At 43.2% G+C, this 72,089-nt stretch overlaps 1 protein-coding gene and 2 pseudogenes across 1 annotated transcript; all 3 read left to right on the forward strand.

Moving 5' to 3' along the window:
• Positions 1-17,536: 17,536 nt before the first annotated feature.
• Positions 17,537-51,334, forward strand: LOC142933410 (cationic amino acid transporter 2-like; annotated as a pseudogene).
• A 2,045-nt stretch (positions 51,335-53,379) lies between these two features.
• LOC142933411 (stonustoxin subunit alpha-like) lies at positions 53,380-54,126 on the forward strand. Its single transcript, XM_076077522.1, has 2 exons — positions 53,380-53,467; positions 53,564-54,126. Exons 1-2 carry the CDS (start codon positions 53,380-53,382, stop codon positions 54,124-54,126), a joined length of 651 nt encoding a protein of 216 aa, XP_075933637.1.
• A 9,373-nt stretch (positions 54,127-63,499) lies between these two features.
• LOC142933412 (uncharacterized) lies at positions 63,500-67,207 on the forward strand (annotated as a pseudogene).
• Positions 67,208-72,089: the final 4,882 nt, after the last annotated feature.

Raw genomic sequence — 72,089 nt, forward strand, 5'->3', positions numbered from 1 at the left:
TTTCCTGATTCTGGAGGTGAACAAGTCCAGGATGGAGGGCAGGCTGGAACCAATGATCCTCTCTGCAGACCTGACAATCCGTTGCAGTCTGTTTCTGTCCTGTTTGGTGGCCGATCCAAATCACACAGTGATGGAGGAACAGAGAACAGACTGGATGATGGTGGAGTAGAACAGGATCAGCAGCTCCTGTGACAAGTTGAACTTCCTGAGCTGGAGCAGGAAGTACAACCTCTGCTGGGCCTTTTTCCTGATGGTGTCGATGTTGGGGTCCCACTTCAGGTCCTGGGAGATTGTGGATCCCAGAAACCTGAAGGTCTCCACAGCGGACACAGTGCTGTTGAGTATGATGAGGGGGGGCAGTGTTGGGGGGCTCCTCCTGAAGTCCACTGTCATCTCCACAGTTTAGCTCCAGGTTGTTCTGACCACACCAGAGGACCAGCTGTTCAACCTCCCGTCTGTACGCAGACTCATCACCGTCCCCGATGAGGCCCATGACCATTGTGTCGTCTGCGAACTTCAGGAGTTTAACTGTTGGGTCCTCTGAGCAGTCGTTGGTATAGAGGGAGAAGAGCAGTGGGGAGAGCACACATCCCTGGGGGGTCCAGTGCTGATAGTCTGGGTGCTGGATGTGATTTTTCCCAGCCTCACCTGCTGCGTCCCCTGTCAATCAGGAAGTTTGTGGTCCACTGACAGTTTAGGTTGAAGTACTTCCGGGTTGATGGTGTTGAACGCTGAGCTGAAGTCCACAATGTCCTTGCATATGTCCCTGGGGAGTCGAGGTGTTGCAGCATGTAGTGCAGTCCCATGCTGACTGCATCATCCACCGACCTGTTTGCACGGTAGGCAAACTGCAGGGGGTCCAGCAGGGACAATGTGATGTTCTTAAGATGGGTCAACACCAGTCTCTCAAAGGATTTCATGACCACAGATGTCAGGGCGACGGGCCTGTAGTCATTTAATCCTGTGATGGAGGATTTCTTGGGGACCGGGATGATCGTGGAGCATTTGAAGCAGGAGGGGACTTCACACAGCTCCAGTGATCTGCTGAAGATCTCCGTGAAGATGGGGGCCAGCTGGTCAGCACAGACTTTCAGGCAGGAGGGGGACACACCGTCTGGGCCCAGTGCCTTCCTGATCTTCTGTCTGTGGAAGAGCCGACTCGCATCCTCTTCGCAGATCCTCAGTGCCGGTGGGGGGTCGTTTGGGAGAGGTGAGAAGGAGGCAGGGGGAGTAGATGGTTGTTTGTGGGGGGGGTGAGAGTAGGCTTATCAAACCTGCACAGCTTTTCAGTGTAGCTTCTCTTTGCTACCTTGATCTCCCTCGTCAGTGTGTTCCTGGCCTGGTTGTACAGGATCCTGTCCCCACTTCTCTAGGCCTCCTCCTTAGCACAACGAAGCTGCCTGAGGTTTATTGTTGTTGTATGTGCAGAAGGTTTTAGTCGGCACACACATGTTCTCACAAAAACTGATGTATGATGTCACAGTGTCAGTGAGCCCATCCAGGTCTGTAGCAGCAGCCTCGAAAACACTCCAATCACCAAGTTGGTTATCTGCTCAGTCAGGTGTTGGAGCGCCTCACTCACACTGGCCTGTGGTGGGATGTAAACACCATCCAGAATAAATTAGGAAAACCCGCGGTGAATAAAATGGTTTGCAGTCTATGAAAAGTGTTGCTAAGTGAGGGCTGCATGATTCCTTTAACACTGTACGCCAACACTGTGAAGTCCCCTCCTGCTTCAAATGCTCCACGATCAACATCAGTACGCCAACCTTCGTTAAGATAAAAGCAGATTCCGCCTCCCCTTGTTTTCCCGGACAGAGCCGCTACGCGGTCCGCTCGGAGGAGTTGGAAGCCTGGCAGCTGTAGTGCGCTGTCTGGGATGTGCGCACCAAGCCAGGTTTCAGTGAAGCACAGGGGGGTGGATCTGCTAAAGTCCGTGTTTGCTTTTTTGAGGAGCAGCAGCTCATCCATCTTGTTGGACAGAGAGCAGACGTTCGCCAGATGGATTGACGGGAGCGCAGTTCGGAATCCCCGCTGATGCAGTTTAATGAGCGCTCCTGCTCGCTTTCCCTGTCGTCTCTGGTAATTTCCGAGAACAGCCGCTGCTCCTCCAACTAAAAGCTCTGTAAAGCTTTCCGTTTCGATGAAAAACTGTTGGGCAAACTGTTCAAAAAGTTGTAATGCTCAAACTTTCAGTCCTGGTGGGCAACACCAGAGGTGACTGGTGGTAACGGCAAGTCAGTCCCAGAGTTCAGTTACGAAATGTGAGGAAATATTATTTTGGGATCAGTGGCCGTCAACTCTAACCTATGTCGTAACACATTTCTGTGTCTGTTTCATAATAAAAGCCACCCAAAGGTTCGTCAGTTGAATGCTCTAAATGTGAAGCAGCTGTAGAGAATGACCATTGCACTCTTAGAGGCCAATTCAAAAAAGGATTGGGCATCTTTTGTCAAAAAATATATAAAAATCCAAATGAAACTAATTCTCAAAGCACCTGCAAAGGGCGAAATGCACTGCAACTGCGCTGCCAAGCAAATAGCGTCTTGTTTCTCCAGGGCTATTTGCTCATATTTAAACGAGGTAATATGCAGACATTTGGCGCAAAATTGGCCCCTTTCTAGGCAAATGACCACAAACCATACACTACAAAAACAGTCTAATTTACAAAGTCAGTGCTAGTAGTCACAAACAGATACAGTGAAATTGTAGCATCTTTAAAGCGTTGGTGGTATATACTGTATATTGACAGATATTAAATCCCAAATACCTCTGCACCTTGTTGGTCAGGACTGTATTATTTGGCCTACTGTGTTTATGGCACAAAGGCAACATTTATACTTTGCCACATGGAAAATTGTGATCAGACGTGAAAAAAGGGTAAATTGCTATGAGCAGCAAAACTTTGTGGATGTTGTCCTGCGTTTTGCCATAAAAAGTGTCAAAAATGGGTATGAAATGATGCACATATTATGTGGAATATACATGGAAGAAGTATCGAGTATGCATCAAGCAAATTACAAAGTGTGCAGATCTGAAAACAAGGACATGTCTTGCTTAAGTCCAACTAAATATACTAATAAATCAGGGGAAATTAGTAACAAATGCCTGGATCTGCCGAGAATGTGGACACAGCTCCTACTGCAGTCGTACAGACACCGGATCACCCGTTGTAATGGGTCCGGCACCCCATACTCCCGCAGCACCCCCCACAAGAACCCACAGGGACCCGGTCGAAAGCCTTCTCCAAGTCCACAAAGCACATGTAGACTGGTTGGGCAAACTCCCAGAACCCCTCCAGTAGTCTTGCGAGGGTAAAGAGCTGGTCCACTGTTCCACGGCCGGGACGGAATCCGCATTGCTCCTCTTGAATCTGAGGTTCGACAAACGGTCGGAGCCTCCTTTCCAGCACCCTGGCATAAGCCTCCCCCGGGAGGCTGAGTAGTGTCATGATCAGGCTTTGCCCTGTGTGTTCTGTGTCTTTGTGTGTTTCTCTCTGTAGCTCCTCACTCACCTAATCAGTTAATTCAGTGTACCTGCCAGTCACACTCACCTCATCAGTTCATTACGCTCACCTGCTCACTCTGCCTCCTTCACTATTTAAACCCCTGCCTCACACACACACACACTGCCAGATCATTGTGTTTGTTTCCTACCTACCTGCCTGTTTTGCTCGTCCTGTTCCCAGTCTGCCTGTTCTGCCTTGTCCTGCCGGATTTCCCCCCTCGTCTCTTGTCTTGTCCTTGGATTCCCTGTTTTGTTTTTTGTTTTTCATTAAACCCTTTTTTCACTTCACCTGACTGTCTGCACTTGAGTCCTCATTATGTCCCGTGACAAGTAGTGTGATACCCCGGTAATTCGAGCACACTCTCCGGCCCCCCTTTTTGAAGATGGGAACCACCACCCCGGTCTGCCAGTCCATGGGCACTGATCCCGACCCCCATGCGACAATGAAGAGGCGTGTCAGCCAGGACAGCCCAACCATGCCCAGCGCTTTCAGCATCTCAGGGCGGATCTCATCCACCCCCGGCGCCTTGCCACCAAGGAGCTTTTTAACTACCTCAGCGGCCTCTGCCAGGGATATGGGTGAGCCTCCCCCTAGATCTTCAGGCGCTGCCTCCTCTACAGAGGACATGTTGGTCAGGTTTAGGAGTTCCTCAAAGTGCTCTTTCCACATGCCCATTACAATGGGCGATCCGGTCTCTGTACGACTGCAGTAGGAGCTGTGTCCGCATTCTCGGCAATAAGTCAGACATGTTCCCGGTGGGTGTTGGCCTCCGCCAGGGCTGCCCTTTGTCACCGGTCCTGTTCGTGACTTTCATGGACAGGATGTCTAGGCGCAGCCTGGGGGTGGAGAACGTCAGGTTCGGGGGTCTCGGGATCGCCTCTCTGCTGTTTGCAGATGATGTGGTCCTGTTAGCCTCCTCGGATCGTGACCTCCAGCATTCACTGGGGCGGTTTGCAGCCGAGTGTGAAGCGGCGGGGATGAGAGTTAGCACCTCCAAATCTGAGGCCATGGTTAGGGTTGCCTAACTCAAGCGAAGGAGTGCCTACCTCAAGCGAAGGAGTTCAAGTATCTCGGGGTCTTGTTCACGAGTGAGGGTAAGATGGAGCGGGAGAGCGACACGCGGATCGGTGCGGCTGCAGCAGTAAAGCAGGCGCTGCACCGGACCGTCTTGGTGAAGAGGGAGCTGAGCCGGAAGGCAAAGCTCTCAATTTACCAGTCGGTCTACGTTCCTACGCTCACCTATGGTCACGAACTCTGGGTTGTGACCGAAAGGACAAGGTCGCTGCTACAAGCGGCCGAAATGAGCTTCCTCCGTAGGGTGGCCGTGCTCGGCCTTAGAGATAGGGTAAGGAGCTCGGTCATCAGGAGGGAGCTTGGAGTCGAGCCGCTACTCCTTCGCGTCGAAAGCAGTCAGCTGAGGTGGTTCGGGCATCTAATTAAGATGCCTCCTGGACGCCTCCCACTGGAGGTTTCCAAGGCACGTACAACTGGGAAGACCCAGAACACCTCGGGATCCCCCAGAATGAGCTGGAACATGTTGCCGGTGAGAGGGAAGTATGGGTAAGCGGAGGAAAATGGATGGATGGCCTGGATCTTTCAACTAAAATGTATCAAAACCAGACGTCTTGCCCGCAGACAGATATGATGAATCCATAGTCTCTTTTGCACTTACTACTTACCTGGTTTTCTTCTGTGTCCACGAAGACTTCGAGTTAATGCATTGCTGTTAAAAGACACACATAGAAGGCTTTCTGTCTCCACTTTTCTTTGTGAGACTTTTATGACACGAAAGCAGTCAGTGGCCAGTTGGCTCGTGGGACATCGCAGTCAATAAATTTGTCTTTTACTTTGGACAATGGTTGTAGTCTGTCGGGTGAGCAGCGTCTCATGTGAAGGAGTGATAAAAAACAAGATTGAGACAGAGACAGAGAATGAGGCAGAGAGAAAGAGGGGGAAAAAGACAGAGACAAAGAGTCGCTTTTGGCAGGCGGAGGACAAGAATGCCATTAGTCAGACATCCTGAGTCACATATTTTAGTTTGATCACATCTTCCTTTGGTTTTTAAGAGCCTGTAAGTTTAATGGACCCATATACAATTCTCTATTCTTCTCCATGTGTCAGTTTTATAGATTGGACGTTTCACCAGTGACTCTACACATTCATTCAGTACTGTGCAAATACTAATGACTGAACAGTGCGTGCGTGCCTCTCAATAGTACGTTTGTTCTGTCAAAACTATTTATTTTTCAATTTTTTATCTCCACTTTTGATTAGTACCATTTTGCCGCCCTCTTACATTTATCTTTTGTTGTCATTTTTGCTGCATGCATCCACGGAAACAGGGTTGTCTATTTTTGGTCTTTTCCTCATAGTATAGAGCAGGGGTGCCCACACTTTTTCGGCTTGCGAGCTACTTTTAAAATGACCAAGTCAAAATGATCTACCTACATTAAAAATGCTGAATATCTATTTATTTATATATATATATATATATATACTGAGTATACTTTATATTAGAATATATGTTGGCGTACCTTGCATAACTGCATGAACCCTTATGGCACAATACAATTCTGTACATTTTTGGTCATTACCTTACTCTGATGACTTGCACTGAATGGGATTGGCCAGAGTTGCATAATCCGGACAGTAGCTGCTGGTAGCCCGCCTCAAGCAGACTTCAAATGATCATCAGTCATGGTGGAACGGTGTTTGGACTTAATGTTCTTCATGTGGGAAAAGGCTGACTCACATAAATGAGTAGAGCCGAATAATGCAGTCAAAAAGGTATCACATTTCCTCATGTTTGGGTACTTTTCCTCTGTGAGAAAACTGTCCATGAGCCCTGGACTTCAGCTGAATGTCAGCTTGCAGTGTCAAAATCTCATCCTCCACTCCAGACGAGTTCAGGTGAAACAGCGTTGCAATTGTTGATGCGAGTAAATCAACCTCAATATCTTCCCGAAATGTGCAGCACATAAGTGTAGCAACTGGCTCGAGTAAAGCAAAGTCTCGAAAGCGTTTGTCAAACTCTGACAGACACTTGTCAATCTGCTCTGTGTAGCGCGCACTGTCAAGTTACGCACACGCCTTCTGTTGAGTCTCCAGTTCTGAAGCGAGGTTTTGGAAGTTTCCCAAATCATGGCGCTACAGCTTTAGCTTCTTTAGTAGAAATATTGGAAGGCTAACTAATTAGCTTGCCGGAGTTTTGCAGTAGCTCGCGCGGTTGACCGCGCATACCTGATGACCCGTGTGTTAGAAAATCAAGTGTCAAATGCCATGAGGAAATCAAATTTCTTTTGAATGGCATGCGATCTACCCGCACTACCTCCGCGATCGACTGGTCGATTGCGATTGACGTATTAGGCACCCCTGGTATAGAGCAACTTTGAGGGATAGTTAATTAATCTCTTTGTATCATTTAAAACAGGCATTAGTTAAATATTAAACGGGTAGGGATACATGGACTCAAACTATATTTATTTTAACAATGTACCAAATGACAAGGTTGACTGAAAGGTGTTACTTGTAGGGACAAACCCAGAGAGAGTTATCACCCAGCACTATAGTTCCCCTCAGCTTTACAGAGGGTTAGCTTCTTTCAGTTACTTGTATTGGTGACTAATTGCTTACTGTATGCCTGCTGGATGTGTAAATAGAGAGGTGTGACACAAGCATTCTCTAGCATTGTTTACTGGAGATAGAATAGAATAGAAATATACTTTATTCATCCCCAAGGGGAAATTTGTCTGTGGCAGCAGCAAACAAGGTTACACAATAAAATAAAAAATATTAAGTATGGAAAATGCACAATATATACAATATAATAGAATAACAGAGCAGGACCTATTAAATTAAGAAAATAAAGTAAATAAAAATGCACAGTATATACACTAAATAGAATCGTATTAAATTAACTAAGTAGGAAAAAATAAACAAAACAGTAGTGCACAAGATCGCCAACCGCAGCAACAACAGTGTAGCCGTGTAGCTGCCCTTTGCACCCGACCCCGATGCTTGTCCCTGCGGGTGGTGGGTCCACAGGGTGGCTGCTCCATGTTGTTTCTTCGGGCTGAGCCCCATGGGCGACGGCCCGGCCACCAGACGCTCACCGATGAGCTCCCCTCCTGGGTCTGGCTCTGGGAGGGTGCCCTGGTTTCCCTGGTCCGGGCGAGGTGGCTGAAGACCGTGGGCTGCTATTCATCAGGGTAATTTTGAACCGCTCTTAGTCTGGGCTCTCCACCTGTTTACCTTGGGAGGCCCTACCAGGGGCTAATTCCCCAGACAACATAGCTCCCAGGATCACTGAGCCACTCAAACTCCTCCACCACGTTAAGGTGGCGACTCACACTGTTTACATATTATAGTTCTCACCTCCCCTCCCCAGAATTTTCTGCAGCCTGAGACTAATTAGGCTTGATTGATATGGCTGAGATTACAATCGTAACTGTCGAGATGGGGTTAATGAGAGGTAGGAGCCCACCCTCCCAAACACAACGCGGTCTGTGGAACCTCAGGCTAAATACCAGCATTATACCTGGGCCTGCACTCGTAATAATTAAGCTCAACACCTACAAACACACTATGAGTGCAGATACATGAATACCCGCATGACGGGATGCGGCCGCATTAATGAACAATGAATCAAAATCAATTCAGCTAAAACACGCATTCCACCACACACACAAGAGCACGGGCCATTCAAATATTATTCATATCAGAGGGAACAATATTACCCATATCATGAAAACGACACCATAGACAAATTAACAGAGTGGTAACTCTCCTATCACTCCCTCCAGGAAATACACGACTCCATAGTTCTTGTTACAGACGGATTTATTTGTCTGTCAACACCGAGAGGAATGTGAGTCCACTTGAAAACACATGAATCTTCAAAGATGATCACTTAAACACTTAAACTTAACTTTAACACTTTGCGGGGAGTATATAGACCGCTGCCGCTTCGCGCATCCTCTTGTTGCTGTGCACCGGCTAAATATGTACCCAGCACAACATAGGATGTAACAATAGTTCCTATCACATATAAAACCAAACGAAAATCCATATTCATAAAAACAAGTTGCACAAATAATAATATAAATAAGCATATTAAATGACATAAATAATATTTATGGCAGTTAAAGCTACTGCAGTTCACTTACCAGAGCTGCTGTTCACTATTTAAAGACAAAGTCCATCCTCCTTTCTTTGTTAACAAAGAGTTTAATCTCACGGTTGTTCAGTACATCTGTGCGTTTTAGTTCCAGTAAGAAGTCCTTCTGGATTCATGGACGCCAGTGAACACAGTGGAGCCTCCCCAGTTGTATTTCTTGAATACGTTTTAATGCGTTTGAGGCTGAAAATGTCCGCTCGACAGAGGCAGCAGATATTGGGATTGTCACCGCCCAACATGTCAGGCTAGCCCACTGACCAATCACGTACTTGTAGGCCAGCTAGCAGGCTCTGACACGTCAAAGAATACGCCCAACATGTCAAACTAAAGATCTGATTGGTTGAAGACTATGACAATCAACAATATCGTCCCCATTCACTTAAACTGCAAAGGGATTCACTTGTGAGTCTGCAGGCCTCTGCCTCTCTTCTGACCTAGAGACATAGAGGTGAAATCTGATTGGATAAAAGCTCTACTTAAAACAAGCTGCACTGGAAGCAGAGCAACTGAGGAAGACAGTAGCTGTGCAATGAGAAAGTAAGATAATGGGAAAAATATTTTTATAAATTACAATACATGTAGTGTATTTAAGAAAAAATTTTAAATTATAAAATAGCTATAACTTTGTGATTCTGTTTAGACCAGCAGAGATGGCTTTGCAGGCCCTGACGGCCCACCACTGATGTAATGGATGATGGCATCAATGACAACTGTGTCTGTGTGTGCGAGGGAGAGGAAAAGCAAGCCAGAAATTGCACGCCATCATCTGAAGGTTCTTTCTGAAGTCTCAGTAGCACTAAGTGACACAGTGATAATGACACGCCATTGCTTATTTGGTGGCACGTTTAAAAATAGAAACCAGGCCTGGGATTTACCAGGAATCCCACAGCTTGTCTAATCAAATGTCTTGTTAACAAAAAGGAGCAGCTCCATTAAAGGTGTGTAGCACTGCAGCTATTTTTATCAACCACCCTGGTGTGTGTACACATGTTTCTAGCATCTCAAACCTGCTGATTACAAACTCGGTAAGCATGCCATCTCCTAGAAAATAAAGATTAGTTTGGTTTTCAGGTGGTTACATCAGCATTAGCTACCATTAGCTTTAGCATTAGCTTTTGAAAAGGGGATATTTCAAAACAACTTGTGAGCATTGTTAGCTTTGCTTATTAAAACTATTATGGCACTGTAATGCTTTTGCGAATGCCTGCAAATGACCATCACCTATATTTAATTTTAATAAATTTTATATATCTTATACATATATATTTTTTTATCCTCGCTTTGCCAACGAATATAAAGGTTTCTCCGCTTCTTCGTCCTTCCTTCTCCCGTCGTCACTGATATTGTTAATAAGAAATGTAGTACCTCGTATTTACTCTACATGTACAAATGTATTTGTAAAAATCAAGCCTGTCTACAATATGAGCATAGCTTAGCAATGATTGATCCAAACTCCATTTAAAAAAACAATCATTTGAAAAGTCATTCTCTGACCTGACAAAGCATGAATTCTGACTTTAAAAAAAATTGTCATGATGTAGTTATTTCGGAATTCTTTTGATTCGTTTATTGCAATAAAATCCCAGCGAAGTTTATTTTTGATTGATACCGTAGAACTAAAACCAGAGTTAGTCAGCTGACATGTTACTAGCAACATACAGTGAATATGAGCTATGTGCGTCTCTGGATAATGTTATGAACCCAGACAGGTTCTCCGCCACAGTCGTGGTCATTTAAGTCATGGTTGATGAAACATTTTGGTATTCGTGGAAGGTAGCCCCTCTTCCATTCTGGTGCGTCTAGCATAAGATATCACAAGCTATGTGTTAAGAGGGAGAAATGTGAAAGTCCGACCTTGCTATTAGTACATACTCAGGCTGTTCAACCTCAAAAAAAGATATCCCGAAATACTTCGTTACTGTACTTAAGTCGTTTTTTTGGATATCTGTACTTTACTTTACTATTTATATTTCTGTTAACTTTTACTTCACTACATTTTGCAAAGAAAACTGATTTCCCCTGAAACCTTCGTTACTCGCTACAAAATCAAATCTATCTTTAGAAAAAAAATGAATCATGAGACCAACGTCGGGGACTGTGGTGGAACACAGACTGCAAGCAAGCAGGTTTGGCGAATCAGTGGTCCTAGCTTGCAAGTTAAATCATTGGTTAATCACGTCAATGCGCAATTGCAAACAAGTGCTCTCAAAGCTGCGGTGTTTTGATTCCCAGTGATGCCCAGCATGCTAGCTAGCGAGCCACTACATTAGTATAATTCCACTCTACGATGACTGATTTCATGACGGAAGCAGAAATGGAAGCACCTGCTACTCCCGAAACAAACGACGGTGGTGACGAAGACCAACACCCGTGGATCGCTAGCGAGTTAGTGAGCTGAGGAAGTGTTTGACAGTTGTGAGATTTTGTTGATTTGAGACATCTTAGCTATAATCATTGCAGCACTAGTTGGCTAATGTTAGCAAGTACTTTTTTTCCAAAGTATTTTTTTCCAAAGTATTTATTTTTAGTAGTATTTATTTTTCGAAGTACTTTTTTTTCAATACCTTTCTTTCTTTTGCCTTACTTTATCTTTCAGATGACTAGACCAAAATTCGTGAACGTGTGCCCACTGTGCACTAAAGTGTATGCAGCCATGCCCCACCACCTCAAAAGGGGGCACTTTATCTTGAACATTGAGGAGCACAAGATACTTCTGGGGCTCTCGACGGGAAGAGTCAACATACGTCATGGAAAGTGTCCAGTCTTGGGCTGTCGCTACGACAGCTCAAGACTGGATAAACACCTGATCCAGGGCCACCCGGAGCTGGACAACGATGAACTGGAGGCAAAGCAGACTACAGCACGGTACCAGGCAACCGTAAGGCTGCTGGGAAAGCTTAGAGAATCAAACCCGGCAATTGCCATGGTAACAATGCTGGACCTGGAGCCTGAGGATGGGGATGAACACCTGCTCAGGGAGGAGGAGGTGGAGGAAGAGGAGGAGGAGGCTTGTGGCAGCCAGAAATGCATTAAATTATGCGACGACAACCGGCACCTGAAGCTGAGGCTGGGGAAAGTAGAGCTTGAGCTGACCAAAGCCCTGAAGCTCAACCAGAGGTTAATCAAGAAATCACGGCGGGTACCCTCAAAAACAACAGTGAGTGCGTGTAAACATGCCCGAGTGGCCATGGGGGCAAATGAAGAGTTCAGGAGTCCAGAGTAGTTTCAGAAGATGCTTATTTTTATTTTTAAAAGGTCGACCATCGCACCAACGTTGACACCAGTATCTAGTTGCCTTCACTACCTCCCACACAAACAAAATGAGGCCCTTATATACACACCTGGTCCAGCTAATTGGACCAGCCCTGCCATCTACGGGTAAGTATATTGCTAAACATACATGTATAATAAATATTTACCAGATTTTACCCACACCACAAGTATCTATAATAATGAACTAATTAGAATGCCTATAAATAAAGTAAATGATAAACATCATCATTTATCTAACTAAACACAGCAACACCTATTTTCACTTCCCCCTACCCGCTTCCTGTAGTTGGTATTTCCCGGAACTATAAATGGAAACAGGCAGAGGTAAGTTGTTGCAATATATACACGATAATGTTCTGCCACATAGACATTTACTACAGTCAAGTCTAATCACTTTGTCACTGACTGCAGTTGTCTGTTTGTTGGCAGGGAGAACAACAGGACCAGCTTTGTGTCCTAGCTGTGCACATGGCTCCCAGCATCCAGTCCCACAATAAATACATACAATAAACATGTGTGTTCCTTGACTCTATCACACCCTATCTTGCACACTATCCGTGGTCTAAGTAACGGCGGTGCGTCGTTACATTTCCTCCCCCCTCTCCCGAGAGTACAGTACCTCAGTCTTCATGTACTCTGGAGAGACAATCTGCCACAAGGTTGGCTTTCCCCGGACGGTACATGACTGTAAAGTCATAGGGTTGTAGGGACAGGTACCATGCCGTGAGACGCGTGTTGGAGTCCCTCATCCGATTTAGCCATTGCAGAGCACGATGATCCGTCTCAAGGATGAAGTGACGTCCCAGCAAGTAGTACCTCAATGACTCAATGGCCCACTTCATGGCCAAACACTCCTTCTCCACAGTAGAGTATCTTGTCTCTCGGTCCAGGAGCTTACGACTCAGGTACAACAGCGGACGTCTCTCTCCATCCGTCTCCTGAAGGAGCACTGCTCCAAGACCAACCCCTAAGGCATCTGTCTGCAGAATGAATGGTTGAGAAAAGTCAGGACTGTGGAGAACAGACTGACTTGAAATTGCCCCCTTGAGGTCTTTGAAGGCCTGGTCACATCCTTCATTCCATCTGACTTTGTTTGGGGCCGAGTTCTTGGTGAGGTCGGTGAGTATGGCTCCTTTCTCAGCAAAGTGGGGGATGAATTTGCTGTACCACCCCACAAGCCCCATAAAGGCACGAACCTTCTTCTTGGTGGTGGGCACAGGATATGAATGAATGGCATCCACCTTTCCCACTTGAGGCTTGACCACGCCTTGTCCAACCACGTGGCCCAAGTACTCCACTTGCTTCTGGGCAAAGGCACACTTGACTGGGTTGATGGTTAGCCCAGCAGTCTTGATCAGATGGAGGACCTGTCGCAGGTGAGAAACATGTTCCTCCCATGTCTGGCTGAAGATGACGACATCATCCAAGTAGGCAGCCGCAAACTGTGGAACGTCCCTCAACACCTGGTCCATGAGCCGTTGAAACGTAGCCGGTGCCCCCTGGAGACCGAATGGCATCACCTTGAATTGAAACATCCCATAGGGTGTCTTGAAGGCTGTCAGCTCCTTGGTCTCCCGAGCCAGGGCAAGCTGCCAATACCCCTTGCTCAGGTCCAGCGTGGTGATGAACTTGGAGCTCCCAACTCTCTCAAGCAACTCATCGATCCGGGGCATTGGGTAGGATTCAAACTTTGAAACTGCATTCAGGTACCTGAAATCAATACAGAACCTCAGCGAACCATCCTTTTTGGGGACCAACACCACCGGACTGCACCACTCACTGGTCGACGTTTCAATTATCCCCAGCTGTAGCATCAGCTCAATTTCCTTCTTGAGCTTTGGCACCAGCCGTTCAGGGATCCTATACCACTTCCGACGAGGAATGGCGCTTTCCTTCCGGTGGACCTTATGCCGGACCAGAGTTGTGAAGCCAGGCTTTAGTTGGAATAGCTCTGGGTCGATTAATGCTTTGATCTCCACCTGCCGTTCCGGATGGAGGTGGGACAGCTCAAACGAACTGGCTTCCGAGATATCGCTGGGAAACGACTGCTCTCTCTCTTCCTCCTCATCCAGGGCACGGATCAGGAGCTGCTGCTGGACCGGCAGCTGGTTTGGTGGTGCAGGCTCTTGAAACTCCTTCAGCAGGTTAACATGAAAACACTGATGCTTTTTCACTCTGTCAGGCATGTAAAGCTCATATGTGACCTTACCCTGGCGCTTGGTGATTTCATAAGGCCCCTGCCATTTGGCCAACAGCTTACAGTCACTGGAAGGCAGTAGAAGCAAGACCTGCTGTCCTGGATGAAACGTCCTTTCCCTGGCCTTCTTGTCGTACCAGGTCTTCTGGTTAGCCTACGCAGTTCTCATGTGTTCCTGTGCAAGAACTGTCATTTTTTCCAATCTTTCTCGCATCTTAACCACATAGGAAACCACATCCTCCTGGTCTCCAGTCGGATTCTCCCAGTGTTCTCTCAGGAGGTCCAATGGCCCCCTCACCTGGCGTCTGTAAAGAAGCTCGAACGGTGAGAATCCTGTTGAGGCCTGTGGCACCTCCCGGTATGCAAACAGCAAGTACGGCAACCATTGATCCCAATCCGAGCCTGTTTGGGAGACAAACTTCCGCAGCATGCTTTTAAGTGTTTGATTAACCCTTTCCACCAGCCCGTCCGTCTGGGGATGATATGGGGTGGTCTTAATGCCTTTTACTCCTAAGAGCTGATACACTTGTTGTAGCAGTTTGGACATAAAGTTGGTGCCACAGTCTGTAAGGACTTATTTCGGTATGCCTACTCTGGCAAACAGTTGTAACAGACAATTGGCAACCTGTCTGGCCTTAACAGATCTGAGGGGAAAGGCTTCTGGATAGCGGGTGGCATAATCACAAATGACCAAGATGTACCTATTGCCTGATGAACTTTTCTCAAGGGGCCCTACTACATCCATGCCTATTCTATCAAATGGGGTAGCAATGATAGGCAACGGCTGAAGCTGAGCTCGGGCTACTCCCCTTTGTGATGTTAATTGACATTCAAGACATGAAGCACAAAAATTCTTAATCTGGACATACATGCCTGGCCAAACAAATCTCCTGGCAATCCTGTTGAGGGACTTTTGAAATCCTAGGTGACCTGCCCAGGGGATAGAATGACCCAGCTCCATGACTTTCTGACTAAGGCTCTGTGGCAAAACTAAGGCTTCATCCTTCCCCTGCCGCTGATAAAGGATGCCATTTGTAACCACATAGGTAGCTTCTGCTAAACAGTCTATCCTGCCCCGTCTCTCACCCTCCATCTCTGTGACCTTATCAAACCAGGATTTCAGTGCTGGATCCGTTAGCTGCAATGCTGCTATGTCAGAAGGGATGTGAAAATCGAAAGGCTGGTTGGGCTTTGTCACACCTTCACACTTGGCCGTAGCCAAAACCTTATCTCGCCTTCTCTGGGCTCTGGACTTGGGCTGCTTAATTGTCCCTGCCTCCAACTCAGCATTGTAAAAAGGTAACTCCTCAAGATTATTCCTGTCTTTCTGTGCCCTAGTTGTGACCATGTTGCATGCAGTTACTTTAGGTGGGGGGTCCAGGTGCTGCTCAACCTTCTGGACTGGTGCCTCTACAGTGCCCTCTATCTGTCCCTCAGCGGTAGCCTGGCCCTCCCACTTAGCCTGCTGTATCAAATCTAACAGTGTGGGGACATCATGGCCCAGAATAACAGCATAGGGTAGTTTGGGTGCTAATGCTACTGACAAGAGGTAAGTCTGCCCACCTACAGTAAGATAAACCTCAGCTGTGGGGTACCTTTTTTCATCACCGTGGACACAACTAATGTTGGAAGTGGTCTCACTCCACAGTTCTCGGGGTACTATACTAGACCGAACCACAGACTGAAAACTGCCCGAGTCCAAGAGTGCCTCCTCACGCTGACCATTCACCAACACTGGGGCAATGAGCGCTCTTTTTTGAACAGGAAATGCGTGAGTGGGTCTGGGGACTGAACACAAAAGAGAAGGCTTACTTTGTCTGGTTACAGGGCATGTGTACTGAGTGTGACCTAGGGCATTACACTGATAGCACCGTGTATCTGGCCTAGAACTGGAGAAAGGCTTTTTACTGGCATTGGATTTACTGGGAGAGAATTGTCTGCTACTGTATGGAGGCCTAACCTGCGCTTGACCACCCCTTTCACCCCCATTGGACTTACTGCGTCCGGTGAAGTGGCTGTCACGGCCAAAGGTGGTTCTTCTGTTCCCGGCTCTGGCTGACAGGAAAACCTCTGCAAGGCGGGAAGCCTCTTTTGCCGTCTCGGGGTCACGTTCCCGGATCCAAACCTCCAGCTCTGGCTCAACCATCCTCAGAAATTGTTCTAGAATCAAGAACTCAGAAATCTCTTGTACAGTGGAGCTCTCTGGTTTTACCCATTTGGTAAACATGTCCTTCAACCGCACATACAGTTCACGCGGTGTTTCACCACAATTAATGTCCAGTGCACGGAACCTTCGTCTGTATGTCTCAGCTGTGATCTCATATTTAGCTAAAATAGCTTCTTTGACCTTTTCATACTCTTCAGACTCTGATACTTCCATAAGCACATAGGCACTGCGTGCTTTACCTGTGAGCAAAGGAACTAGATGAATAGCCCACTCTTCTTTTGGCCAATGGCAGACATTAGCCATTCTTTCAAACATTGTGAGGTAATGTTCAATGTCATCATCTGCAGAGAGAGGTATAAACTTAGGGTCTCTGTGGATGTGTGGGGCCCGCTGTAGAGGTTGTAGTGGCTCATTCTGGCTGGCCATCATCCTCGGACCTCCCTCCTCTACGTCATCATCAATGCTTAGATTATCCACTCTGCTGTCATATTCACCCCTCATTTCAGTCACCTGCGCTTGAATCCGATGAACGTCGTGCTCCATACTTCTCCATCTCTGGTCTTGGCGTGTGATCTCTTTTTCAATCAGTTCATCTCTTGCTGCTTGGGAGCGAACCAGCGACTGTACCAGGTTTGTCAACTCCTCCATGTTGTCAGGGGTCCTGGCTGCTGCAGTCACTCGCTGAACCGCTGAAGTCTCTGGTCCCCCCCTTCTCTGGGCTCTCCTGGTGCTCGCTCTTCTTTTTCCTTCTCGTCCTTGGTCCCATCAATATATCGACAGGCCTTTACCACTGCCGCCACTTGTAAACATGCCCGAGTGGCCATGGGGGCAAATGAAGAGTTCAGGAGTCCAGAGTAGTTTCAGAAGATGCTTCTTTTTATTTTTAAAAGGTCGACCATCGCACCAACGTTGACACCAGTATCTAGTTGCCTTCACTACCTCCCACACAAACAAAATGAGGCCCTTATATACACACCTGGTCCAGCTAATTGGACCAGCCCTGCCATCTACGGGTAAGTATATTGCTAAACATATATGTATAATAAATATTTACCAGATTTTACCCACACCACAAGTATCTATAATAATGAACAACTAATTAGAATGCCTATAAATAAAGTAAATGATAAACACCATCATTTATCTAACAAAACACAGCAACACCTATTTTCACTTCCCCCGACCCACTTCCTGTAGTTGGTATTTCCCGGAACTATGAATGGAAACAGGCAGAGGTAAGTTGTTGCAATATATACACGATAATGTTCTGCCACATAGACATTTACTACAGTCAAGTCTAATCACTTTGTCACTGACTGCAGTTGTCTGTTTGTTGGCAGGGAGAACAACAGGACCAGCTTTGTGTCCTAGCTGTGCACATGGCTCCCAGCATCCACAGTCCCACAATAAATACATACAATAAACATGTGTGTTCCTTGACTCTATCACACCCTATCTTGCACACTATCCGTGGTCTAAGTAACGGCGGTGCGTCGTTACAGTGCGACTGGCTGGAAGATGAGAAGCATCATACTGGTGGTCAAAATAACAATAGTAATTATACCCTCTGTATTTCTGTTTTTCTTCTTTCTCAGAAGAAGCCAGTTGTAGCTGACGCCTGGCCAGCTCCAGGGGAGAAGGTGCAGGAGGACCTGGTTGAGGAGGGGAAGAGGCCGGGCCCAGCAATCCACCAACACCTGCCACAGAGCACCAGGAGCCCCAAGCCGGGACCAGCTCAGCATTCAGGGGCAGCGGGAGAGGCCCGGGAATGCGTAACCTCCACCTTCCAGAGTCGATTGGTAAGAAGGAAAAGTACATTCTGTGTGTGTGTGTGGTTTAAGATTCTATATCGATGTTAAATTAAAAACAAAATCATTTTGAATTTCTCATCACAGTTTCCTACCTGGAGACGTACAGGAGGTTTCACGAGGGAAGCCGTCCCACCACCAAGAAGAAGGAGAATGCCCTGTCCAAGTGCTCCAGGGTGAGGTCCTTCCTCTTTTTCTTGGCCCGGGGGAAGACCAACATTGCTACCTGGAGGTTCCTGGACAACGTAGAGGGGATCAGGAGGTAAGCCTTGTTTTCCCATGCAAATTGAGCACTTATGACACAAGACTGATGTGAACAGTGAATAAATCGCAGTGTTTCTTTCTGCAGCTACGTCGCCCACCTAGAGACCAAGGTGAAGCAAGTGACCACCTCGAACTTTTACATCAGGAATATATATCAATTCCTGCAATACTTTGCGGAGACCCCTGCCCCGTTCTGCAGGCTTTCAAAGGCCGAGATCACGGGAGTGGTCAGGGCAGTGAAGTCCACCCTGACTGGCCTGAGCAACGCCGTGGTGCTGCACCAGCTGAGGGTGAAGGCGAAAAAGATGGGCCGCATCATCCCCAGGGCCAGCCTCCGCAGGTGCCAGGTACCTGGGAACAGCCCAACAGGTGCGCATAGTTTCAAGCAAATCGGATGAGTTTGATTTTTGAGCAAAATCAATGCCATTAACTGACTTTCCCTGAGATGCCAAAATGTCACAATTTGAGGTGCTAGCCCCAAAAAAACTTGCTGTATGTGTTGCTATGAAGCCCCAGACATTGTGTATGAAGTTTGGTGGCTGTAGCTCATTTAGATCAAATTGCATAATATATGATGAAGATGCCAAAATGTCACAATTTGAGGTGCTAGCCCCAAAAAACTTGCGGTGTGTGTTCCTATGAAGCCAAAGGGTCTGTGGCTTCATGAATGTATGAAGTTTGGTGGCTGTAGCTCATTTAGATCAAATTGCACTGTATATGGTAAAGATGCCAAAATGGCACGTTAACCCGAAAGGCATTGGGGAAACCCGGACAATTACTGCCATTTGGGTCGGGACTTTTGGACAAAATCAAATCCTACTCAAATGTAGTCGACATGACACTTTTTGGGTTATAAGGGAACTTATCGTTATGACTCAAAAAGGGCCATTTCGTCTACATTTGATTGGGATCTCATTTCAGCCAAAAATCCCAACCCGAGTGGCCCATTTGTTCTCATTTCTCCCATACAATATCTACAGTATGCATGAGGAGGCATACCTGGGATCAGCCCACCAGGGGTGCAAAGTTACAAGCAAATAGGACGAGTTTAACTTTTGAGCAAAATCAATGCCATTGCCTTACTTTGCCTGTGATGCCAAAACGGCACATACTAACCCGAAAGGCATTGGGGAAGCCGGGACAATTACTGCCACTCGGGTTGGGATTTTTGGACAAAATTAAATCCCAATCAAATGTAGTGGAAATGGCCGTTTTCAAGCTCAGGACCTCAGATAAGATGTTGGGTGCAATTTCCAGACTGTTTGACCTATTTGATGAGTTATTTTGCATTTTACCTCATAACTCAAAGTCGGCCATTTCAAGGACCATTTTGTCCTCCGAATGGCATTCCCTTATAACAGCCATTTCGCGGACCTTTTTGTCCTTCAAATGGCAGTTTTTGGGCCATTTGAAGGACACAAAAAGGTCCTCCAAATGGCCCTTTTTAGTCATCAGTAATAAGGGAACTTTCCTTACAACAGGAAAAGTGTCATCTCAACTACATTTGATTGGGCTCTCATATCAGCCAAAAATCCCAACCCGAGTAGCCCATTTGTTCTCATTCCTCCCATACAATATCTACAGTATGCATGAGGCATGAGGGGCATACCTGGGATCAGCCCACCAGGGGTGCAAAGTTTCAAGCAAATCGGATGAGTTTGATTTTTGAGCAAACTCAATGCCATTGCCTTACTTTGCCTGAGATGCCAAAATGTCACAATTTGAGGTGCTAGCCCCGAAAAACTTGCTGTGTGTGTTGCTATCAAGCCACATACCCTGTGTATGAAGTGTGGTGGCTGTAGCTCATTTAGATCAAATTGCACCATATATGCTAAAGATGCCAAAATGGCACATATTGACCCGAAAGGCATTGGGGAAACCTGGACAATTACTGCCATTTGGGTCGGGACTTTTGGACAAAATCAAATCCCAATCAAATGTAGTGGAAATGGCCGTTTTCGAGCTATGTGGTCCCTTATAATTCAAAAACGGCCATTTCCAATACATTTGATTGGGCTCTCATTTCAGCCAAAAATCCCAACCCGAGTGGCCCATTTGTTCTCATTCCTCCCATACAATATCTACAGTATGCATGAGGCATGAGGGGGCATACCTGGGATCAGCCCACCAGGGGTGCAAAGTTTCAAGCATATCGGACGAGTTTGACTTTTGAGCAAAATCAATGCCATTGCCTCGCTTTGCCTGAGATGTATTAGAATTGGAGTGGGTCCAATCATTTTCATTTTCATACCAGTGGATCTATACGTTGAGATGATAGTACAGTCCAAATTGCAGCTCCCTAGCCCAAAGGGTTGTGGAGACCTTCCAGGTCAAATGTGAGTTGAACTCAAAAAGTGACATTCTGACTACATTATCATGGCATTTCATGTGGCCCAACACCATACTGACCAAATGGCAACATTTGTCCCAAAACATTGTTTCCGTACAATCGAGCATTGGTCCAAGATATCTACGTTTCAGGGCGGGATATCGAACAGTCGAGAAGATACGGCAGTTTAAAATGTCAATCCAGGATCCCGCGGAGCTGGCCCTTAATTGGCCCAAAAGTTCCCATCGGTCCCTCCCCAATGGCTCAATTGTTCCCATAACTCCCCCCAAATGGCCATTTCGGGGGCACGTTTCCGAAGTGGCCTTATTTGGGCTGAACAGCCGGACCCGAATGGCAGTTTTGTGCCCTCTAGTGGACAAAAAAGATAAAGGGCCGTACGGGCAAACTGTTCCCGAACTTTGGAAAATCGTAACTCGGCCACCGGAGGTCCCAAGGGAACGCCGCGCGCCCACCTTAGACTAGAGCAAATACTATATATATACTATATGCCCTCCCGATTTTTAGCGGCGCTCCTTCCGTCCCGTAGGGGGGGGACAAAAACGGAGGGTTTTATCCTTACCCCCAATGCAACTTTGCTCCGAGTGTCCCGGTCGGCCCTAAGGCCGGCTAGCCACCACACCATAGGATTGACAGGAGCCGCGAGAGCGCAGCATTAGGGAAATCCTTCCCAGCTGTGCGCAAGCTGTCTGTGAAGCTGAACACACCTCTACCTGCCTCAGCGGCCTGTGAAAGGCTATTTACCATCGCAGGACTAGTCTTCAGCTCAAGAAGAGCAAGACTGAATTCTCGCAATTTTGAAAACCAACTTCTTTTGAAGATGAACAGGACATTTTTCAGTTTCAAGTAATGATTGGGTTGTTACTTTCGGTGCTGCTTTAGTATTGATTATGTTTTGATATTTGAGTCATTTTGTGGATGATCAGATCGAGTTATGATGGTGGCAGTCGCCCAATTGCAGATTCAGCTTGAGCAAAACCGTTGCCTATTGTGTTCAAATCAGGCCCATAGGAGTTTACAAGGCAGGTGTCCTTTCTCAAAACACTGACCTGATGCATCAAGTGGATATTTTTTGCTGAACACAACATTATGCATTTGCCCTCTACATCCTCTAGTCGGAATGAGCATACTTATAAACGCACTGTTACAACTCCTTCATAGTGTCATATTGCTTTTCGGAGAATTATGATGATAAGTTCATAGTAGATGCAAAAGTATACTTATGTACAATATATTATGTTGAACATTGTTGCTCCTGGATGGATCACAGCCAACCCAATTATTTTCAACACAGCTCCATGTCCTTGTTCATGGTGGCAACAGCACTTAAAAGAATAAACTTCATAATTCTCAAAATTCTGACCATTTGCTTTTTTATTAACAGCATTTACTTGTACTTTTACTTTCAATACTTAAGTACATTTAATATCAGAAAATTACTTTTGATACTTAAGTACAATAAATATCAGATACTTTAAGACTTTTACTCAAGTAGTATTCTAATAGGTGACTTTTACTGGAGTAGTTTTCCAGTAAGGTATCTTTACTTTTACTCAAGTATGGCTTTTGGGTACTTTATACACCACTGCAAATAGCTAACTATATCTTATCTTGAGTGGTACAGACTGGGAAAGGACCATCATGGAGCCCCATTTGGGACTACTGTCTCATTCACTGCATGGAGGATCGTCCTGGGTATTTCCATAGAAAAGCTCAGAGAAGCAGTTGTGTACTACTGTTTAAATGAGGTGGGACATTTAACCAAACATAAATTTGCCCAAGCTACTTCATCCTTGAAGTCTATTTTTATAAGCCGCAAGCCAAAGATGACCGATCTTCTCCTTTCTGCAACATCATCTAACACTCCTGAACTTGAGACAAAAGCCATGGCACTTATTAAATCTGTATCAGTCATGTACCAATCAGTGACTTCAGATCGTGTTTGGATGATACGAGTGTGGCAGCCCCTACTGGGACGGAACCACCAAAAGAGGAGCTTGTATTAGTGGTGAAGAAAATGTCAGCTCTCCACATCCCCGTGGTCTCATTCATTTTAAAGATGACTTTTATAGCATTTCTGCCTCATCTGACAGCAATGACAGGAGCATGACAGGACGACACATGGGACCGAGGAAGAGCATGGCGACGAAGTGGGACAAACGCCAGGGGCCAGATCTGATCCTGCAGTTCCCTGCTTTTTTCACGATGAGTGGGAAAGAGTGATGGAAAAAGGCAGGACAAAGAGAGAGGAAAAGATGAACTCAGAGATGAAATTGAAGGAACATATAGCCGGCAATGCCTAGATCGGTGGATGGATGGCATTACAGGTTGATGAATGGACTGAAATGCACATCTAAAAAGCACCACATTAATGCAGCGATAATAACGCGTTAACTTGCCCAGCACTACTATATATATATGTATACATATATATACCCGTTGTTTTTGCATTATGTTTTTGTTTGTTGTTAAGTCTGTCTTGATTTGTCTATATTCCGGTTTCTGTCTATTCCTATGTACGGTATGTCACTATCCCTGTTTTCTATACTGCCCTTTGCACCAATAAAATATATTAAATAAATAAATAACATGATATGGACCTAGCTTGGTGCCCCAGAACAACGAAGCAGATACTTCATAAGTGAAAAAAAACAAACATACAAAAAACATTGTACAGGATAAGATGTGACCATTTTCATCACAATAACATCATTAGTTATCTAAAACTGTAAACTGTAACCTTCTAACCTTCTATTTTTATCAATTATTCTGATAAAAATGTGTATACTGTGCTGTGACACATAAACAGGTTAAACATAATCCATCAAACACAGTGGCGGGCCGTGCATTTTATACCTGAGCCTTCAGTGCTGTCCTTCTACAGTTCCATCTCCTAATAACCTCATTATGACGCCACAGCTACGGTTATTATTTGTTTCTAGTGGTGTAACAATACACGTATTCGTATTAAACCGTTCGGTACGAGGCTTACGAACCGAACAATACGTTTGAATAATACTAGTGCATTTGGAAAATGCAGAAGCTTAAATTGTGGGAAATATAATGTTTTCGGTGGACTGCGCTCAAATTGGCAACCCACCACGTAAGAGACACTCTGACCCCGGAAACAACACCTTAGACAAATGAACACAGTAGTAACGCTACTGCAGATGTAAAAACAAAGCAGTTCACTTACCAAAGCTGCTGATCACTGAAAGGCAAAGTCCATCCTCCTTTCTTTGATAACAAAGAGTTTAATGACGCGGTTGTACAGAACGTCGGTGCGGTTCAGTTCCAGTCAGAGATCCTCCTGTGAACGTGTTCGTTGAGTTGTAGATCCACTCGGGTCTCAGCAAAAGTTTTTAAAAGCACCGTAGTTTGTAAGTGTCCTGTTGTGCTATGGTGTCGTGTTGCTGCCTTGGTTAGCCACCTCAGGTTAGCGTAGCTTTAAACAGCTCTAAACACCAAGACGCTCAGTTGCAAATAAAAAGCATTTTTAGCCATAAAATGTGCAACGCTTCTCCGACGTTGTTAGCCAGGAATACCGTTCGTACAAATCCTTTTCCTGGCTGGGTCAGGGCTCATGTCCAGCTTTTCTGGAAATGTCCTTCTTGAGAAATCCGTTTCTCCTCCTTCAGCCATTGAGTGTTAAGAAAACAAAGCTAGGTCAAAAAAAAAAGAATCTACACCAAGCAAAATGCTAAAAATGTCATGTCAATGTCATAACTTCTTACATATCTGTCAACTTGAACTGTTACTACTGTTACGTCCGGTCTAGGGGAACCTGGACGCAGCATAATATAAGGTCTCCCCTCTTTCTCCCACTCCCAAGAACAACCAAGGCTGCTTTCATATAGTCCATAATATTTATTATTTTACACCGTTTGTAGCAATTTGCGTCGGGATGAGCCTGGCCCAAAACAATAAACAAAACAATCTTTATTAACACACTACCTCACCTACTCCAAACTGAACAAAAGAAAAGACAGGCAGCTTACTTAGCTCCCTAACCGAAAACAAATGTAAACAAAAGAGCGGCTCACCCCTACCATTACATGGACTGTTGTTAACATATACGATAAGTGGTCGCCCCGATCCCAACCCAATATCGTCCCCATATACTTTAATCTGCAAAGTCTACCTAGAGGGCCTCGGGCCTCTCTTCTTACCTAGAGACACAGAGGTGAAATCTGATTGGATAAAAGCTCTACTTAAAACAAGCTGCACTGGAAGCAGAGCAACTGAGGAAGACAGTAGCTGTGCAATGAGGAAATAAGATAATGGGGAAAATAATCAGAATACATGTAGTTTATTTGTGAAAAATTATTAAATTATAAAATAGCTATAACTTTGTGATTCTGTTTAGGCCAGCAGAGAAGGCCTTGCTGGTCCTGACGGCCCACCAATTATCAAACAAAGTGAATAAGCATATTTCCCCAAGTGATGAAGTACTCCTGTACTGAGGTTGATATTATCATCCAAATTGTTATTTTAGCACCAGGAGGAATGCTGCATGGACCAAAAGTTGACATTAAAAGTAATGATGTAGAGAAATTGTGCCATGATTCCAATTTATGAAAAGCATTACAAACTCTTGATGAGGACGAGTCAGAGATTTATTTAGATGAGAAAGCCTTAACACCCCTCATTGTACATAGGATGATGGGAGACACAAGCAAACTCTTACAGGAATAGAAGCAGACAGACTAAAAGAGAAAGAAATCCTCAGACAGTTCAGATAGTTCCTCTCATCGCAGCTCCTTTGTGTGTTATTTATTTTTATCCCAGTAAGACAAATCCATGACTTGAGTTGAACAGGAAGGAGGGAGTGTGTCTCTGTGAGGACAGAAAGTGATTTGGACTTCCGAAGGTGCACATTGGTGGTGGAACACGAGCAATTTCGGATCCATCCCTAAAACGACTGTTGTGACCCAGATCGAGTCAGATATTTTTAACCTCGCTGCCTTTGCCACATTATAGCCTAGTTACAAAGTGGGACCAGGCTGAGAGCAGACCATAGCCTTATAGGTAATAGTATAGCTATTGACAAATCACTGACAGTGACCTTTAATGATTACATTACTGTCTGTCTTTCTTGTCAACTTAAATGTGCGGGGTAGTCTGACCGGAGTGGCTTGGTGGTAGGAGAAAACAAAAGGTGTTTGTTTACAAGAGTGCCCTGGTACACGTGTAACCAAACATATATACAATTTAAAAAAACAGTTAACTTAGCTTAACTTAATTAAACTCAACTCATAAAGGTAACTTAGCTAAACATAACATCACATGCACACAGCTACATGCTGATGTTCCTCCTCCGTAACAGCCAAAGTCATCTGCTTATATAGAGCCTTCATCAGCAGGATCTAGTTCGTACCATGAGTGCAGGCAACACCAATTACTTCCTCAAACAGTTAAGGGACAAAAGCTATACCTTACTGCAAACCTTCAGGTAGCAAACTTTTAGATAGTTTACCATATGCTATACACTTGCAACAACGCATAATAGATCGCAACCACCCTAAATACATAATCTACCCCCCGAACTTGGTCAAACCCCATGACATCCCTGCTGACGTCATCCAGTGGATAAATAGAGGAAATGGTTGGGCATCTCCTCCTTTACACTCTGGAACACATGGTGGGTATGGTAAGAAACAAATAAAGATAATGATTAACTAATTACATGGAGAACTGAATCAATAAACAATAACTAAACTTAATACCTGTCCGTGTTTTACTTTAACCACAAATATTGATATATGAACTGTAATTAAATAAAATACAAAACAAACAAACCCGGGACAGTAAGTGTCTTCAGTTACAGATCATGATGGAACTATGACTAAACAAACAAATAACAAGCGTGGTTAGATTTGTAGATCAGTGAAATATGGAGACAAGTGGTGTTTGTCACAAATTGCCATTAAAAAAATTGAACATAAACATGTAACTCTGATATTACTCTAATAATGCAAAACCGTCAGACCAACTGCTGTGTGTTAATTAGCAGTGATTAACTTAATAATTGGGTGTTCCATTTTTAACTTGCGCTCATCACCGCATATGTGCACGCGGAGCAGAAAGGATCCTTCTGCTAGCTCTGAGCTCCTGTCACATGCATACCCCTGTTTGTTTCTTGCAGAGATATAGACAAATTATACATCATTCACGTAGTGGTGAACAGCGTACGTATGCAACGGCTGAAAACGATCCATTTAACTGATACTGTAAATGAAGTGGTCTATGGATAATTATTTCACAAAGCAAGATGAGAGACAATGAGAAATCTGACAGCGCTGATGATGAAAGTGTAAGCAGTGTCATTGATTAATACCAGTGGTAGAGGAACTAATATATTCTACAAAAGTAAAAGTACTAATTTAATAGATTTTTTTTTTTAAGTTTAAAAACTGCTCACACATCTCTTGTGAGGCATCAGTAAAAGGGGGGGGACCACCGAGTCGATTATCTTAAACAGAATTCTCGGATTCGAGTGATTTGCTAAACTTAAATTGGAGACGAAGTCATTTCTGGCACCTTTAACTGCTGTTTGATAAGTCCTCACTGCATCTTTCCAACTCTGTTTTTTCCATTTCCGTTCCTTTCTCCTACAGTCTCTCTTTAAATCATGGGTGGTTTCATTTAGCCAGGGCTGGGGTTCTCTATTTGACCTTTTGTCTTTAAAGGGGACAACAGAGTCCAGGACAGTCTGACAGGTTTGATCAAACAGGGAGACCAGCTCCTCTAAGTTAAAATGAGGATTAAAGGCAGTTAAAAAAGCTGTGGTAAAATGCTCAGAAAATGGAGACCCGGCGGCGGACGGGTAAAGTGTGAATTAATTGTTGAGGATGGAATAAAACCACATTGAATAAAAGCGCTTTGTGATCAGACACACAGATATCCTTTGTCTCAAAGTTAATATATAATATAATAAGATCCATGGTGTAAATAACTAGATCCAGGGTGTGACAATTTGAGTGAGTAGGCTGTACAGCCAGAGTGAGGTTAAAATAATCCAGAGTATCCATAAAATCAGTGACAACAGTCTGTAAAGGGCAGCAGACATGTATGTTAAAATCACCTAAAATAATAATTTTGTCATACTTTGAAGTAAAATGGGATAGTAGATTAATAAAATGATCACGGGATCTTTAGAGTTTACTATAAACTTCAATTAGAGAACTACAGACTCGCTAAGACAACCATGTCTCTGTGATGATAAAAAAATCTAATTTATCAAAAGTAATAATAGAATAAGAATAGATCCAGCTTCACAGGAGAGGGCATCTAGCCAACTTTCCTCGTACCAGCCTTGGAACCCTGACCACTTTGCATTCTTACAGGCAATGGTGGATCCCGCTCTGGCCAACCTGTACAGAAAGTCCAGCCCTCCAAGCCTGTCCCTCTCAGAAGCCTGAGACAGAACCCCCCAGAGATGGGGGATGGTCAAGGGCTGAGTCGTTTCTGCATACCACAGTGCTGAGTGGCAACCTAGAGCTACCAGAATGCTCCCTCCTGCCTCACTCTCTTCAGTAGGAAGGGGACGAGGCGGAGCAAGGCGCAAAGCAGCTTTCTTGGCCCGCAAGGGTGGATCGTCCTGCTGTGCCAGGGAGAACCTAAGTGAGTAATGGGTGTTGTGTTGCGTTGCTTGCCTTCAACTTTCCCAAATCAGGTCCAATTCTGTATCACCATCTCAGGGTCAAATCCTCCACTCGTCTGGTGGAGGTCGGCTGCCAAGTATCTCCAGTCTGTTCTCCAGCCCCTGAATGTTGAGAGCCTTCAGAGACAACAGTTGTTCCAAAGACAACCACGGATTCTTCACCTTCAACAGGGCACTGGACCGAACTCTGCCTTGCATGTTGATACATGCCACCGTGGTGCGGTTGGCAGTTTGGTTAGATGTAAGATCAATTTGCCCATTTGAAACATAGCCCATTCTATGGACTCTGGATTCCATTATGATGAGGTCAACAAGATAAAAAAACAAACAAGGAAACAATCAACACACTCAAGTCGTTAGCAGCAGCAGTTAGCTGCGGCCCATGTTGAAAAAATCTTTAGTCAATTTATTCCTTCTTGTTATGCAGCAGCAGTATAGGCTGACTGTGGAAGCAGGTGGGCTGCGACTGTGACTCCATCTATGGAGGAAGGCAGTCAGTTGGCTAATTGGCATTCGCTAAAGAGAAAAAGAAAGTGGTCTGCTCCACTTTGTATTATGGTGGGTCGGCAGGTATTTGGGTTGGCCTGTCATGATTGGCTGCTCCTATGCAAATAAGGAGTAGCCTGTGTGCTTGTGCTTGAGGGATTGAGCTGAGCCTCAAACTTGCTTCACTGTGTTTTGTCTAAACACACTCTTACACAGAACCCTTTTAATGCATCTTAATCCAAACTAAAGGAACTGTTTGACTTTTTTGTAAAAATGCATCTTTGAGTGAGATAAAATATCTTGATACCACTCACATGTCTGTCTGTCAAGTACGAAGCTGAAGATGGGACATGGTTAACCTTACTTGGCACAAAGACTGACCCGGCCGTATGTTTACTGGTCCATCTGCTTCAACCACACCAGAGTCTGTGTGTTCTGCTATGTGGATGAGCACCAGAGCCAACCTACCGGAGCACTATAATGTGTCTATGTGTGTGTGTGTTGGTCAGCATACATGGTCTCCTTCTGGATTCAGAGCCAAAACAATCAGAACATTTGGTTGAATGCTGTGACACCATGTGCCTTATATACGCGTGCCAGTGAGAGGCGCAGTATTTCGGTACAGAGAGTGGTGTATTTTCACATAAGCATTTGGGGTGTTGGAGAGCGGAATGCTTGGCTTCAGACAGGGTGAGTCTCCGTGGCGACATGAAGTCACAAGGCACAAAGCAGAGAGGGCCAGCTACACACCCACACTCACACACACACACAACAATGAATGAAATGTGTTTCCAGACCAATAACATTACCATGACTGATGGACAGAAAATGAAAAAAAAAAGTATTTATATATTGTGTGCAAGCCCCAAACTGTTACAAAGCCAATGTTCAATCGCTGTTTAAACATAATAAGGACATGGACAATGGTTTATGAAATGATATCCATGTTAATTGATTAAACCACAAAGCAACATATGATAATGAATACAGTAATGCAGAAAGGTTTCTCATCAATGTCAAGTGCTCAAACAGTGATGTGAATGAAGTGCTCACTCAGAGCCTTATGATATCCATGGTTCAAATACACTATTTATTTGTACATTTTTATTTAGTAATAATAATAATAATAATAATACATTTTATTTATATAGCGCTTTTCAGAGTACTCAAAGACACTTTACATTAAAATCATTATATATAAAAGCAATACACTAAAAACATAAAATACACAATATCGGTCACACATTAAAAGCAGTTTTGAACAGGTGGGTTTTGATTTGAGATTTGAATGTGGAAAGGTCAGTGCAGTCTCGGATATATTTGGGGAGAGAGTTCCAGAGGGAGGGGGCAGATATGGAGAAGGCTCTGTCACCCCATGTCCGGTGCTTGGTCCTGAGTGGAAGAGACAGGAGGTTGGCATCAGAGGAGCGGAGCCGACGGGATGGAGTGTGGTGGTGAAGCAGGTCGGTGAGGTAGGAGGGGGCCTGATTATGGAGGGCTTTGTGAGTGAGGAGAAGGATTTTGTATTGGATCCGTTGTGGGACGGGGAGCCAGTGGAGGTTCTGGAGAATAGGAGTGATGTGGTCACGGGAGCGGGTGTGGGTGAGCAGGCGAGCAGCAGAGTTCTGAATGTACTGGAGTTTATTTAGGATTTTGGATGATGTGCCATGAAGAATGCTGTTGCAGTAGTCAATTCTGGAGGTGATGAAGGCGTGGATCAGAGTTTCAGCAGCAGATGAGGAGAGTGATGGGCGGAGACGGGCTATGTTTTTTAAGTGGAAAAAGGCAGTTCTGGTGATTTGTTTGACGTGGTGTTCAAAGTAGAGGTTGCTGTCGAACATGACTCCAAGGTTGCGGATGTGTGGGGAGGGAGACAGAGTGGAGTTGTCGATGGTGAGGCAGAAGTTGTGACTGGTTTTAGTGAGGGATTTGGGACCGATGATCATGACCGGTAATGAAGTCTCTATCTGAAGGCTGCAGTGTGTCTCAGCCTAAAGGACATCAGGCTATGCTGTCATAAATCTCCATCACCATTATAACAGGCAGACGCATGATGTCAATGAGGTTATGAACTCTCCTTCCCTCCCCACAGATGGTTGGGAATCTCCACCGAGCAAGACCACCTAATCGTCCAGACCACGTTTCCTATCCTGCCTACTAACCGTTAGGAATGCAAGATGTAGGATTTTTGCTGTTATCCAAACAACTTTTGGGCCAATTGCCCATACCAATACATATAACAAGACAGCACAACACAAGAGCAGATCTACTACGATGATGATCTTCTTGATACAATCTGTTGCCCATGTAGCTCAAGTCTTCATCCACAGCATCTTAAACATTGAAAGTGACAGTACTGACAATCAAGCAACAACCAACCAACAAAGGCTGATTAGGATTGATAAGTGAAGGTAAGCTACAGTGGTGTGAAAAAGTGTTTGCCCCCTTCCTGATTTCTTATTTTTTTGCATGTTTGTCACACTTAAATGTTTCAGATCATCAAACTAATTTAAATATTAGACAAAGATAACACAAGTAAACACAAAATGCAGTTTTTAAATGAAGGTTTTTATTATTAAGGGGGAAAAAAAATGCAAACCTACATGGCCCTGTGTGAAAAAGTGATAAGAAATCAGGAAGGGGGCAAACACTTTTTCACACAACTGTATGTTAGAGAGCTACACATGTTTCATCAAGGTGCTGCACTAATCTTTCCAAATGTGTTTAGTGTGCCACCTTTCATGAAACATAATGCAAATATGATTAAAAAAACTGACCCCAAAAATAAAGTGCTGTAAATAACAACCATCACAGCAAAATGTGAACTTATTTCTTCTGAAAACACAAGTACTTAGTTATTGTAATCAATGTCATCTCAAGTGAAAAACTATTACAAAACTTGTATTATTGTAGGAAAGCTACAATTAATTTGCATATTATGTAAAATGAAAAAACGAGCACACTATTAAAACTGCATATGGCTGCGATTGGGTGCTTTTAACTGGGACCCCAAAACATTTTTTTTTTTTAAAAAGCACAAATTAAACCAGAAACAGAAAACAATGATATGACAAAGTCATAAAACATGTGCAATGAGTACAAACGTTTAAGTCCATGTGGGCATCCCTTAGCCCAAAGCAGAGCAGTAACTGCAGCCGAGTCCGTTTGACTCACAGCCACTAAGGTCTATTCAACAGCAGACTACAGGATTCTCAACATGTCGCGAGATTTACTTTAATCTATGTGGTGTCCCATCCAATGACGGATGACCACCTGAACACATAGTGACTCACATGGTGAGTGACCGGCACACAATGTATTATGGGATAGTCAGGTGTCAGATGTGGGAAGTGGGCCGGTGCTCACCGGTAGAGACGGGTCTGATTGCAGCCGGAATGTTCATATGGATCATTGGTTTATGTAGAACAGGAATGCCCACTAACTTTACAATAACAAAGCACCATTTAACTCCCATATTAATGTTTCTGTGTATTTATTCATAACACCTGCTCATAGAAAAGAGTGGACAGTCAATAACTGCCATGTATAGTTTTGATTGCGTTACATGGAATTTGAGTGTGCTTGTGATAATCCATGAACTAGATTATAGTTTATAAAGATGGTCCCATTCTATTCCTTTGAGTCATTTCAGTCATGTTTTCTTAAAGCAATAGAAAATACAGTTAAAATGAACGAGCAGCACTCAGATAACACACGAGCAGTAATAATCTGCTCTCTGCGGCTTTGTTTGGTTCCAGCCAGCCTCTAATCTCTTCCTGCCTTTCTCGCCAGCCTTCTTCTGGAAGCAGACCATCCAAATGAAGACGGAGCGGATAATTGGCCCATGTTGTCGGTGTTAATAACAGCGAAACATATCTCACCCTCACTATGCATCCCACCCCCCTCGCCCACAAATGTCACATTCCAGAAATTACTTTTTAATGGGCTGCACGCGCTGGGGGACGAATGCCTCGACATTTTAACGGACGTCACTTTTCCCTGCCGTTACACAGACTGCAGGATGAGGCAGCGAGTGGCCTCTGACAGTGTGATGTAGTAGACATAAGGAAAGTGAACGAGCAGTCTTAATTAGAAAGGAGGAGGCGTCCTATCAGCTCCCTGGAGGGTTGGAGGGATGCGTGGTGATGTTACAGTTGATTTGTCAGTGATTAGGGCATATCTAATCACTTGGATTTTGTGTCTGATCTCAGATCTCTCTATACTGTGTCTACAGTACAGCACCAACATATGTAAATATAGAACAATGGATCACCTTTGACCTCCAGTTTGGGGGTCATCTAAAGGTAAACATCCATCAATTTAAAGAAAAAAGGTCACAAAATGTTACTAATCTGAAAGACCCGAGCAAAGCCCAGCCGACATCCTCCAACCAGCAGGCCAATCACACATTGCATCAAGTCCATTCATAAAGTAACCTACAGGTAAATTATTAAGTAGAGCAGACACAAATACTGCAATATAATGCTTTCATTGCGATGTCTACACCGGCAGGTCTAAACTGCTGCATTTACTTTTCCATAAACGAATCAGGGATGTAGGCAGTGTGCGAGATACCCGGTGGCAATCGGGGAGTTCAAATTTGTCCAAAGGGGGTCCAGTTAGGTTCACAATCAGACATGAAGAAAGGCTCTATATTGCGGCACTGGCTGGCTGTGTCATTGACTGAAAATCGTCTCTTGCACTCACTATACAGATTTGTGAATAAATGTTTGGCAGTTTGAATAATGAAAACTGCTGGGCATTGGTAAGCTTTTAAATGACATTTTAGTGACAATTGCAAGTGTTTAATAACTGTCTTAAGATTTTAGAGAGATCTGAAATGTTGCTGTTGAGGTTTTCAGGGGGTCTGAAGTGTCAAGAACCCCCCCCCCGTATTTCGCACACTGGTTGTAGGTGTTGGTTAAAGGGGCTAAATTCCAAATTCAGAGTATATCTATGATTGAGGGATTTCCTCCACACGGCTCTCAACATGGCAGCTAATAGTGGTAACAGCAACAACAGGAGTGCTGACGGAACTAACCAGAGGGTGGGCGTTAAGGCTTGGTGATGATGGATTGGGATTGGAGTTGTCAGAGTTAGAGTAAGATTTACTTCTTTCTCTGCTCAGGTAGACATTACTTCACGATATCTCAACGGAGCAAATAGTAATTTGCTGCATTATTATGCTCAAAATTTTGAATTTTGCACCTGTAACAAGCCACTCTTACTGCAAACCTATAAACTGCTGTATAACACTGTAAGGTAAGTATAGTTTTACTTTTGAACTGCTTTTGTGAAGAAATGTGTTCAGGAGATCCTGCATGTTAAAAAATGTCTGAAATATCACTGAAACAAAGGCTACTCTAAAAAACTGATCAATGAAAACAAGTCCACTTTTAATTTTACCTGCAGCCTCCCGTCTAAAATGTGCTTAGATACGAAACACGGAAAGTGCATGCACCGGTAAATATTCTGATATACAACACCTCCCGCACACCCCGCAACGATTTCCCTTTATAAATCCCAATCAAGCTGAGATTTGCAGTGTGTGAGCGAGCTTCTTGCCCTTTTAACGTCCAGTTGCCTTCAAATACTCAGTGAAAGGCCCCTAATTATCTTTGATCAATATGACGAATAATAGAGACTTCAGAGAAAATGGATTAAACAAAGCACTTGTTGGGGAGGAAGAAGTAACGAAAGTATATATTGTTTGGGCGACACAGTGTGGGCATTACAAATCTCAAAAAGGCTCTAGAGTGGCAGCGTGTGACGGAGGCAGTGAATGCTGCCGGCTCAGAAAAGGTCAGACCCTCTCAAGAAGTGGTCCGACATAAAAGTCCAATCTGAGGGATGCATAGCTGTTCAGAGGGGGGAGGGGGAGCTCAAGCCCCTTGATGAGCGACTTAATTGGAGAATCCCTCCGGAGAGGGGTAAGGGTGGAGGTGGAGGTCACAGATATGAAAGGTCTCACTGACAGTCCTCTATGAAGGTAAATATCATAGACTGTCTATAAGAAGTGGACGTAGTCACCATGACGTCACCCAGTGGTTTGTGGACTGCCATAATGAAGTCTTGACTGTCGACGTTTTGACACTCGCCATCTTAGCCTTTTTGCAACCAGTGAACGAAAGTGACCATATTTGGACTGCGGAAGAGTGACGTAAAGATGCCGCATGGGCTCTGGCAGGGTCGCACCCTGTCAACCCCCCCCCCCCCCCCCAATCCTAATTGACTTTCCGTTAGCTTTGTTTCTGTGGTGTCAGGATATCATTTAAAACGTTCTGTGCCGCCACCACCACTTGTTCACTGTATTATTTCAACGCGTGTGTAGCTCTCATCAGCGTGAATATGGAACCAATCAGACTTCCCTGTGCAGTTATCTCATCTGTATAGCGTACGGTAGAAGAGCTGCTTCATGAACACCTGGGATCTCCTGCCTGTTGGGTGACTGACTGCTGCTTCACCCTGTTATTCCTCTCCATCAGCATCCTCGCAGGCAGGTGGGGGTGGGGTTTCCATGGTGACCGGCCTCAACTAGTGATGTGTCAAGCTTGCACTGCACACAGATGCAGCCACACACACACAAGAGCCATGACAAACAACAGTGATCCCCCCCGCTGCCAAGATCAGGTTAAGAAAATGCTTTTTCTTACACGCCACAGAGCAAGAAGTCTTTTATAATACCAATGCAGGGATGTTATTAAATATAGGAGCCAAAGAGTGAATTTCCTTTTCCATTTTAATGAAACAAACACATGATTGTCATCATAATTAATATTGATGAAGTGAGAAAGTGTGGCACCACTCTCTCTGCCTCATCAGCATAATCTTCTCAATCCCCTCGGTTTCAAACAGAATTCCCTCCGTTTCGTTGGCAGAGGGATTATGTCATTGGAGAGGAGGCTTTGGAGACGCAGCTGAGCATATATTCCTAATACTCCTGCTGCCCTCTTGTGATACAACCTGCGTATTACAGACAACATCATACCGCGCTGGAGGAATCTCTTGATGGACACTCACTCATCAACGTTCTTCAGAGAGAGAATGCTGCTAACCCTCACCATACTCTCCGACGACAGAAGGACATGCTGTTAAGTCAGGGACTTTCATTCTTAATGCGTATTTGCTCACGTGTACCGAATGTAAAGTGTTTGTCTGGATATTCATAATATCATAAATGCCGTTAACATGAATTAGGGTTCTTGAGTTTTTACCTAGAGGTGCATCTAGAAGGACAAAACCCCAGGAAAGATCTGTTACAGGACCTGGAATAGATGTTTGAACAGGGCAGACAGAAAGAACAGTGGTAAAAATGACAAGATGGAGAATCGATGGATGGATGGATCGGAAACATGTATGAAGAATATACAGGGAGGAAGTCAAGCAACCACCATGGAACCCTAGAGGATGGACACCACGTCCCTACAAGCAGGGCGACATCATGTGTCTGTGCATTCCAAAACCATTAGAAATCACCGCTGAAATATGAATGAGTAATGTTTGGTGAAGGCACAAAAACAACTATGTAGAAAACATTCATTCAGACATTTATGGTGAAATTAAAACAGTTCTATTCAGTTATATAAAACAAAAGAAAATCAGTATTTGTCTTTTCATAATATTACGACGTGTAGAGAGTAATTAAATGACAGACAACAAAACAAACAAATAAAACAATAGATTCTTCAGATGTCATGACAAAATTGTCACAAATATTTCGGTGGGACACAAATATTATACAGTTCTGCAACGCCGTATGAGTTTAATACCCAACAAAAACTTTAATATATATATATATATAAATATCATCTGCAGTTTGAGTAACACAAAATGTAATGAGCTTGAAATATATATATTTGAACCAATTTGTGTTACTCAAATCCTAAATAAAATAAACACATTTTAATATATTTTTTAAAGTTTTTGTTCAGTATTAAACTACAAAACTCATACGGCGTTGCAGAACTGCATAATATTTGTGTCCCATCGTAATATTTGTGACAATTCTTTCGTGACATCCGAAGTATGTTGCCCATGCCTTTTGTTGTCTGTCATTTAATATTAGTCTTTACAATTTCAAACATCTAAATAGCAATAGAATGACTTGTGCACTGCATAGTAAACTTTGCCCAACCACACATACGTCCACACTCTCACATTTGTAGAAGCAGACAGCTTTACTCGGGAGGCCTCCTCCACCTCAGGGCACTGATTGCCTGGATTGATTTCAGGTGTGGAGCTGCACCAGGCCTCAGGGCCAGAGGCAGTCTGGAGCTGGAGGGAGGAAGGAGCTTCCATCAGACACTAGCAGCAGCAGTGGACACGAGCTGCTTGTCTTCATGTCGCCGGCAGTCTGAACACACAGCTTGGAAATGGCTTGCGGGTAATGTTTCTTCATGTTTAACTTTTATCAGAGTTTTGGTCAACAGTATGCTGAGGCTTTAGTCCACCTTAAGGCGAGATCCTTAAGGGCAAAACATTGCACTTCATGCACTGGTCAATTGTTAAAAATGTTGGTATTTTGCTTCCATAACACGTGTTCTTTCACACTCGTGGAAAGAAACATCTAAAATACACTTAAGTTTTAATTTTACTACTTTAGTCTATTTGACAAATTTACCAAAAGTTACTGTTAAAATGCCTCATTTGCAGATTTAAACAAAAGATTAAAAAACATGTGTAATACAATCGATGGGGAAACTTTCATCCATTAGTTAAATTGTAAACCCTTTTCACCTGTAGTGTCTTCAACATGTCTGGAACTGAATCATCTTTAAGAGCCATTTCTGAGAATACTTTGTTCCTCACTTTCTGAGCCAGAAATCTCCACTTGAGTACCACCAAACCTTCCAGTTTCATTCCTCTCTATATTCTGAAGGTTTTCACAGAAGGGTTTGTTCATATTTTCATTTTCTTTTTTTAATGGCTGTTGACTGAGAGATATCCAAAAACACCTCCTTTGACTCTAACATGTCAACAAAATGAAATAATACATTTTGATTCTGGCTTCATCCAATGTTCAGATTTCTGTTGTGGAAAATTTGTCCGAACAAGCACATTTAATAAGATAATGACTAATTTGCATATTTAAACATATCATTTCCAAAAACTTGTAATACAAAAAAACCTATTGAGTAAGTTATCACCTGGGGATATGGTAATATCTAATGGTTGACATGTTTACCTGCTTTGAGCGTGAATTGCTTGTGGTTTTCAAACTGAGTTATTTAAGATGAGCTATGATTTATTTTTTTATTTTTTTACCCGGCTTTAACTACCAGGTGGAATGTTTTTGAACACAGGCCAAGCAACTTACCAAACAATACTTCCTCAATACAATTTTTACATATATGTAATTATTTTATTATCTTTGTTTCTTTACATTGATGCATTCTGGTTCTAAGAATCACTTTTGCCAAAGTGTTATGCTTCCTTCGGAGCCTGACCCGAAAGAAGCCTCTGAAGCCCGAGGGCGAGGTGTCCAACTTCTGCCGATGCCTGACTACCTTGGACCTGGTGGGCCCGGGCGTTGGTAGCACGCTCGGGGCTGGCGTCTACGTGCTGTCCGGAGAGGTGGCCAGGGAGGTGGCCGGGCCCAGCATCATCATCTCCTTCCTGGTTGCGGCGGTGGCTTCCGCCTTCGCTGGGTTGTGTTACTCTGAGTTTGGAGCCCGGGTCCCCAAGACGGGCTCGGCGTATCTCTATAGCTATGTGACTGTGGGGGAGGTGTGGCCGTTTGTGGCCGGCTGGAACCTCCTGCTGTCCTACGTCATTGGTAAGTAAAAGTGCACAATGAAGATGGATGTAAACATGCAAAATGAGGAAACTCCTCTGTTAGCAAAAATAAGTCTGATTGTATAGAAGTCAATAAGAAAATGACCGTGTAGATCTTACTCATTATAGCCTCTGTGTCCAGAGCAGTAATGAAATCATACCTCTTAAAGCCATCTTGAATAAATTCAGTCAGATCTTGGAGCTCAATGAAGATGATATACAACACGTCAGTTCGGCAGGTTCTTGATCGGTTTGTTCGTGAAGTCACTTGTTCCTCCATTGGTTAGCAGTCAGGCAGCAACTTTTGGTTGTGCTGAGTGAAGCCAGTGCCTTAACTTGCATTCTCTCTAGTGTCCAGCAGGGGGCGACTCCGCTGGTTGTATAGAAGTCTATGAGAAAATGACTACTTCTCTCTTGATTTATTACCTCAGTAAACATTGTAAACATGAGTTTATGGTCTCAATCTCTAGTTTCAAGTCTTTTTCAATACAGCATGATGTTCATTTAGTACATTATGGTCCATTTAGAGTCAAACAGACATAACGTTGAACTTTCCTCGATCTGTCTGTTGTCACCTTTCTGTCTTTCTTTAAATTGCCGGTTGACCATCAACTACCTGCATGCATGTCTTTTATTGTTGTTTAGCTGTGTCTGAGTGATTTATGTATTTCACATACTCTGTATGCTTTTATGTTTTGTGCCTCTGACGTGGATGTTTTTTAGTGTCTAAACAACTACAGCATAATACTGTTTTTAGTCCATGTTTGTTTCTTTCAATCTTTTTATTTTCAGTTTACACAGGAGTGAGACATGCCACTCACAAACAGAACAGCACGTAACATACCTGCCAACCACACAAACAACCAATCCCGGACACAAAAAATACAAAAAACTAAAACAAAACAACAAAAAAATAATAGTAAAGTAAAATAAAAAATAAGTAAATAAACATAGATCATCATCCTTCTACTAGATACCAATGAACATTGTGAACCTAGATCCCTGGGTGTCCCCCGGAACCCGAAGTTACAAAAACCTCCCTCCTACACACATCCACTTTTCGGCTCACACATTTTATATGCCAAATATATGCCTCCACATGAATTACATACAATATGGCGGCCAACCATACAAACAGTCGCACACAGTGACAAACAAAATATTGTGGACTTTCTTCCTTCAGAGTCACTTGGATCCCACGGTTGCAAAACCTCTTAGTATGATTTCGGCATATTCCTCTCCAATAAAATCCATAACAGGGTTCCAAACAGAGAAGAACCCATCTATGTCTCCTTGGAGAACATGTGTGAGCCTTTCCAATGGGATTAATTGAAGAACATTATAGAGCCAACTTGAAACAGATGGTTTTGCATCATCTAGCCAGTGCTGTAAGATTGATAACCGTGCACAGTACCATAGAATACTGAGGGTTCTTTTGTATCTGTTTAATACAGGTGAGGCAGCGTCTAGGCCTAGAATGCATTGTAGAGGATTGAGCTCAATTTGGTTACCAATTTCAACCCAAAATTTATGAATTACCGGACATAGCCACATTAAGTGCACGTAGGTGCCTACATGCTGCTTGCATCTTACACATACTCCAGAGCAGTCCTTGTCATATTTGCTCCTGCAATATGGGGTAGTTTGTAATTTATGTATGAGTTTCTTGGGATTTGTAATTGCTACATATTCTTTTGCTATTTAACATGATTGTTTTCCATTGGTGATCAGTGATTGCAGTTTTAAGATCTCGTTCCCATGATTGCCTGCAGCTGTGAGTACTTATATTACTTAAAGAGAACAATTTATGGTAAATGTAACTTTTTTTTTTTTTTTTTTTTTTTTCCCCTCTTCAGCTGACAGACCTGGTGAATGATTGTCTCTATCTACTCTGGTCCATGACCTGTCTTATATTGGGCTATAGAGTTTAAGAAACTGCGTATTTGTAAAAATCGGAAGAAGTGAGTCTTGGGTAGCCCGTACTCTTCCTGAAGTTGATTGAATGATTTCATAGTGCCACCTTTATAGAGCTCATTTATCACCTTAATCCCATCTGTGTTCCATTCTTTAAAACCAGGATCCATGCAAGAAGGACTAAAATCGGGGTTATTAACAATCTGTGCATAAAGAGTATCTTCTATTGTTGGAGAATGCCTTCTTTACCTTTTATCCATGTGCTTAGGATGTTACTTATAATAAAGTTGTCCCTAATGCTTGATGCTTGTTTAACATTATTTAAGAATGGTATGCTTGACAATGAAAACGTGTTACATCCTTGCAATTCGAAGTCTAACCATATTGATTTGGGGTCTTGTGCCACCCATTCTGATACATTTTTCAATTGTATAGACCAATAATAGTATTGAAAGTTTGGTACTGCTAGACCCCCATTTACCACTGGCAGTTGAAGTTTCTCCAGTCTCATTTTAGAACATCTGTTTTTCCAGATAAACTTAGATATGCTCCTATGCAGATCTTTAAAAAAGCTACTTGGGATGTCATTAGGTATCATTTGTAAGGGATATAAAATTCTTGGGAGTATATTCATTTTAATAACGGCTATCCGACCCAGCCAAGAAATTGGAAGTGGCATCCATCTTAGTAAATCGAGTTTTACCTGTTTAAGGATAGGAGACGGATTCATCTTCACCAGATCTTCCAGTTGGTAGGAAATCTGGATTCCCAGATATTTAAAGCCATTATAAGACAATTTAAATGGAGATATTATACCATTCTCTGGGTCTCTACTGCCTCCTAGTGGTAAGGCAGTAGATTTACCCGCATTGATCTTATAGCCAGAGAGACTACTAAATTCATTGATTGTTTCTAGCACAGAGGGAATTGATTGTTTAGCATTACAAAGAAATAGCAGTATATCGTCTGCATATAATGAAATAATATGCTCCATTTTCCCACTGTTAATACCACTAATTTGTGGGTTTGTTCTAATAGCCTCGGCCAGAGGTTCAATGGCAGTGGAAAACAGAAGTGGGGACAGTGGACAACCTTGACGAGTGCCACGCCCGAGAGTGAACCGGGCTGAAGTGAGACCGTTAGCCATAACCATTGCTTGTGGAGAGGTGTACAGTAACTTTACCCAACTTATAAATGTATTACCCAGAGAGAAACTTTCCAAAACGTTGAACATATATTTCCATTCGATCGAACGCTTTCTCAGCATCTAGGAAAACCACCATAGAATCTAGAGGTTTGTTTTTGGCATATTGGATGACCCCCAATAGATGCCTCACATTAGTGTAGGAGTGACGACCTTGCACAAATCCTGTTTGGTCAGGCCCGATAATGGTGGTAGGATGGGGTCGAGTCTTTTAGCTAAGAGCTTGGCCAATATTTTGTTTTCCACACATTGCAAACTAATTGGTCTATATGAGGAAGGTTCCTCTGGGTTTTTACCTGGCTTTGGTATTAAGGCAATTGACGCCGTCTGTGTTGGTTCAGGTAGTTTTTGATCCAGGAAGGAATATTTGTACATTTTACTTAAGAGTGGAATAAAAATGTCTTTGAATGTTTTATATATTTCTGGGGGAAAGCCGTCTGGGCCAGCTGCTTTCCCAGAAGGAATGTCATTAATAGCTTCCTCTATCTCTGTAAATGTAATTGGCTTATTTAAAGCCAATTCCATGTTTCTATTTTAACAGTTATTCTCACTTTTTTTTCATTGTTTGTCCACGCATTAAGTGTCAATATTGTATAACCTTTTAACTTTAATCTTACATTGTTTTTAGGTTTATTTTGTAAACATCTGCTTTTGGGACTACAGATGAAAAATATCCTTTTGGCTAACTCTGGCACATTTGCAGAAATGTTTTTATTAATGTGCACTGTCCCGTTCAAATAAACCAATAAAGCAGGGGATGCTTTAGGGCGGGGCTACTGTGATTGACAGGTCTCTACCAGAGCCAGATACGGCGTCTTTGTCACTCCTCTACATTCCGAATATGGTAACTTTTGTTAATTGGTTGCGAAAAAAAGAACCTGGCGACGGACATAATCCAAGATGGCGACGCCAAACTCAATGCTTAAAAGCGGCCATCCACAAGCCAATGGGTGACCTTGCATGACTACGTTCTCTTATTTACAGTGTTTTCCCCTGAATTGGCCAACGGCCCAGTTTTGCAAATGTATATGACTAACTATTTATCCAACCACTCTATGTATAGAGTGTTCGATCCCCAGCTACGCTAGTCCATGTCAATGTGTCCTTGGGCAAGACACTTAACCCCTTATTGCTCCCGTAGGCTGTTCTTGCAGTGTGTGAATGGGTGAATGATAACATGTAGTGTTAAAGTGCTTTGAGTAGTCTGAAGACTAGAAAAGCACAATACAATTTAACCTTATGAAATTTGTCAGGTGGGCAGAAAGTACTCTGAATGAATGCTTATGCCTGCTGGATGTCTGAAGAGTAATTACTTGTTTAAAAAAAAAAAAAAAAAAAAGAAATGGAAAGGGCTTCCATTGTTACAGAGCAGGACAAGGTTCATGTCATATCAGTTATTGCAATTCTAAATTTCCAACTTGTAAATGGCAGACGTTTCAACATCCAAGTCTTAATTGTGATTGGGAGGCTTTTAAATGATGTTAATGATTAGCACTTAATTTCAAAGTGCCTGAAATTCACAAAAAACAAACAAATATAATACTTGTGTTTTATTGTAAGTTCCAGTGTTTTTAATTCTGTGTAATCAACTGTTTTGAAGACATGAACACTTGCAAGTCGTTGCCATGGAATATTTTTTTTACCATCCATCCCATATGACATGAACACAGCATTGGACAAATTCAGTCCCGAAGTCTCTGTTGGAAGATTTTGATTGTCAAATTCTGTAGCTTTCAAGTTAATGAGGGTACAATGGTCTGAGAGTTATGATAAAGCAGAACATAGTTAAACAGTCGTGATTTTTGATTGTTAAAAAATTGACCAACCTAAATGTGTATACTTTGTTCTTCTCAGGAACATCTAGTGTGGCCAAAGCCTGGACCAGTGCCTTTGATGACCTTATAGACAACGTTATAGCTCAAACTCTGGAAAATCATACACCAACGGACTTGCCTGGCTTGGCTTCATACCCAGACTTCTTTGCTGCTGGGCTGATTATGTTGCTCGCTGGTAATATAACTTATGTAATGTCAATTTATGTGAAAGTTAAGAAAAGATGCAGAATGTTTTGCGAGCTGAAATTCGCTGAACTTTTTCATTCTAATTTCAGGGATTCTTGCGTTTGGCGTGAAGGAGTCAGCAGTCATCAACACAGTTTTTACTGGGCTGAATGTACTCGTGTTAGTTTTTATCATCATCTCTGGGTTTATAAAAGGAGACATCAACAACTGGTGCATCAGTCGGGAGATGACCCTGAATGCAACTCTAGCCATGGAGTAAGATTTCTCCTTTTTACACTTTTATGCTAATTTGGTATTCAAATGATTCTGTTCTGTAGGTATTATATTGTCTTATTAGAAATGTATTTGAGGAAAAATATATTTGTAAAAACTTAAATGATGCACCTTTCATTATTCACTGACTAATACTTCAATTGGATATGTCCATTGTGACCAAACGTCCATGAATCCTCATAGAAATCGGCCAAATAAGCCTCCTTAAATAATAATTGAACGGTTTTTAGGTTCAGCATCAAAGTAACCCAGTTATAGTTTTACTGTGTTAACAGGAATTACAAATGGCTAGTTGGTATAGATTTAGTGGTGCCCGAAAGTAAACTTTTGCTTAGCTTAAAACGGCTAACTCACTGAATACATTATACTTCCTGTTTACCTCATTTAAATTAGGGGTATTATAGTTAAAAAAACAAAGAGCATGAGTACACTTGAAAAAGAAGACGAGGAATAATAGGAGTGACAAAACTCCATTAATAACTTTTTTTTGATGTTTCACAAAGTGTGTGTGTGTGTGTGTGTGTGTGTGTGTGTGTGTGTGTGTGTGTGTGTGTGTGTGTGTGTGTGTGTGTGTGTGTGTGTGTGTGTGTGTGTGTGTGTGTGTGTGTGACCAGGGAGGTGATTTTGGAAAGACAAATTGCCATTGAGATTTTCAATTGTAATTTGGCATTGCTTTTAGAGGCACAAACATTGAGCTTCATTTACCAACAGTTCTTCAGAACATATTTCTTCCTAAAACCCACTTTGCATAGTATTCCTGATGATTGTGACATTCACCAATGTTTCTTTGTTATTTGAGATGTTTGTGGATAAGAATGGTCTACGCACACCTGAGCAAATTTAAGGGCTGACATGCAATTCTTTTTTTCGTGTTTTTCTGCAATTCTACTGTTGTGTAATATAGGATTTAACTGCATTCATATTTTTTTATCACTTATAATAATTATTTTACAAAGCATTATGGACTTTTTATTTATCAAATAAACACAAATTCACATCAATGTTTTTAATTGGTAACCACGCCATCAATAGTTAGTGATCGATCATGCAAATATGTTTTTTAGCTGCTGCCTTGCAATGGGGAACAACAATGGCATGAGGTACATTACACTCTGAATAGAATTGATAAAGGTATTTTTTATTTCTTTAAAGGAACTTTACATCAACACAAAATGAAACCGTTGACTTTGGCGTTGGTGGCTTCTTCCCCTTTGGCTTTGACGGCACATTAGGAGTGGCGACCTGTTTCTATGCTTTTGTAGGATTTGACTGCATCGCCACAACAGGTATTGTTGAGTAGTATGCGTAAAGCACATTTTGTTGACTTGACTTCAACAGTAGTGATGCAGGAGTATCGCCCCAGCTAATGGAAGTGCTCTTTCTAGGGGAGGAGGTGCAGAACCCGCAGAAAGCCATCCCTCTTGGGATCGTGGCATCCCTGCTCATCTGCTTCTTGGCCTACTTTGGCATGTCAGCCGCTCTGACTTATGATGCCCTACTATCTGCTCGACACAGCCCTCTACCTGTGGCCTTTGAATATGTTGGCTGGGAGCCCGCGAAGTACGTTGTGGCTGTTGGATCCCTCTGTGCACTCTCAACAAGGTACTGGTCTGTAGTTCTGCATGATACATAAGGCATCATTTCTTTTCTGTACAAAGTTGTAGGAGTTCCAGTTGCTAGTCTCATGTCTCAAGTTGCCTTTTGTACTTTTACCACCAGCCTAAAATGTCGTAGCCGTTGTTGTGATGCAGAATTACTACTTGCATAATAGAAAAGTGAAGATAATTACTGTAGTGCAGCTTTACTTGTATTTACATGGTCTAAAATGAAATGGGTGTGTCAGCTGTGTCCTGTGACTTTTTGCAGTCCATTTGTCATATATACTAGTGCATATGGAATTGAATGTCTAACCTGGTTGGTGTTGGCTAGCTCTCCATTCGCTCACAGTGAAGCGGTGCTGTCGTGTTTCCACAGTCTCCTGGGAGTGATGTTTCCAATGCCGCGGGTGCTCTTTGCCATGGCAAGAGATGGCCTGCTCTTCAAGCCCCTTTGTTACCTGAGCGCCAGGCAAAGTCCTGTCGTTGCCACGCTGTCTTCAGGAGCAGTGGCTGGTAATCCAGTTGCAATCATACTTTTTATTTTTTTTATTTTTTTACAGTTTGTTTGTTGAATGGTGATGTCAGTGTGTACATGCAGTTTGGCAACTGAAGTACAGCGGAGTGCAATAGCTTGTCAGGCTATGCAAGGCAAACCATTCACAGCTACTGGACAAAGAAATGACTCGTAAAAACACTGCCAATGGACGTAAAAAATATTGCAGTGAAACACAATCTCGGGTTTTGCAGAACATTCTTCTCTGACGATAGGGTTGAGAAGATTAGGTGCATCTTGTTAGTCCAAATCAAAATGCAGTGATATTCTGCCCAGGTGGTAACCTCCAGTTCTGCCGAATGAAGCCAACGTGGAAGTGTCTTACATTTTCATTCTCTCTAATGTCCACCAGGGGGCGACTCCTCTGGTTGTATAGAAGTCTATGAGAAAATTACTCTACTTCTCTCTTGATTTATTACCTCAGTAAACATGAGTTTATGGTCTCAATCTCTAGTTTCAAGTCTTCTTCAATACAGCATGATGTTCATTTAGTACATTATGGTCCATTTAGAGTCAAACAGACCATAAAGCAGGGGATGCTTTAGGGCGGGGCTACACGGTGATTGACAGGTGAGACGTATACGGCGTCTCTACATCACCCCTCCGCATTCCAAATATGGTAACTTCTGTTCATTGATTTCAAAAAATAAATGACTACCGTCGTAATCCAAGATGGCGACATCGAAATCGCCAAACTCAAGGCTATATAATGGCAGATTGTTATCATAGCTCTGCATGTCTGCAGTTTTTGACACAATTGTTTCTATTGAGCGTAAAGATTTATGAAGATAAATACTGTTACTCAACGCGAGTCTTAAAAATAGTTATCCAACTCGGCATGCATTCTGTGGAGTCTTTGAACAAAGGATGAGAGCCTGCAGGCCGCAGGAACTTTTCTGCTGCGAACTTCTTACTGCGCACGAGCACCAGAAAAATGAGCTGGATCCGGTTCAAAATCAAAACAATATTTAATGTACTACACAAAGCTAACACTTACAAACTGAATTAACTATTAATAGTAATGTTCTCGAGAGCAGAGACCACATACACGCATCTCCTCACAGTCCGACACAGGCCAGTTAGCTGAAAAAGAGAGCTGCAGTGATCTGAGGAAAACTCCCAAAAACATTGTCTCTATATCCCCTGAGAGTCGGAAAGTGTCCGTAACTGTCCCAAAACGTCTGAATGATCCTCCGTGTCGATTAGTGATTGGCTCCATTTGAATTCTGTCCCCTCCCAATATCGATCCTTTGTGGCAAACATCTTCGACGACTCCTCTCCGTTGTGGCCCGCATGGCAGGTCTGTCCAGCTCCCCTCCAGCCACATTCTCCATCGATGAGGTCACCTCCGTTCGCTGCTGCATGTCTGTAAAGCCTCGCTCAGAATATTCCTATCTGACCCTCAAGACTTATTCTTAGTGTTTTAATACCTACAGGGACTATACTTTTATGATTTAATACATTCAATGAGTTAATATACTGTAACATATAATATCCTCTATAAGTAAGAATATTGTAAACATATAATACAGTCCATATGTAAACATATTGTGACTCTTTAACATATTTTGACATTCTTATTATTGTGACACTTCCACTCACCACTTGGGGTGCTATTTAATCATACTAATGTTTTTGATACTGAAATCCTACACAATTCCCACAGACTCTTGATTGGTCAGTAACATATTTGGTTCTCTTTGCAGCTTTCATGGTCCTGTTATTTGACTTAAAGGCACTGGTTGACATGAGTTCAATTGGGACCATCTTTGCCTACACCCTTGTTGCAGTGTGTATCCTCGTATTAAGGTATGTACACTTGGAGTAACTAGGTATAAATTTAATCGGTTCGGTAAAAAGCCGCTATTTAAAGTTCCCAGTGAAATGGCATATTTGAGCGGCGTACAGTTACAATGATTTAAATCAAATCCTTTGCAGTTGATTATACCGTTTAAAAGTAGGAGGGCTTAAAGTGTAGGGTGCTACAGAGGGCTGTGGGCTCCACACACACACCTCCCTCGCCTGCTGTCAAAGTCGTGTTTGATTGGAGGATTTTTTGTTAACGTCCCTGAATGCTGGATGAAGTATTAAACATTTGAAACCCTTTCAACAAAGAGAAAAGGCAGGGATTTGATTTAAAATACTCAGATGCTGTGGTTTTATAACATACATTAACAAAGGGACACAAGATTACAACTATGGGAAGTGTATTTTTCATTTCACTGGGTCTTTCAGAGAATTTTAGACTGAAAGGAATAACTTGTTTTTACATGACAAGTTGGTAGAACCGTAGCTTGTTAGCATGTTGCTTAGTTGTTTTTTTCTTCCAGGTACAAAGAAGACCCTGGTCTAGTCCATAGGCCGGAACCATTTAGTGTGATGGGTCTGTTGAGGCCTCCATCTCAACCCACCCACCGCACCTCTAAAAATGTCAACATAGTCACCATCATTATTTGTAAGTAAGCTCTCATTGTTCTGCTGAGCATACACTTATCTTAGCCGGGTCTTACTCCCAGGGCGTCAAATACCGGCTCTTGGACAGTGACCCTCGGCATCTTGACACCGGCGCACAAGGCATCCGTATGCGACGCACTAGGTATTCGGCTAACTCCGATGTAAAACCATCTGTGTCGTCATTAGACACTCAAAGCAATGACGTAGAATAAAGTTCTCTGAGGGAGGAGGTGGATGGGTCAAACAAACACAGGACTTTCACTCAGGGGACCGGCGTTGTCCTGGTGAAACCAAAAGAAATAATCGCTAATGTTATGACCCATGATGATCTGTCATGTGACTGAACAAATTATGTTAAGTGTGCGTTACGTTACAGGCATACTTAGTCTAAGCCAAACCATGTTTTTTTTTCTAACCCTAAGCAATTGGTTTTGTTGTCTAAACCTAACGCCAACCGTTTCCAAACGATAATCGCATACAAACTCTCAGGGTCAAGCTAATGGGTGGAAAGCTTCCCCCACAACTTTATAGATTCTGCCCAAGCAGCAAATTATGACGTAGAAAGGATTTCTCGTTGCTTAGCTTATAGTATGATGGAGTTTTCTGCACACACTTGTTGCCTACTATAATTAATTTTCTATTCAAGTCCAACAGGGTCACTTTCCAGAGTTACTGAAACAATTTAGTTTGACCCACTTGAAATGTAGGATGCTGAACAAAACTCAAAATGTGAAAGATTTCCCTAACGGCTCCGATTCCTCCTCAGTGTTCGTGGTGATCGCTTTAAGCGTGCTGCTGTCCGAGGCCGTGCATTCCCTCCACAGAAGAGTTGTGGAGCACGCTGCTCGTCTCTGTCCTCGTGCTTACACTGGTCCTCGCTGTCGTTATCATCTGGAGACAGCCACAGAGCACAACCAAAGCAACTTTCATGGTAAACAGAGAGGGGTGGTGGCGGTGGGTAGGATTTCATGCATGCTGAGGATTTGCACCTTTTACAGTTCCAATAGGGATATCTTGTTAGGTGAGTCAGTTAGGGGGCCTTACTGAGGTTATTCTGCAGGGCACAGAGAGTTTATGGCAAAGACATAACGTGCCCGTTGCAGAGAGGCCAACCCAGTTTAAACCCACAGTGAATGGTCGCTGTTTAAAAAGCAAAAATGTTTCATTTGCAAGAACTTCCCTTTTTTTTATTTAAAGCTTTTGGGGACTGAGATATTGAGTTTTGCTCTGTAATTATATGTAGAAAGCTTTATTGATGCTAAATAGTGAGCATTAGAGGTGCTGGTAGGTGGATTCTGTAACATTTGGGGCAAAGTCAAGCTAGTTGTTTCTCCCATCTCTGGTGTGCGAGGTAAGCTAGCTCGCTGCGGACTACGGCTGCATATTTAGCATATGGATAGGAAAGTGGTAGAAATCCCATAATCTAACCCTTGGCCAGAAAGCAAATGAGGATAATTTCCATATAGATAGTTTGGATGTTTTGAAGTAGGGTTGTATTCATTGCCCTACCCACCACAGAGGTACGTCGGTGCTCGGGCCCTAACTAGCATCACAGGTTAAAAGCAGATTTAAATAGATGAGTTTTAAGTGCAGTTTTGAAAGTGGCGAGTGATAGAGAATGTCTGAGGTGTTGGGAGAGGGAGTTCCAGAGGGAGGGGCAGCAATGGAGAAGGCCCTGTCCCCCCAGGTCCGATGCGTAGACAGAGTAGGGGGGGGTTGGTTAAGGAGGTTTGCGTAGCAGAGATCAGATCAGGATGCAGGAGGTCCGAAAGGTATGAAGGGGCAGGGTTATGAAGGGCTTTGTATGTGATGAGGAGAATCTTGAACTGGATTCTTTGCTGTATGGGGAGCCAGTGGAGGTTTTGAAGGACTGGGGTGATGTGGTCTCTGGTGCGGGAGTGGGAGAGCAGACGGGCAGCAAAGTTCTGAATGTATTGTAGTTTGTTGATGATGTTGGGGGGTGAGCCGTACAGGATGCTATTGCAGTAGTCCAGTCGAGAGGTGATGAAGGTGTGGATGAGTGTTTTAGCGGCTGAGGAGGAGAGGGAGGGACGTAGACGGGTAATATTTTTTAGATGAAAGAAGGCGTTTTTCGTGATTTGATTGACGTGGCGTTCAAAGGAGAGGGTTTGATCAAAAATGATACCAATGATATCAAGGGACCCTATGACATATGTGGAAGCAGGAACAGTACCTCATGCAACCCCGCTCTAAAACATTCAAACTGTACCTTTTTATCATACTGAACCAGTCATGATTTCATGTTTTTGCAGGTTCCCGGTATACCCGTAATTCCAGTTTTAAGTATCTTCATGAATACCTACCTGATGGTCCAGCTGGGAGGAGAGACTTGGATCAGCTGTGCTGTCTGGATGGCATTGGGTAAGCGTGCCTGTCTTAAGTGCCCTAAATAACCAGCTCGATGTGGAATGTTTTATTCTTTCAGGTTTTCTGCATCATTTGTAGATGGTGGAGGGATCTAAATGCACAAAGGTGTAATTTATTTTTTAATTGACTCTTGAAAGGCCTAAACTCTTTCCTCAGGCCTGATCATCTACTTTGGCTACGGGGTTCATCGTAGCGTCCAAAAGCAAAGGCTGCAGGAGGTTCGCATCCAACTGAATACTACTGTAAACCGTGACATTGCAGCTTGATGTGTGTTGAATTGTGTTACATGTTGCTGCCCACTTGCATGGAATAAGCTGGTCACAGAATATGGTTGAGGTCATCAAGGAATAACCCTGAAACCCATTTTAGTATTTTATTCAGGATTCAGTGAGTTGGATCGACCTGTTTTTATGCTAACAATTGCTTTGTTGAAAGTATTCTAACAGTATTGTATATTGTACCTGTAATATAAGTATCGTCATATTATCCATTATGGCTCATAAGTCATTCAAGACAATGCAATCTTGGATATTTTTGTCAAATATCTGTTTGAAACAGACATAACTTTAAAAAAAATATTGATCTATATTGTGGAAGTCATTTAAATCGGTAATGAATGCTAATAAATTTGTAAAAATAATAATTTCACTTTAGTGGATAAAGAGTTGTAGTGTCTTGTCTTTATCCACTCATTTAGACTAATTCAAGCTGCATTTTTTTATTACCACCTGGGGGGGGGGGTCAGCAGTTATTGACAAATTGGGCTACCTTTTGTATAAGGCCCTTAGGCAGTTACTAGTGCTATGGAGTCATGTTTGTGTTCAGTTAAGTGTAAGTTTAATATTCACTCTGTTAGCTGAAGCTACATAATACACCTAATCTTTAGTCTATTGTTAATATAAAAATATTGATTAATGCAGCTTTAAGGGCATGAATACGAGCATGACGGGATGCTTCGTCATTAACGGACAATGATGCATATAGTCAGAATCAATGTAATTAACACAATAACAAGAACAAACTGACAAGAACCAGTCACATATATTTATATGACAACAAAGCAACAAATCAATCCAACAACTCTGCAGCGCTAAAACACGTATTCATCCACACACTGAAGAGCACGAGCCATTCGAATATTATTCATATCAGAGGGAACAATATTAACCGTATCATAAAAACGACACGATAAACAAATGAACACAGTAGTAACACTACTGCAGATCCTCCTTTCTTTGATAACAAAGAGTTTAATACCGCGGTTGTACAGAACATCGGTGCGGTTCAGTTCCAGTCAGAGATCCTCCTGTGAACGTGTTCGTTGAGTTGTAGATCCACTCGAGTCTCTCCAAAAGTTTTCAAAAGCACGTAGCTTGTAAGTGTCCTGTCTGCTATGGTGTCGTGTTGCTGCCTTGGTTAGCCAACTCAGGTTAGGTTAGCGTAGCGTAGCTCCAAACACCAAGACGCTCAGTCGCAAATAAAACGCATTCTCAGCCATAAAGACAACGCTGTTAGACAGAAATACCGTTCGTACAAATCCTTTTCCTGGCTGGGTCAGAGCTGCTAGCTGTGGGGTTGTTGACCCTTTCTTACGACGTCCAGCTTTTCCTGAAATGTCCTTCTTGAGAAAGATGTTGCCAGTAACTCACAGATCCGTTCCTCCTCCTTCAGCCATTGAGTGTTAAAAAAACAAAGCAAAATTCTAAAAATGTCATGTCAACATCATAACTTCTTACATATCTTTCAACTTGAACTCTTACTCCTAATACTAACTTCTGCTTCAGCTTCACAACAGTCACGCTAGCCCACTGACCAATCACGGCGCACGCTAATGCTGACGTACTTCAGAATCAGAAACTATTTATTGCCAATGTATGTTGCACATACAAGGAATTTGTCACGGCGGGTGGTGGTTAAGCAATCATCACAGTGCAAGAAATGGAAAAATATTAAAATTGACAAAGGAATAGGCCTCTTAAAGAGACACGTCAAAGAATACGCCCAACATGTCAAACTAAAGATCTGATTGGTTGAAGACTATGACAATCAACAATATCGTTCCCAGTCACTTAAACTGCACATGGATTCACTTGTGAGTCTGCAGGCCTCTGTCTCTGTTCTTACCTAGAGACACAGAGCCTTCTGATACATCACTGATACATTTATTAACGTCTACGACACAAATTCTTTGTGACAAACATGGAGTCAAAGTGTTTGTAGAACATTTTACAAACTTCTCAAGTTTGTCTCGTTTGTGTTGAGGTTTGTTACGTTTCTATAAGATACGTTTGATATATGATGAAGATCAGTGATGATGATGAAGCTTCATTCTGACTCTGTTTCTTCCTCCAGGGTTGAACCTGCTGGAGATCAGTGGCTGAAACCTGGTCTGAAGAAGTGTGAGTGTTCACTTTGATTCATGAAGTCTCAAATAAACCCATCAGCTGTGTTTGATGATGAACTGATGCTGTTTCATGTCTCCTTCTCTCCTTCAGATGCCTGTGAACTCACAATTGACACAAACACAGTGGACGGAGAGCTCAAACTGTCTCACACCAACAGGAAGGTGACACGTGTGAGAGAGGATCAGTCATATCCTGATCATCCAGACAGGTTTGATCTCTGGCCTCAGCTGCTGTGTAGAACTGATCTGACTGGTCGCTGTTACTGGGAGGTCAAGTGGAGAGGAGTAGTTTTTATATCAGTGAGTTACAGAGGAATCACAAGGAGAGGAAGCAGTGAAGACTGTATGTTTGGAGGGAACGATCATTCCTGGAGTCTGTTGTGCTCTGGTGATGGTTACACTGTCTGGCACAATAACAGAAGCACACAACTCTCCTCATCATCCTCCTCCTCCTCCTCCTCCTCCTCCTCCCCCTCTGGTAGAGTAGCAGTGTATGTGGACTGTCCTGCTGGCTCTCTGTCCTTCTACAGAGTCTCCTCTGACACACTGATCCACCTCCACACCTTCAACACCACATTCACTGAACCTCTTTATCCTGGCTTTGGGTTTGGGTCCAGGTCCAGGTCTGGTTCAGTGTCTCTGTGTTCTGTGTAGGAGGGAGAGTCTTCTCCTCTGTAAAAACTCACTCTGCTGACGATCAGATCAATAGAACAAAATATAATCAACAAACAAATCACTTTTATATATTATTATGGAGAAAACAATCAACCTTTATTGATCCCTCGGTGAAACTCAGAAATGAATACTTTAGTACTTTTACTTTCATTGTGAATGCAGGACTTTCAGGTTTCACTACTTTAACTTAAAGATCCGTTGAAGACTTTTGGATGAATGAACATAATATTAATAAGTATATTTTCATCATCACTTGAAGATAAGAATCGTTGTTTCCTTCCCTTAGAATGAGCAAAAGTGATGATTGTGTAATTGATGAAAACACTAGAAATCTTTGTGTTTGATCAACTTCAGGTTGGGCTCTGATGTTTCCGTTTTCATCACTTTGTTCACTCGAGAGGACAAAATCATTCCAAAGACGTCCTCATGAAACTGAATTCAGCCTTTGTAGAATCCAGAGTGCGTTCTCCTCCACTGGGACAAGAGTAGGAATATGTCTTCATTCAGCTTTAAAGCTCAGTTATGGAGTTGAGCTTTACTTTACTCTCACATCTTATTCTCTCAGTAAAAACAAGTCGATTCTATTGTTTCAGATAATCAGGTTCCACACATTTATGCAAATAGATTGTAGCGGGATGCGACCTGTCTATGCTGTTTTACCAGCCACTAGCTCCCTGGGTCGGCTTAATGGTCGTACAGTCTATTGTTTGAAAGTATATTTTTTACTTACATTCTATACTGCCTGGGGAAGCTCCAGCTTCAAGATTACTTTACGACAGATAGATTTCTGCATAAAACGTAACCCTGAATAACCCGCGTTAGAATCCTATGTATCTCCGTTATGTGCTACGTTATGTGAAGCAGTGGGATGACAGGTTAAGCTTTATGAAGTCCTTTCACTATGGGATAAGATATGCCGAATCATTTAATGGAGCTTATCTCATTACCATAGTTATTGTATACAAGACCGGTGGATCTACCATACGCAAATAGCAACCTGGTTGTGATCACTTACTTGTTATGTCTTTTAGTCTGAAGTCTCCGAGTCACTCTCTGCAGGGACGTCAGTGAGTAGGGCCACCCGGAGCGTTCTGCGCCTTGTTATGCCGTGGACCAAGCACTTAAAAGTACTTTTAAAACAGGACTCCCCTCTTATGTGGATTTCCAACCTCGTATTACAGAGGTTGTTGGTTTTATTTTATGAAAGTAAGATACAGGTTATGACACAAAGATTAATGAATCGCATTACAATCGGCGAAACCGGCGATACAATGTTGTGTGAAATAAATGGATAGTTTAGACTCCTACCGGAGGTAAACCTCTAGAGAATCGTTTTGTGTGAAATCAGAGATTAATACACATTCAAGAAATCACATTACAATCGGCGTTACAATGGCGGCGATACAATGTTGTGTGAAATAAATGATAGGTTAGACTCCTACCAAAGGCAAAATACCTCTAGAGAATCGTTTTTAGAATACCTAGCAAAGGAACCCTTCACAGTATTATGTTGAAATTAAGATACTTCCTACCAAAGGAATCCCTTCAGAGAAGTGTATAGAGGGGTGAAACACACTACAATAGGAACCCTATTGCAGTGTGGAGTCCAAAGCTTATGCAAGAGCAAAAGTTGAACCGAAGACAAAGCAAAATGTCACTGCTTATATCCTGTCCTCCGCTGAAAGCGGAAGTAAGAGGCGCTTTGCTTCTAGCCCGTGGCCGCGGAAGTACTCTGCTGAGTATGAGAGCAGAAAAGGTGGGGGCTCACCATATATGGGTAGTCAGCGTTTCCTGCCTCTAGCAGCGAGCTCTGCAGTCGAGGAACTGCAAGGGTGGGGGCTAATTAGGGTGATCAGTGTTTTCATATCCTGACCGGCGCAGCCGTCAACAAGATCATCACAAACATGTAACTTTAGACAAATGTACAAATCATTTGACTTTGTAGAAATGTGATTCCAGTTCATCTGAATGTGATGTGAAATATGAAGCAGTGACATGTTGAACCAGAATCAGGTGATTGTTTGACTGATATACTGAGCTACATCTTTTATTCTTATTGTTCTGACTGAAAGTTGACCTTCAGAAACACAAACAGCTTCAACACTTGACTACGAGGTTAAAGAGTGAAATGTGAGGTTTGATTGAGGTCCAGGTCAGATGAACAGGATCCTTTTTAAACAGAGACCACCAATGAGGACTGAGAGGAACCACAACAACAACAGTTAACATGAAACAAGTCATGTGTCATATGTGTTTGTACAATACAATTCTGTCAACATATAAATAAATTAATTCATATAAATATCTGACTCCATCTTTGTTCTGTTTCTTTGAGACTACTGTGTGAAGTTGTTTTGTTAAGGCTTTTATTGTGGTGTTTCCTGTGTTTTATTTTGAAAGGAACCTGGTCTCAGGTGGTCAGCGTAACTTGACAGAAACACACAAACAGCAGTAGAGCTTCCGGTATTTAATGTGGAGTAAAAAGTGTATAAATGTGTTAAAAACTCCTCTTAGCGCCAGTTGAACAGGTAACAAGGTGTTTAAATTGGTTCATATCTTTGTAAAGATTGAGAGTTAACTTTTACTAGACGTCAGTTAACCGGATGTGTTGTTATCAAAGTCACTTTGTAGTTCACGTTAGCTTAACGGCTACAGGAAGTTCACCAGCTCACAGTTTAACATCAACCGCTCGGCTCTTGAGCTGTTTGATTATCGTAAAGATCAGAATACAGGCGCACTGACTGCGTGCGGTCTGTCCGCCTCAGTGTTGAGCTTCTCCGGCTCTGAGGAGGACCCGGTGTGGCTAACGGGCTCCCTCTAGTGGACCCATCCCGGAACTACACCAGCAGGGTGGTTTAAGATGAGCTCATCCTTTATTTGTCCCTCAGCGCTACAACAAGTATCGGTAAAAAACTAAACAAGTAAATATATATGCAGTATATATATAATATATATATATAGTTATAGTATATAATATAGAGTTTTAGACCAATTTTGACCTCGTGATGGTGCCGCTCCACCAACAGTTCAGCCGATAGACCTTTCTCTCTAAACTAAATGTTGACCTGGTGGTGGCGCTAGAGAGAAAGTCAGAGGATCTCCAGAGTCATCACATTCATGTCTGAACCACATTCCTTCAGTCCATCCCATAGTTCATAGTTCAGTCCACTAGCATGGCTCAAAACAAACAACATTATGATTTGAGTTCTTCTGATTGATGAGCGTTCATCACTGAACAGTTTGTCCTGAAGGGGGCGCCATACTGTCACATGTACATGGACTCAACAGCTAAGTCACACAAACACACTCACTCTGTCTCTGTTGTGTCGGAGCACAAACATCCTCCAGAAAACTCAACAGAATAAGTCTATTTAAATTCAGACATGAGTATGTGTTGGTAAAACTTAAAGAATGTTCTGTTTCAGTCACAGAAAGCTAAACAGCTGCCTCCATGAAGTCTGTGACCTCGTGGTGAGCCCTTTCTACTAACTGCTGTCTCAGCTGTTCTTTTTCTAAGTGTCTTCTAGTGACCTCTCGTCAAGGGAGATAGTACATTTGTTGTGCACGTCAGTATTTACTATCATACCCAGAGGCTCCGATCTGTGACCGTGACGTCTTCCCCTGTTAGGATAAGATGTCATTTGAGCGAACAAATGGTCACAGGACGGGTGCAAACGAGGTCCAGACGAAATCCTTCTGCTTCACAGACTTGTGTGTGTTATCTGAATATATGCCAGAGACTCAGAGACGTCTGAGCAGCAACCTGACGCATAACCTGTTTGTGTTTCAACTCTGTTCCTTCATGCAAGAATAAATGTCCTGATTAATGATTTTACACCCGGTGTCGAGTAATATTTTTATTACAATATGAATTCACCTTTTTCATAGAAATAGTAAATATTGTGTTGACTTGTCAGATTAATGCTTAAAGTCTTTCTGCTTCTGTGATGTTTCACTCATTTCTTTTACATTCAAAGTTTCTGTGAGTGTGTGTGTGCGTGCGTGTGTGTGTGTGTGTGTGTGTGCGTGCGTGTGTGTGTGTGTGTGCGTGTGTGTGTGTGCGTGTGTGTGTGTGAGTGAGTGTGTGTGTGAGTGCGTGTGTGTGTGAGTGAGTGTGTGTGTGTGAGTGCGTGTGTGTGAGTGAGTGAGTGTGTGTGTGTGAGTGCGTGTGAGTGTGAGTGAGTGCGTGTGTGAGAGTGTGTGTGTGTGTGTGTGTGTGTGTGCGTGTGTGCATGTCTGTGTGACGGAGTGTAGGAGGGGTTCCGGACCTGGGGGAAGAAGGAAGTGACGTCACACCAGCAGGTGTTCACCGCTCGCTGCCTGGTTCTTGTGTTAAAAATGTCGCTTAATAATAAATTTAAAAAAAAACTGCGTTAACGCGCAATAATATAATTGTCGGCGTTATTGAATTAATGCGTTAACGCGATAATAACGCGTTAACTTGCCCAGCTCTAGTAAATACTATTGTTGACCTTAAAATGATGGATATCCCGAATTCAGTGAGATTTGCGTATCAATAATAACACATTCTCAACTCTTTGAACTCTGACGTTGGTCAGTGGTCTAATGCTTCAAACTATGACACTCTACGTATCCCTCTAGCCTCCATCAGTGTCAGGTTCAGCTTGTTTCATGTTTTTCTCTTTTCAAAATAAACTTCCGTGTTCACAGGAAACCTAATGTTTACCCTCATTACATGCAGACAGAAAGTTTGCTTATAGAAAGAGAAAGAAAGAAACTTTCAACGTAGCTTTACTTTGCAGGTAAACACTTTTTGACGAATTTGGAGCGTAAGCAGATGGTGATGGTACAACTGGGCCAGACACAACTGCGACAATTAGTCTGTATAGTGCTATAGTACTGTATACAGTATACTGTATACTGTATACAGTATACTGTATACTGTATACAGTATACAGCCACACCAAAGCACAGGAAGTACGCTCACAGTATCTTGTACGTCTCCCCATCAGTCGGTGTGTCGCCCTGCACTGTTCTTATCCTGTACTCCTCCTGTCAGTCTCTCTGTGGCTCACCTACGCAGCTGCCACCACCGACACTGAAGATGAGTCCATCAGGGACACACACACACACACACACACCTACACACACACACACACACACACACTGCTTGTGTAAACTTGCCTTATTAGCTGCTCCAGATTGGCCATCCCGAGGCCCAGATGCCCGTGACCTTCACGCGCCCCCTAAATGCAGAGTTATTGTGATTAAAGCATGATTGGCAGCGCCGGTTATTAATTCTAATCTTGGGCACATATGCGGGGCGGTGGGCAGAGGGCAGACTACGGCGTGTGCCAGGCGGACGCCACGCAGAGGCTAATTCACTCTGACACGCTATCAGAGCACGGTCCCCCCCCCCCCCCGACACACAGCACACACCGCCAATAGGCCACACACACTCCCTCTAATGCACAGGAGAGGGGAGGCGAGGAGAGAAGGTTATCCTCTAACAAGACGGCACACGCAGATTTCAAAGCACTTCAGCACAAAAGTGGCTTTTTCCTGAAAACCATTAAGGGCCCTCCGCACCTTCAAGTACATCATTTGAATGTAGAAAAGCAGTGCGTGTTAAGCAAATCATTTCCATCTCGAGACTGGCACAAAGGTCTTCCATTTTGCCACTACTTAGCAGGCAGAAACTCAAGTGATGGGTTATTTTGAAAACATATTTTTCTCCCTCAAGGTAAAAGCCTCGAGGCAAACGATGTCTCATCCGTCTTAATAAGTCTCGTCTCGGGTTAAGATGTCTCCCCGGCAGCTGGAGAGAGTCGTCCTGAAATTACCTCGGCAATATCGCGGGAGGGAAGGGACTGAAGTCTGATCGCTCATCAGGGTGATATCGCATTATGATAAATAACAGCCACCAGAAAGTGCTTTAAAAGTGTCCTGTCCATCACTTCCTGGACTTGTAGTAATTTGGTAATTTGATGAGAGTGAGTCGTCTCAGAAAGCAGGTAAACAAGATTGAGTTAAACTTCCCGACCACGCTGGACATCGAAAGGCCAGAAAATAAAAGAAGCACATTTATAAGAGAGGCTGCTGTTTTGGGCTGTACTAATCCACGTCTAATGTCAAAGAATACAAAGTTTCTTCAAATTCAGCACACGAGCAGGCGTGCAGTGGCTTTAGACTGAAATCCAAGCAGACAGTTTCGGTGGAGGAAAGCAGGAGGTACTCCTCTTTCTCCTGCAGAGGGCATTGCAATATCAGGCAAGTGAAAGATCTCTCTGTTGGGGATGACATGGCTGCACCACGACGGTGTTTTTTGAGATCCTAAAAAGTATATAACTCAGTGCAGAGCAGTGGCCCGCGCAGAACATTTGTGATGTCAGTAGTCTCACAGTAGCCGGACCTTCTTCTACAGCAGCTGTGTCAGCGCGACAGACAGCCTCTGCACATTCTTATTCAAAACGCACGGGCTTGTTTGTATTTCATTGAAACCAATCACAATGGTCTTGGGTGGAGCGAAGCAGTGACAGTGCTCTTGCAAAAATATTTCACAGACGGCAGAAGCGGCACATGAGATACAAGGCCAAAGAGGCGTACAGATGATGAAAGTCTTGGCCCAGATATCCACTGGCTACAACGGAACCCCCCCGAAATTTTCTCCCCAGCAGTTCAATCGATGTTAACGATAGCCGGTAGGTTCCAGGATTAACGGTTCATCGGGGACCTTCTCTGCTCTTCATTTTCTTACTCGGTAAAAACCAACATTATGAGTTCCTTCAATGCACGCACACCTTTTACATTTGGCACTGTTCGACCCATATATATATATATATATATATATATACATATATATGAAGTGGACGTAGTCATGGTGACGTCACCCATTGGTTTGTGGACTGATGTTTGGAAGCCTCCAGTTCAGCAATTGGTGTGTTGTTGTTTTTTGCAACCAATGAACAGAAGATACCATATTTGGAATGTGGAGGAGTGACGTAGAGTTGTATACGTCTCTGGTAGAGACCTGTCAATCACAGTAGCCCCGCCCTAAAGCATACCCTGCTTTATGGTCTGTTTGACTCTAAATGGACCATAATGTACTAAATGAACATCATGCTGTATTGAAGAAGACTTGAAACTAGAGATTGAGACCATAAACTCATGTTTACAATGTTTACTGAGGTAATAAATCAAGAGAGAAGTAGAGTCATTTTCTCATAGACTTCTATACAACCAGAGGAGTCGTCTGGTTTGACCCCACTCTTCAAGCAGGCGATCTTGAAATCGCATTACACAGAGAACACTACATTAGTGCTTGTAACTCCTGAACCATGGGATGAGTGCTGGATACGCAGGCCTAAGACAAACTCGTCACCTTTTAAGACTTTTCCCACCACTCCTACAGATGTGATCTTCACCAGCGTTTAGTGCACAACATCCGGAGGAGCAAAAACAATACGTTTCATTTGTAAGAAACAAGGTAAAAAGCATCTCTTTTGGGGCTTCTTTTGGGTATTTCAGTAAGCTCACCTTTGATTATTTTACTACACATACTGATCCCATGGGTCATAAATGAATATCCACTCTCACAACTATTTATATATGAAAATGTAATTGTAATGTATGAATTTTGGATAATTGCAACCAAATTGAGGTAATGCTCAAATATCAGCTGTGAGCATTTCTATGGATGTCTGAGTCCGAGGTCATGCATCTCTCACTAGTTCCACATCAATATCAATTCCTCTGTTCCTGGATTCTGTTTCATTTCATTCAATATTAACTCCACAACCATTTTCATTTTAGAGCCCAGAATCTTTATACTACTTCTACCTCTTCAACAGTACTTAATGATGCAAGGACCGAGCACGGTGCAGGTACAACTGAGACAGTGAAGTCGTTGAAGTAAGAGAGCGGAGACTCTGCAGGAGAGGCTGCTGAATGTAATTGATAGCTGGCAGTGCATTATGGGGCATTATGGTGGCTGTTCATAAACACTATGCTATGGAGGACTGAGGTGAAAGCGCTTTTACGGGCTCCCGCCATCTGCACATCAACGTTTAATGACAGCAGAACAGGCCTGGGTGACAGACAGCCTTCTGTAGAGCAACACACACACACACACACACACACACACACACACACACACACACACACACACACACACACACTAAAAGTCATCATGGTTCTCTCAATAATGATTCCCGGGGTGCTTGGATTAGAATAAAGTGATTTTTTTTAATTCTTAACCTTTCTTATCATTACCCTTTACCGTCCTTTCACATGTACAACTACTTTCATTTTCTCCTCCTCTCCTTCTCCACTCGTTTCCTCTGCTCCTTATCTCCTCTCCTTCTCCACTCGTTTCCTCTGCTCCTTATCTCCTCTCCTTCTCCACTCGTTTCCTCTGCTCCTTATCTTCTCTCCTTCTCCACTCGTTTCCTCTGCTCCTTATCTCCTCTTCTTCTCCACTCGTTTCCTCTGCTCCTTATCTCCTCTCCTCCTCACCTCTCCCATCTATCTCCCCCATTCCCTTACTTTTACTCCGCTAAAATAAACTCCCATATCTTTCCTCCTCTTCTCCAGCGCATCTGGAGGTGTCATTTGAAGCACCCATCCCTTCAGGACCTGAGACACACACACACACACACACACACACACACACACACACACACACACACACACACACACACACACACACACACACACACACAGCATGGACACCCATTACCTCTGGTGTCATTACTATAATGTTATTTTTATGTGAATTCAACATAGAAATAGTCGGGGGAGGACAGAAACGACAGAGAAGGAACACCAGGAAAAAAGAAAAACAACAACAACTCAAAGCCAAAGGGACACACGATGCCCAAGGAGCAGAGAGCAATCTTTCATTTATTCAATTAGCTAACGAGGCGAGGGAGCCAGACTCCGACAGAGGATTGATGGCGGGGAAAAACTTCTCTCAGCAGGCGACGCTTACTCAGGACTTTTACTCCTGTCTCTCTCTCTTTCCGCTGCTCTCTGTCTTCCTCTTTATTCAAGAGGAAAAGTTCAGCCCGGGAGAGAAAGGAACTGAAGGGAGGAGACAGTGAGCAGCTGTTTTCTGTCTCTGAAGCAAAAAATAGAACAAATGAATCGATGGAAGAGAAAGAAAAACAGAAGCTTGTTTAGGTTTTTATGATATATACTATTTTTGATTCCCTGTGAGAGAGCACAGAGCAGCAGCGAGAGAGGCCATCGGATCACACACACCTTTACGCCTTTCACTCGCCTACCGACTTCTGCTACATACATTTGTTTGTTTGTTTTTGTGAGAACTTCTGAGCAGAGCCATCACCTTTTCCCTCTCATTTCAGATAAACCGGAAGCAGGAACTTCCAACATGGCCATTCAGCCAGGTCTGTGTGGAGACTGCAAACTCGCATACTCACAGTTAAGGGACGATTTTCACCGCCTAGAGTCTGAAGTCCGGAAAAGGGAACAGCTGATCGACGGATTCGTATCCGTAGCGGCGGCCCAGGCAAAGCATATCTCATCTATGCAATCTCAACTGGTCTCGGACACTGCAGAGACTGTTCCCTGGCTACCCGGCCCTGCGGACGGGGAGGAGAGTCGGTCCTCCGACCACGAGCTGAGAGGACCTGCTATAGACCCGACCCATAGCTCCACTCCGAAACCGGCATCCTGGACGGAGGTGGTACGCCGCGGCCTCCTGAGAAAACCAGCTGGGGAGCTTCCGTTAAACACCTCCAACCGCTTCGCAGTCCTGACGGAGAATACTCCCTCCCGGGCTTCCTCTACCCTTCGCTCCTACTCGTTGGCGCAGACGGAGGTAACTCAACGGTTAGATGCAAGGCTTAGCGAGATAGAAGTACGGCTCCGCACCATGGAAGCTAAGATGCTGGTGACTGCGGGCGTAGCCGGTGCGGCCCAAACAGACGTGGCTCCCGCTAGCCGTCTCCCTGCAGCCCCCGAGCAGCCGGGGGGCCGGGTGACTGCTCCCGGGAGGCACTCGACTCGCCAGCAGCCACCTCGCGTTACAAACTGGTCTTCCGCACCCAGCAGAGTTGATTTCTCAGCTGAGAGACCAACTCTGGTCATAGGCAGCTCTATTCTGAGAAACGTGAAGCTAGCGAAACCAGAGGCTACAGTTACATGTATACCCGGGGCCAGAGCAGGCGACATTGAGTCCTATCTGAAAGTACTGGCTAAAGATAACCATAAATACAGTAATGACACCCGACTACGGCTCTCTGAGATCACTAAAGTTAATGTGGAATCTGTGTGTACATACGCAAAAGCCATGTCGGACTCCGTAGTTTTCTCTGGCCCGCTCCCGAATCTGACCAATGATGAAATGTTTAACCGCATGTCATCGTTTCACCGCTGGCTGTCTTGGTGGTGCCCAGCAAACAATGTGGGCTTCGTAGACAACTGGGACACTTTCTGGGGAAAACCTGGTCTGCTTAGGAGGGACGGCATTCATCCCACTTTGGATGGAGCAGATCTCATTTCTGCAAATCTGACCCAGTTTCTGTATGGACCTGGTCCATGACAACCCAGAGTTTAGACCAGGAAGCAGAGTTGCAGTCTTACACACTCCTCTGCGCTTCCATTAGAGCAGTTACTTACCCAAAACCTCATAGAGACTGTGTCTGCCCCACGGCCACTTAAATTAATTAAATCAAAAATAAACGATCGAGGAGTTAAACAAAATAACCTAATCCAAGTTAAAACTACCGCAACAGTGCAACAAAATAGGATAATTAAATGTGGACTCTTAAATATCAGATCTTTGTTTTGTTTTAATAGTCTTTCCACAGAACCCTCTTTTATCGGACCATTATCTAATAACCTTTGAATTCCTACTAACGGAGTGTACACTGGTAAGCAAGAGTTACTACACTAGATGTCTATCTGATGGTGCTGTAGCTCAATTTAAAGAAGTGATTCCGTCTATATTTAACTCAATACCATGCTTCAATATAACAGAGGACTCCTGTGCTAACTTTAGTCCTACCCAGATTGATCATCTTGTCGATAGTGCTACAAGCTCACTGAGAAGGACACTAGACTCTATTGCTCCTTTAAAAAAGAAGTTAGTAAAACAAAGGAGGTTCGCTCCATGGTATAACCCTCAAACACGCAAATTAAAGCAAACATCGCGAAAACTTGAAAGAACATGGCGTTCCACTAACTTGGAAGAATCTCGGTTAGTCTGGCGAGACAGTCTTAAAACGTATAAGAAGGCCCTCCGTAATGCCAGAGCAGCTTATTACTCATCGTTAATAGAGACAAATAAGAACAAGCCCAGGTTCCTCTTCAGCACTGTAGCCAGGCTGACAGAGAGTCACAGCTCTGTTGTGCCGAGTATCCCTATAGACCTCAGTAGCAATGACTTCATGAACTTCTTTAATGATAAGATTATAACTATTAGAGAGAACATTAATAATCTCCTGCCCTCGACTAGTACCGATCTTTCCACAAATAGGGTAAGCTTAGAAACAGCTGTAAACCCTGATATATGTTTAGATGGCTTTACTCCCATCGACCTCGACAAACTGACTTCAACAATTTCTACGTCTAAACCTTCTACCTGTCTCTTAGACCCTATACCAACTAGGCTGCTTAAAGAAGTGCTACCATTAATTTGCAGGACTTTATTAGATATGATCAACCTGTCTTTATTAACAGGCCATGTACCACAGTCCTTCAAAATAGCTGTAATTAAACCTCTTCTTAAGAAGCCCACTCTCGATCCAGAGGTGTTGGCCAACTACAGACCGATCTCTAACCTTCCCTTCCTCTCTAAGATCCTTGAGAAAGCAGTTGCAAATCAGTTGTGTGACTTTCTACGCAACAATAGTTTATTTGAGGATTTTCAGTCAGGATTTAGAAAGCATCATAGCACAGAGACAGCTCTGGTAAAAATAACTAATGACCTTCTAATCGCATCAGACAAAGGACTAGTCTCTGTTCTTGTCCTCTTAGGCCTTAGTGCTGCGTTCGACACTATAGACCACTACATCCTGTTACAGAGACTAGAACATTATATTGGCATCAAGGGAACCGCACTGAACTGGTTTGGATCCTATTTATCGGATCGATCTCAGTTTGTTTATGTAAACGATGAAGCCTCGATGAAGACCAACGTCAATTATGGAGTTCCACAAGGTTCTGTGCTTGGACCAATCTTGTTCACCTTATATATGCTTCCTTTAGGCAATATTATCAGAAAACAATTTCATTGTTATGCAGATGATACTCAATTATATATATCGATCAAACCAGATGAAAACAATCAGCTTGCTAAACTGCAAGCATGTCTTAAGGACATAAAAACCTGGATGACCTGCAACTTCCTGATGTTAAACTCAGACAAAATTGAAGTTATTCTACTAGGCCCAGAACACCTCCGACATCAGTTATCTAATGATATAGTTTCTCTAGATGGCATTGCGCTGGCATCCAGCAGCACCGTAAAGAATCTTGGAGTTACCTTTGATCAGGATTTGTCTTTTAACTCTCAGATAAAACTAATTTCTAGGACTGCCTTTTTTCACCTACGTAATATTTCAAAGATCAGGCACATCCTGTCTCAAAGCGATGCAGAGAAATGAGTTCATGCATTTGTTACCTCTAGACTAGATTACTGCAATTCCTTATTTTCAGGCTGCTCTAATAAGTCTCTGAAATCTCTCCAGTTGATCCAGAATGCTGCAGCTCGTGTACTAACAAGAACTAAGAAAAGAGATGATATTACTCCTGTATTAGCTTCTCTGCACTGGCTCCCTGTAAAATCTAGAATAGAATTTAAAATCCTTTTACTTACCTACAAAGCCCGAATTGGTCAGGCACCATCATATCTTAAAGAGCTTATAGTACCATACTGCCCTACTAGATTCCATCCATTAATTCAGGGTTACTTGTGGTTCCTAGAGTCTTAAAAGGTAGGATGGGAGCCAGAGCCTTCAGTTATCAAGCTCCTCTTTTGTGGAACCAGCTTCCCGTTTCAGTCCGGGGGGCAGACACACTCAGCACATTAAAGAGTAGGCTTAAGACTTTCCTCTTTGATAGTGCTTATAGTTAGGGCTGCTCTGGCTTGCCTTGGACCAGCCCTTAGACAAACTGGTATAGGCAAAAACTACAGGGGGACTTCCTTAGGATACACTGAGCACCTCTCTCCTCCTCTTCTTCACCTCTGTCTGCATTGATGTCCCATTAATGCTCATTACTAACTTTACTTCTTCCCCGGAGTATTTGTGCTTTCTCGCCTCACAGGTTCCCATGACCCCAGTTTTATCTGGACGCTGGTCCTTCCACCAGCCATGGCCCTGCTGACATCTACTACGATCTTCATTATTAACATTATTACCCCTATTACCGATACCATTAATGCACAGTACTGACTTTGTCTCTTCCCCGGAGTCCTTGTGCTTTCTCTCCTCACAGGTTTCCATGGTGCATGATTTCATCTGGACCCTGGTCCTTCCTCCTACCATGGCCCTGCTGACTCCAACTGCTAATATCACTTTTATTATTACTCACATTACTAATTCATATTACCGATACCATTAATGCACATTATTGACCTGCTTCTTCACCAGAGTATCTGTGCTTTCTCGCCTCACAGGTTCCTGTGTATCCGGGTTATACCTGGACCAGGTCTTTCCTCCTGCCGTGGTTCTGTTATACATTGAATGTGTTGTAATTACATTGAATGTGTTGTAATTCAGTTATCCTGTTCTACACATGACATCTATTGCACTTTTGTCCATCCTGGGAGAGGGATCCCTCCTCTGTTGCTCTCACTAAGGTTTCTTCCTCTTTTCTCCCCGTTAAAGGTTTTTTTTTGGGGGAGTTTTTCCTGTTCCGATGTGAGGGTCCCGGGACAAGAGGATGTCAAATGTGTACATATTGTAAAGCCCTCTGAGGCTAATTTGTAATTTGTGATTTTGGGCTGTACAAAAATAAATTGAATTGAATTTAATTGAATACTGTATTTACTGTATACTGTATTTTGTTCTTTTTGTTTTTTGGATTAAATGGGAAAAATCTGAAAAACCAGATCACTGTTGTAATCCGTGACTCTGTATCATTCAATGTCCTATTCAGTTATTTACATGAGATTATGATGTCATAGTCTGCTCAAAAAATACATGACAATGAGTTCAAGGTACTGAAAACAAAGGATGAGGACTCAAAGAGGAAACGATGTACTCTAACTCTGAGTCTGTGAGGATGGACGGTGTTGTCCCCGCCTGAAGACAAATGGTGATATTGGGCAGTGTGGAAAATGAACACACAGCAGAAATAGAGAAAAAAGAAGTTAATGATAAGTGAAAACAAATGAAAACAGGCAGAACCATAAATAAGAAGAAGATTAAAACAAAACAAAAAGAGGAAATAACAGGAACTGTAATCCTGTACACATTCAGTGCTGCGTTGCAAATGAAGTGATTTTGGCTGCACATAATAAAAATGAATATTTGAACTCAAGTTCATTCACTTGTTAGTCTGATGAGAAACATGACTCATGTCAGTACGCTCTGCTCATCATCAAGCTTTACATAAAGACAAACAAAGGACACAGCTGAGCCCGGCCCTGCTCAAAGCTTTAAAATCTCACTAATTAGGACAAAACAAACAAACAAAACAGAAACAAGTTGTGGTTTTACGGGGTGTAAACCCCTGATTCCAGTCTTTATGCTAAGCTAAGCTAATGGCCTATACTGGCTCTAGCAGGAGAGAGGCACTGGTCTAGTGATCTAACTCAGCCGCTCTAACATAAGCAGCAGTGGTGGATGAGATGCAAGTTTCTTCCACATTGTAGTTTCTTAGCGATGGAGTGGAATCACTAAGTGCAGCCCAATGAAAGCGGAGCGAACGCCCTTCCTGGCTGACGAATGTCAAAAGCAGCTTTTTTTAGACACAACCCAGTGCTCTGGGGGGTGAAGTGTCGACCCCTTGGCCTGAGGCCATGCCTTGACATTCAGCTTGACATTTCACAAGGACTCCGCCTCCATCGCTGCTAAAGGTTGGCATAGCTGTCCTGTCAGTACGAGGTCATGAACTTTGACCCCCAAAGAGACACCAGGATGGAGATTGGACTAAAGTAAGAGCGGGAAAAAAACGGTGTGCTTACGAACTGTTGATTAAGAGTGAAGAGAATAGTCCCTGTGTTGATCAAGGCATGCAGCCACACACACACACCCACACACACACACACACACCAGTGGTCCCGGTGACCTTGAGGGGGTGTTAGATTTGGGTCAGAATCAGAGAGCCCATCTGTGCTACTCTGGAAACAGGTCCAAGCTAATCCACTGGGGGAGAGGGCACCTTTACTGGTGTGACTCAGTAGACCAATAGGAAGGTCCCGTGACGATCCTGCGACATCAGAGGACAGTTAAAGTCAGAGACAAAAGGAAGACAGATGAGTGGACAACTAAGAATGTCGAAACAGAAGTTGTGAGTAGAAATAGAAAAGAGTAAAAGTAAATTACACACTTGTGATGAATAAAATGTGATTATTTGCTGGACATGAAAACTCCACACAGAACTGAATTTGTTAAAAAGACACAGATAGTGTGTGATACATACAAAAGGCAACAAGACAAGACTGAACTGTAGTGCATTGTTGCAACAACAGTTTGTGATAAAAACTTCTCGCCTGCTGCTAGCCCCAGTGCTGCTAAATGCACCTGTTCTCATGCTGCGTTCTATACAGGCGGCAACCTCTGGTTCTGTTGAGTGAAGCCGATGCTTCAAGTCTTAAAGCTGCATTCTCTCTAATGTCCACCAGGGGGGCGACTCCTCTGGTTGTATATAAGTCTATGAGAAAATGACTCTACTTCTCTCTTGATTTATTACCTCAGTAAACATTGTAAACATGAGTTTATGGTCTCAATCTCTAGTTTCAAGTCTTCTTCAATACAGCATGATGTTCATTTAGTACATTATGGTCCATTTAGAGTCAAACAGACCATAAAGCAGGGGATGCTTTAGGGCGGGGCTACTGTGATTGACAGGTCGCTACATCAGTCCTCCACATTCCAAATATGGTCATTTCTATTTATTGGTTGGGAAAAACAACAACATGGCGACCCACAAACCAATGGGTGACGTCACAATGACTATGTCCACTAATTATATACAGTCTCTTCTCACTGGTTTTAACAGACGACATCACATCACCCCAAACCTGGCTTCTCTCCAGTGGCTCCCTGTAGATTTGACTGATCACTTTTAAAGCACGTATTGGTCTGGCCCCAACATATACTGTATAGAGGAAATGTTGACCCCCTATGAGCCAGCTGGCAGCCTTATTTTATTTTTTTATATTTCTTAGTTTATTTTTATCGTATCGACGGTCTCACTGAGTTTCCTGTTGTTGTTTTTATTGTCTTGCTTTTGCTGCTTTGTCTGTCAAAGCACTTAGTAAACTCTGTTTTTAAAGGTGCTATATAAATAAAATTAATATGATTATTGTGTTTTTATACCACAATCTTTGCATCTTAGACACACAAAAGTTTTCATTAGCAGGAAAATGTCAACTTGGGTCATAGACGACCTTTTAACCTCCGTTGCCACGTTGTTGGCCGTGCTGTGCCAAAGACAACGGATCACTTTTTGTTTTTTCTCACAGCCTAGAATTTCTGAATTTCATTTTTGTGCTCATCTCTTTAATGTTGCAGCTGTTAAAAGTGGAGCTCATTTTAACTACTTTACACAGTATACTGCTGGGTGGCTCAACCTATAATAATGTATTATGTATTGATAAAGAATATTGCTTAACAAAATGACTAACAACTAACATCTCTTTATTATGGCAACGATGGTGCATGTGCATGAATTTCGCAAATTTTTCGTGTTTATTACTGGATCACTAATATGACAGAATCCACTCAACATGTGAAAAGGAAGCGTGAGGATTGGAGTAAGAGCAGAGGACTTTGAGAGGATTTGCTCCCGTAGCTGTGCCTACGCTGTGATAGAATCTGAACTGTAAGTGGCTTTGGATAGAAGCGTCTGCTAAATGACTGTAATGTAACGATCATCGTCCACGGCCGACCAACCAGACCAAATGCCACCAAACTGCCCCAGAGAGGAGAGCTCAGATGAAAGCTAAGCTAACCCAGCTAGGACCTCAGGCTACTCAACTACCCAGCATGCTGCTGGCTGTCTGATGCCCGGTCACAGAAAAATAAGAAGGATGAAAGCAGCGGGAGGTCGGTGACTGCTGAGTCCACATCTTCACAGAGACCTGGATCCATGGTGGTCCAGGATCAAGCTGAACTTGATTGGACATGAGGACAGAGAGCAGGACTCTGGTAGACCAGAGGAGGAGGACTCTGTGTTTACATCCTGATGCTTGGTGCTCAAACAGTCACAGTTGATGAACAATGTTCTCCTCATGTTGAGTTCTTAATGTGTAGATGTTGGCCACATCATCTGACCAGAGAACTCATCAGTGTTGCTGTTGCTGCTGATTACATTCAGTATGATGCAAAAATGCACTACAGTTTTTGTTTACCATGTTTTTTGTGCTACAAATGTGTTACAACTGCAGTTGTGTTGCATAATGACAATAAATGATGAATCCTAAAGCTTTATAATGTGTAATATGTGTTGTACAGTATGTAGTGGAGATAGAAGTATCATATTTGCTCTTGAGATTTAGTGGAGTAGAATTATTGAGTAGCATAAAATGAAAATACTATCAAGTTAAGTACAAGAATCTGAAAATTGTACAGTAAACCATGGCCGAAACAAAGAAACGTGATTCTTCAGTGTACAGTTGGTTTTGTAAAAGAAGCTTATCTCAACATGAGTATCTGCAGTTGAACGAATAGAATCCAGACACAGCCTCTGTACCAAAAAACACAGGACACACTTTATCACTCTCCCTCCTCGTCTTCATTGCCTCCTTCACCAGAAGGGGCTCTTATCCGTCATGTGGGTAGAGTTTC

This window comes from Anarhichas minor, unplaced genomic scaffold (assembly GCF_050575085.1).
Source record: "Anarhichas minor isolate MPS153535 unplaced genomic scaffold, ASM5057508v1 ptg000060l, whole genome shotgun sequence".
NCBI classification, from domain to species: Eukaryota; Metazoa; Chordata; class Actinopteri; order Perciformes; family Anarhichadidae; genus Anarhichas; species Anarhichas minor.

Coding starts and splice junctions, on each gene's coding strand:
- LOC142933411 (XM_076077522.1), top strand. CDS start 53,380: ATGATGATGAAGCTTCATTCTGACTCTGTTTCTTCCTCCAGGGTTGAA. Junction 53,468..53,563: donor GAAACCTGGTCTGAAGAAGT/GTGAGTGTTCAC, acceptor TCTCTCCTTCAG/ATGCCTGTGAACTCACAATT.